General features: G+C 40.6%; 2 protein-coding genes across 2 annotated transcripts in view; both read left to right on the top strand.

The window, feature by feature from the left end:
• GPR78 (G protein-coupled receptor 78) overlaps nucleotides 1–4,923 on the top strand; it is a 5,276-nt gene extending 353 nt beyond the window's left edge. Inside the window, exons 1-3 of the mRNA XM_008501818.2 lie at nucleotides 1–315; nucleotides 761–874; nucleotides 4,686–4,923. The exon at nucleotides 1–315 is cut by the window's left edge and continues 353 nt beyond it. Coding sequence (XP_008500040.1) covers nucleotides 1–315; nucleotides 761–874; nucleotides 4,686–4,923 — 667 coding nt within the window. The remainder of the gene's footprint in view (nucleotides 316–760; nucleotides 875–4,685) is intronic.
• A 15,572-nt stretch (nucleotides 4,924–20,495) lies between these two features.
• CPZ (carboxypeptidase Z) lies at nucleotides 20,496–54,414 on the top strand. Its single transcript, XM_008501819.2, has 11 exons — nucleotides 20,496–20,583; nucleotides 23,931–23,948; nucleotides 34,790–35,164; nucleotides 35,966–36,178; nucleotides 38,120–38,316; nucleotides 39,236–39,397; nucleotides 45,224–45,382; nucleotides 48,013–48,148; nucleotides 48,679–48,818; nucleotides 51,916–52,015; nucleotides 53,788–54,414. Exons 1-11 carry the CDS (start codon nucleotides 20,496–20,498, stop codon nucleotides 54,141–54,143), a joined length of 1,944 nt encoding a protein of 647 aa, XP_008500041.1. The 3' UTR covers nucleotides 54,144–54,414.
• Nucleotides 54,415–72,089: the final 17,675 nt, after the last annotated feature.

The raw sequence follows: 72,089 nt of genomic DNA on the forward strand, positions 1-72,089 counted from the left end.
GCGGTATAAGGATGCTGTCATACTGATGGGCTACTCCTGGCTTCACTCCCTTACATTTCCCTTGGTATCCTTGTTTTACTCGTGGGTAGATTACAGCAGTGTTTATGCCTCTTGCACCTTACACTTGAAGGAAGAGACAGAGCGCAGAAGGTTTACAGTGTTCACCATCGTCTTTCATTCCACCAGTTTCATGCTGTCACTGGTGATCTTGTGTTTCACCTATTTGAAGGTATTGAAAGTTGCTCGGTTCCACTGCAAGAGGATAGACATTATTACCATGCAGACTCTGGTTTTGCTAGTGGATATCCACCCCAGGTAATGTGCGCATGTTAATATTCACAGCCCCAGGGCACTTGAGGTACGTACCTCGGGCAGAGAGGATATCCTGCCTCCCCAGCATCCTTTTCTGGGCTCCTGTCTGTCCCAGCCACATGGCAAAGCACTTTGTGTGTCTAGTTTCAGGTGCTGCTTACAGTGCCAGAAGACAGTGGCTTGTGCTTTTGTAGCCTGCATTGTTTAAATGCTTGTCCTGCTTGCTGGTAGCCCCCCCTTGCCTGAGACCCCTTTAACAGGGATCTGCTGCTACAGTTAGTGCCCCCATCCCCAGGCCCTCCTGCCAGGCAGCATAGGGGCTGCCCTGCCCTCCCATCCCCCGGGACAGGGGCTTTTGGGACCAGAAGATAGTCCTCCTCTCCCCAGTGCTCATCTCTCACCTCCCCCCTTCTTGCCTTAACCCACCACCTGCTCTTTTCCCTTGCAGTGTGAAGCAGCGCTGTCTTAATGAGCAGAAACAGAGGAGGCAGCGGGCTACCAAGAAAATCAGTATTTTTATAGGGTCATTTGTGGTCTGTTTTGGTCCTTACATTATCACCAGGTTAGTATCTCCTATTGGGGTGAGGGATTTCCATGGACTAATTTGCCCTCAGACGTGCAGGTGGTTGGCGAGGGGGATACAGATGATTTTGGGGTGCCAAAGCCTGATGGAGACATGGGGCTGGCTCTGAAGGGCGGAGAACACACACACAACACAACCACACACAAAATACCCTGCCAATATACCCAGCCTGCTGGGCAAAGCCTTGGCAGCCTCTGGCTCTCCTTTCCTCATTGCAGCTAGGTCTGGGCACCTCTGCCAAGAGCAAGAAGCTTTTAGGAGAAGTATCAGGAATTAATTACATGCCAGTGGGACAGAAAAGCAGTTTAAAAGACTCGCCACCCTTCCTTATTAGCACAACTAGAGCAATAGAGAGGAAAGCAGACAGCTTGTCCAGATTAGCTCAGGTTGCTGGCTTTAAAAGGTATAAGGCCGATCTTGCTGCTATTGGAAGCTGAGGTGACAAGATTTAAATTTATTGAGGTTGATAATTTTTCAGATAACCTTTGTGTCTGGAAAAATTAATGTCTGTAAATATATTGCTAATGGTGCAACTTGGTCTCACAACGAGGTGTAAATTATCTCCTGTGAAATGCAATAATTAGACTTTTAAAATATATAGGAAACACCATGCTCCTCAGCTGGCCAAAATTATTGGTGTTTGTGCCTTTTAAGTAGTAATGCATCATTCTCACTCAATACTTGTATAGTCTTTATAAAACATATGGTTATTATTTTTAACTCTTGCATTAATCAGTGAGCCTGAAGTCAATACAACTATACCAGATTGCAGGACCTCAGGATTTAGCCTTTAATATCAAACCTGAAATGAACTACATCTTTCAAAAGTGATTTTAAAATATATTTGCCACTTCACAGTGTGTTCAAGACACCTTTGAAGAGAACTGACTTCTGTTGAGGAAGATGCACTAATCTGAAAAACCACCCTAGTCAGAGCTTCCTCAAGGTTTTTACCATGCTGCCAGGGTCTGCAGCCACTCCACCTTACAGAAATAGTCCACTTTTAGCCTCTGATCTTATACAACCACACATATGTAGGCCATTTATGATCAGTGGCCATTTATGATTATTGTCATTGCCCTTTCTTTACATGGGTAAGGGGACAGATTTAGGCCAGTGCACAAAAAAGAGAATGGCTAGTTAACCTTTAGGATGACATTTATTTTAGTTTCTGTTTATATGTTGAAAGGGGTTCCTAACTGATTTTCTAGGTAGCTGCTTTTTTTTCTGCAGTTGAAAGGATTATTACAAATATTAACATTACATCATAGAGTTAAAAGGTTAATTGATCGCTGTTCAGTATATTATGAGTCATTTTCTACACACTTTTACCATAATCAGGATATAATTATATTGAGCAAAGTGAATTTTGCCATCTTCTTTCCATCTTAACATTACCAAGCTCAGCAAATTCCAGCACTGCCACATTATCCAGGGTGGAAATATTTCTCATAAGCTTCTAAAATAAAAGCGACCTCCTTCTTTAGACCTTGCATTTGGCAAATGTATGATGTGTGCCAAACTGGTGCCTCATGTGTCACTAGGGAGAAGACTGAGGGCTGATTTATGTAAACATGCATGTTAAGTACAGCTTCTGTCTCAGTCACAAGGACTGACTTGAGTGACAGCAAAATGGGAAGCATTTGGGGAGCCATCCTCTTTGCCCCAAATGCAGGGCAGTATCCAGGTGGCACTAGGTACAAACTGGTGGTGGCGGAGGTGAGGCTGGAGAACTTGCTGCTCTTTCACTTGCTTGGAGGCAATGGGAAAGATGCTTCCTCATGCTCCTGCTCTTTGCTGTGGTGACTCAGGTCATATTGTGAGCTCAGTATTTGCTCCTCATTTCAGAACTGTGAATGAGATTATGAGCATTAACAATATATTTCTCTGTTCACTAACAGTTGACAGATTAATTTCTTTTTTTTTTTTTTTTTTTTTTTTTTTGTGTAGCAGCACTGAAAACAAGAGAATGATACTATGATGCATTCAGATGGATATTTCTAAGGTTGACTTGATTTAGCCAGGCCCTTTATCTTATTAAAATCTGTGTAATTTTTCTTCTGTTGGCTTCAGGGCAATTGTTTGGACCCATAGTGCATAAAAAGTAACACACAGTAATACATCTGAAAGATACCTTATTCTTCGTATTTATGGTGTTTATAAAACCATCAATCATGTAAATATCAAATGTATATTTCTTGCCTTAGGATGCTATACAGGATGAGATAAACCTAGGCAACCATGCAATAAGTGTTCTATATTGTACAGTTGTTTATATGTCAATTTTTTTTATTATTCCTGTTGTCTGTTTTGAATTCACTGGAACTTTTGCAAGCAGTTTCAAAAAGAAGTAATCTGGTTTTTAAATGTACTTGCCATAGGAATGATTTGAATGTTACATATACAAATGAGAAATTCTCCTATCAGAGTTCAACCACTTGTTGACATGTTCAGTCTCAGTGGAGCTAGGTCAGCTTTTTTATGCAAAGGGATCCAAACACGTTCAAAAGTCAACACTTTTCAAGTTGGAAGCTCTGCTCTTTGGAATGAGGCCAGAAGGTTCCTCAAGGCTTGAGGAAGCTGCTGATCATGTGTTTTCAAACAGTAATGTTTTAGGGTATAGAAAAGGGCTATCTTATTTGACAGTACTTCTTCTGGAATGAATATAATGCAATACTATATTCTTGCTCCTACAAAAGCTTTCACAGAAGATTTAAAGGTAATAGAAACTTCCTACCCTGTTCTTTTCACCTGCATGGAGAGTTTGCTCACTGCAGATGCCAGACACTTGCTGGAACAGCCTGCAGGTTTGTTCTCACTTCAGTGGAAAAATTGTTTAACTTAGTTGCAGTTTCTCCCCCATGATTATACACGTAGCTCAGTGAAGGTGCTGAGGCCACTAATCATCCCTGAAGCACAGACCAGGAGACACAGCTCTGGAGGCAGCTGGCTGGTCATGTAATGATGATAAAAGTTTTGTTTCCTGATTTTCTTTGGCAAAACTAGTGGTCAGCCAAGTGCACACAGAACCTTCCACAGGTAAGTGGATGCAGTTGTGCTCCTAAGCACACTATACTATACAAAATTCTCTTCTCAGGCACTGCCACATTTTTCTTCATACTACAACAGTCTAAAATGAATCCTCTTTACTTATGTGTTGTGGTCTAATGCAGGTTCACTGTTCTGTATCCAAGGAGGTGGATTCAGTGATCTAGACTAAGTTTCTGGAATCATTTGAGATGCATAGTATCCAAAACCTCCACATAAATTGGCAGATATGACACTGAGGAGATGCACAGCTTCCAGTACCAGCAGCCTGGTGCCAAGGGGATTGTGCCCAAATGGCTCAAGTGCCACTAAGCAGCTGGACTTAGACAACTGAGTTGAGTGGTCCCCCAGGTCACCTGTGTCTATCTGAAGTTTGCCATGGAAGAAGGGTAGTCAGTTATGTCACCAAGATTTTCACCACTTGCCAGCATACCTCTAAATTCAGAAAGTGAACAATAAACTGCAGCATTTCTTCATATTACATGCATGGGAACATTAACACTGAAAACCCAGTTTTTCTCTGTTTCCATAGAGGGAAGGATCCTTTTCTCCCACTGGCCTTTTTAGGAAAGTTCTTTTTATCTTTATTGAGTCCAAGGAGTAAGCAAGCACAGGGCCCTTCATCTGCAGGGACCATGTACTGTAAGGAAATGAGTAGTACATTAATTTTTCATGAAGAATGCACTGAGCCCAGTGTGAATATAACTCTCAAGTGTTTCCATATCTCTTTAATGTTTAACAGGTTGATAGAGCTCCTTCCTTTTGTTACCATAAATTACTACTGGGGAATTATAAGCAAGTGCCTCACCTACAGTAAGGCTGCATCAGATCCATTTGTTTACTCACTTTTACGTCAACAGTACAAAAAAGTTCTGATCAACATGGTCAACAGGATACTTAAGAGGGACCTGTATCCATCATCGGGGTACAACAGCTCTCTCGACACTGAAAATGATTACTGCTTGCACAGAACAAACTAACAGCAAGAGAAGCATTCCCCTTAATGAGACAGATGTTTGCTGCTCCTGGAAAGCTGCATTTGCCCTCTCATGCTTACAGTGGTGACAGTGTCTGCAAGGTGTGAAAGCTGCATTAATGTGATGCATTTCACTGTGGAGTTTCATGAAAGGCTCTTCCTTGGTCTGCAGCCAGGTACAATAAACAGCAAAGCCTTGTCCCTGAGTGAGCAGAGGAGGTTTGAAGGGGCTTAAGTGAGCCTTTGAAGGCTCTAAAGAAGCTTAGAGAACTTCTAATGTTACATGTCTGAAGACTTGTAATGTTTTGGAGCATTCCACATCAGATATGATATTCCACTGTCTTCTGGGACCACAGGAATCCCCTGGGTTGGAAGGAGAGGCTCAGAGTCCTCCATGCTGTGCACGTAATTTGGCAGCACAGGATCTGATCTGTTAGTTGTAAACACTACAAATAAGTCTTTTAATGGATTGATTTATTGTACTGGTGCCTCAAGTGATGAGTGATATGGGTCAGCACTTTGAATATGAGATTGTTGCTATTATTATTTATTACTAGGCATCATGATTGTAACATAGCCAGTAGGAAGTGGTACATATAGTTGATATGACAATATTCTATCAACCATAACCAAAGTCCACATATCTGAGTTACTAATATTTAGCACTTCAGTGGTATGTGATTACAATAACTGCAGCAACTGTAATGAAAACATGTATGAAATTTAGTTAAAAACATTGTAGTTCCATCTCTGAGCTAGTAGTCCTATCCTAATGAACTTTTATTCAGAAAAATATAAAACAAAAAACAAAACAGCTAGACAGTAGAAGTGACAGAAAACACTTGGTTAAGATATATTACTTCAGAAGCTAATGTTTCTGAAGGACAGGCTAAAATATATTAATTCTTTTTAAAGGATATATAATGTGTAAAATATTTCATGCATTGGCTATATCTGGTGAATTGTAATAATACTGTACAATATTTTATTTTATAATGATCAATTAATCTGGAGATTTTAAGTGATACCAAGAGATGTCTAAATGATATTATAACAGACCTGCTTCCAAATGCCCAAAGAAACAAAGCTGCTTTATTATTGTATGTATATTTCCCCTTTATTTTTTTTTTAATCTAAACTTTGGGCTTTGAAAAAATATGGGTATTATTTTTGATCAATATTCCTTTGATTATGTAACTCATGAATCAAAATATTCTATGGCATTCAATAAGCTACTATTTTCTAATCAAGTACGTAAGGGAAAACCAAAGCAATTCTGAAGTATATTAAAAAAATTGTAAAGAACCTTTATTTTTTGTGTAATAATGGACTTGACCTATTAAGCATTATAAAGGTTATTCCTGGTCAAACTAAGCATATAAGGATGTGATTAGGCACAAATATTATTTCCTTTGATGTTTACAGATCTGTTTCCATGCTGAAAATCAAGTATACACTTAACCAAGAGAGTTTTTCCCATCTTCCACAGTGAGGACAGAGAGCACCTTCCTGTAGCCCCATTGAAATGGAGAGGTGATGCTGCCCGACAAATACAGTGTTCTCTTATCTTCTGCTTTTTACTCTGAGGTCTTTCTGATGTCTTTTTGTTTAAATTTATTTGCCTTGCAAGTACCTTAGGCCTCTGTTTTGGATCTATAGTTCTGCCTGTGTTTAAATTGAATGTACTATGATAGTTTTGTCTTCTTAGTAAAGTATTTGTACTCTCTCCAATTTTGTGTAAATACAGTATTTCAGAAAAAAAAAATTATCTATGGAATCTTTCCAGTTTTACTATCTCTCTTTCTCTCTCTCTGCCTTCACGTCTCCTTCCTCTGCTGTGCCCCTACAAAACCCTGATGCTTCAGTCTTTCATTTCAGATGCAACATAAGGACCAGATATCTCTGTGGGGGGTGGGTTGCTCAATTTTCAATTTTTTTACTTATCAATATAGTGTTCAGTTTAAGAAAGGAATATGTTACATATAGCTAAGTGTATTAAGCTGTCACTTCAAAGACATACAAAAGTAATGCTTCAATTTTTTCTATCTTAGTATTAATAAAATAGTGGAGGAGAAAAAAAAGTAATAAGCCTTAAATCTATTACAGCAATAATCTCCTAAAGCTATTAAATTATAAGCCACATTTTAAGGTATAAATCAGGACATAGTTAAGCTGCTGCATCTGCTATTAATTGATGAAGCTTGATGCCTGCTGAGGGTTTTCTCATGCTCACACTTTACAATACCACTCAGCCATACCAAGCATTCAATATTTCCAGAGCTGCTTAGGTCTGGATGGGAAAATAAAAATAAAAAAATAAATAAATATTTGGAACCTGATCTTGGTGTTCCAGAACACCTTTTAGGTTTAACTTGCATTGAGGATTAGGAAGGTAGGGGCTACAGTATGCTCCAAATGTAAAGACACCAGAAACTAAGGAATGGTGAGGAGAGCTATAGTCCTATCACTCTTGCTTTGCAATGAATTGCCTTGTTTAGCAGTACCAGAAGGCATCTTCCTCTGCTCAGTTTGCACAGACAGTTCTACAGGTAAATTTTTTTTCTCACTTTTCACCACCCCCTCCCCAGCCCCCACCGAAGGGCTTGCTCTACTCCTCTCACAAAGCAGAAAGTGTTCATTAAGAGCACTCAGTTCCTTTCTCCCCTCTCTCTGACGCAGGAAAAACTCCTGTTAGCTGGGTGCTTCAGTCATCATGCTCTGGGTTATTCAGGGATAGGAGGAGGTAGCAGAAACTACACTTTGACACCATTTTTTGGGATGCTGCAAAAAGCATCAAAGGATTTAGTGCTATACTGGAGGTGAGAACACGTATCTCACATGGTGGGAGAAGTCACTGGGTCAGCAAGGTTTTGGATTCCCCATTACTGAAATTTTCAATAATACAGACATTGGATATGCAGTCCTGACAGTAAGGTTTAGCTTGCATTAGAAGACTTCCAACAGTACTGAAGTGTGACATCCAAAATGACATCTTACCATTGACCATTACCATTACCATTCTTGCCAACTCAAAGGTAGTGCTCCAGGAAACTTTATCTGGAATTCCTGCCCAATGGCCTGAAGTGGCTTTTTTAGGAGAGAAGAGATTGGGAGATACCTGGCAGGTATGGTGTGGAGTTGGAAATACCTTGGTGGTCAAAAGGAAATGCCTGAGAGAGTGGTTTCCCTAGCAGAAGGAGCTCTCACCGACCTGTGATAAACTGTGAAAATGATGGTGAGTTGTTAAGAGTGTGTGAGTGAAGCATCATTTTCTACCAGGAGGGCTCCAGAAGCTCCTGGGCTGTGACTTTTCAGCTCTTGGTTGCACTCTGAACCAGAAGTCCTCTCCACTTCTGCAAACGTGCATTTTGTCTGGGGAGGCTGAAACTGAGGACTGCCCCTTCCCTGGGAGACACTCCAGTTGGTCCTCATGGCACTCAGGGTATAAACTTTAATTTGTCCATGCACACATGAAACTCCATTTCTTTTTTTTTACCTTAACAAACCTCTACTAAAGTCTGTCTGCGCCTGATAATCTGATGTTTGCTTATCAGAGTCACCTCCTCCAAAGAAAGAAAAGCTTTTTTTTTTTTTTTTTTTTTTTCACTTGGCACCACAATTGCAAGTAAGCTCTGAGACTGGCAGTCTGAGTTTCTGAGGCACTAAAGGTGAAGTACTGCTTAGAGACTACAGATTCCCACGAGGTTTCGTTATGAGATGGATCTCAGCCTGCTAAGTCCTGACATGTCAGATGTGCTTCAGTCAAAGTGTAAAACCAAGTTTAGTTTTCTTGAATTGTGTGATACTGAAAAATTACGTCTCTGAGCTTCAGTGGCAGCTGAACAATGAGGACCTTGGGTTCTGTGAATTTTCACTCCACAAATTTCTTAGCCTCACTGAAGAGCAGACGTATTCATCTAGGTAAATCAGCACCTAATAAACTTTTGCAATTAATCTATGCAGTTCAGTGCTTACCGAATACACATTCACCTTGTCTTAATACAAACCATGGTGGTACTGAAATTTCAAAGGTAATTTTGGTGTTAGGCTTATTACATGGCTATAATATGTAGGAACCAAAGTCCTTTGATGGCAGAGCTCTCATACAAGCAGGGAGTGACTGTGCTTGCTACAACTATGGGTTAAAATTTGAGCTCTGAGAAATTTAGCAGCATTGAGCCTTATTGGATAAAATTGGGTAAAATTTTTTTAAAAATCCAAACTGATGAGAACTCTCCTGTGTGAGTGGGAAGGTGTGACTGAAGCACCTGGAGGGTATATTTTCTGTTGTATGTAAGACTTTTTTTCCCCAAAATTATTACCTGTACTTGTGCACTCAGAATGAACAAGCAACTGTGTCTGCCACAAAAACACATGGAATATTTCAGGATTTTGAAATGCAAATGGCTGGCTCTGTCTGGTTCAGGAGAACACCTGGTTTGTGGGAGGTGTTAATTACACAAGTAAACTAGAGGTTATGCCTTTTATTTTTGGAAAGCAGGTCCAATTAATATTTAAGGGCTCAGCTGGAGACACAGAAGCAATGACCTTAAGAAACATTGTAAATATATGGATATCTTTCATTGCCAGAAGCTTGGGAGAGCAAAATGTCACCTGGCACAGTGTATGCAGCCAGTTCCTTCTCTGAGCTCAAGCTGCTTTTCTATGTGGCTTATGGATGTAACACAGGCTAAATGGTCCCATTTCTGCAAGTCCCTGGCTCTTTTTCCTCTACCAGCAGGTTTTCCTTGGCAGGACATGAGGGTGCACAGTGCAAACCAGGTTCTTCTGCTCTTGTCTGTAAGTGAGCAATGAGTGAAGAGATGCTCCCTGACAAGTTTCTCATACCTTCTTTATGCAAATGAAGCACACTGTAAGGCATGTATGTTAAATGTCATGGGATCCAGACGGCTATAAGTATTTTTGAGTGTTGAGAACTACAGATCCTTCCAGTCCACTCACACCACTTCTCTAACCAGGTGCCTTCAGAAGTATTATAAGCCATAATTAAGGTATATTCATTTCTGAGTGCAATACACCATCCCATATTGCCTGTGCAAGATGCTGAGCACTGTTTACAGCAAGGACCCTCTGAATAAAACTCAAAAAACATTCCCTTTGGGACATAACCAAAGTTATTTGTTGTGCATGTTTCATGCATTACAATGAATCCTGCTGTTTGCACATGGCATATACAGCTTTATATCCAGCAAATGTGGAGCAAACTGTTGAGAATGTGATTAAGCTTCCATTTTTTTTCTTAAACCAAATGGACCGAAATCTTGAAATGTTTTCTAAGAGTTCTGCTTTTCATGCCTAATCCTAAAGTAGTATTACTTAACTCACTTTTTCAGTTTGAAATTTTTTTTCAGCTGAGGGTTTAGCACTCTAATTGTATTTCAGTGGAGCCTGACCTTAAGTGGCGGACTCATTACCATCTTCTTTTTACTTTAATAATTCCTCTCTTTATACATCCAACCACTCTATTCTCTCTGCTTGCAGCTGTCAACCCTGAGGCACATTTTCAGAATGTTTTATCAAAACCAATAAATTACTCAGCGACCTTGATCCATGGCATGGGACTGAAGATCAAATTTCTATGCATCTTCATGAGAATATTCAAACCTGTTTTAGATCTTCTGTTTCATTTTTGTCCTAGTTCTTAGCAAAGCAAAATATCAATTGGTCCTTGTTGCAAAAATTACTGCTGGTAACTCCGTACAAGGTGCACAGCTCAGGTTGGCTTTAAGCTTGAAATCTGGCTTTCCAGCTAATCAGACTCTGGTTGTTGTTGCTGATGAAGCCTGCTTTAGGCATTTAAGATATCTTTTGGGCTCTCCTCATAGTAGTCTGAATACTTCATTGTCTTTTTTTTCTTAATACCTTGCAGGAAGCCAGGGAATTACAAGAAGTGCTTTTCTCTGAAGACCTGAGGCATAGGCAGATGAAAGATGACACAGCCAAAAAAAGGTTTAAATTGCATGAAACATTGTTTAGAAGCTACTTAGGACTGGAAGGCAAACAGTTTTATCTTGAATCTGTCTGTTGGTCTTTTGCTAAAAGCTATTCAGGTGTTTAAACATGTGCTACTCATGATGGCTGGGAATACCTCAGAGCTGACAGCTGAGCTGAATTTCTGGTTGAAAGTTATTTAGGAGACAAGAACAGGATGTTCCTCCTTCCGTTCTGAAGTTTGCCACAACAGGATCATGTAAAAAGGAGCAGCAGACACTTCTTACTGATAAAACACATCTGTATGTATGGAAGCCTCAGGTCCCTTTTCTAGATGAAGTTTCAATAGCCTTCCCTGGGTGTGAGACTCAGGCTGGAACAGCTCTTCACCTTGTATCATTTCACTTTGGCCACACTGGAAGCTGTTTAGAAAGGAGTCCTGCCTTCCCCCTGTACAAATGAGAGTTTGAGATGCTGTATATGAGGCAACCTTTGTGTACATGTCAGTGAAGTTTAGTGTAGGGGGAGATGATGCTCCTGCTCCTCTTCTGAGGGCTCTTTACATCCAGTCTGTGTGTCACACCCTGCCCATTTTGTTAGCAGGCAGAAACATAACCAAAGGTAATATACATTAAGGGTAAGATCCTGGGTTCACTGACTTCAGGTGGGAGTAAACCAAGGTTTTACTTGTAGCTTTTAATCAGTAGAATCCAAGTTTGAATTTGCAGAAATCTTTCCAAAAGACCATTTAAGACCAGCTCAGTAAAGAAGTCTAATCACTGAACAAATGACATTTAAAAAAATAATAAAAATCCTTAGATTTTTCTACATGCTAGCAAAACACATTCATGGCACTGAATTGAAATGCAGTCTGACAAATGAAAGGTTTTGTTCAAATTATAACATAAAGATATTTAACACTGAAAATGCAGTTGGTATGGCTATGGGGCAAGCTGCACTCCAGTGATCTGACAGTCTCCTACACTTCTCAGACCTGTTTTTTTCCTAAGCTTTCTCATTCACGTCTCCCTGATGAATACTTGGGCTTGATGAGCAGCAAAAATCACTCCAAATGAATTTAGTACTTATAAGCTCCTTTCTTCTAGACCTGGAGAAACACTGTGACAGTGCTTCTGAAAACTGTTCCAAGCTCAGAATTTCTTCCTATTTTCTTAAATCTTGTTTATTCTTTGAAAAATATCTATCACATAGAACAGGAAAAACAAACCCTCTAATTGTATGCCTTGCCCATAGGCTTTCTTCATAAGACTTTGTAAATTGTCACTATTCAGTTATTTTCATGTCTGGGCTTAGAGAGTTGAACAGCTGTAGAAACAGCAGTATTTGCTCTTTGCATCTCTGCTGGTTTATACTCCATTTGCAGCTGCTGAAAGCTCAGGCAGTCCCCACCTTCATCACCTTTCAAAGTAATCACAGAATGGGTTGGGTTTGAATGGACCTTAAAGACCATCCAGTTTCAACTCCCCTGCATGGGCAGGGATATCTCCCATCAGACCAGGTTGCTCCAAACCCCATCCAACCTGGCCTTGAACACTTCCAGGGATGGGGCATCCAGAGCTTCCCTGGGCAACCTTTGCCAGTGTCTCACCAACCTCACATTAAAGAATTTCTTCCTAACATCTCACCTAAACCTACCTTCTTCCAGTTTAAAGCCATTATGCCTTTTCCTATTACTCCATGTCCTTGTAAAAAGTCCCTCCCAGCTTTCCTGCAGACCCTCTGTCCTGCCTGGTCTCTACCCTGCCCTCTGGTCTCTCAGTCATCTGGAATCCTGGCTTTGCAGACTTCTTTCCTTGATGTATGCCCTCAGCTTATCCTGGGGGTGTTCTCACTTTTTTTGTTCTATGGCTTTAGTTTCCTGTAGAGGCTTTTTTAATTAATTTTCCACTTACAGCCTTTTCAGTTTTTAATTTTGTACAGCTAAGCAGGATAGGAACATGCAAAATAAACAGCAAGAAAGCTGTGCTCCTTGTTTCTTCTTGTGCTTGACAAAGAAAGCAAAGCAATCAAACCAAGCCTTACTGATTTTTTTTTTTTGATCCTTGGGATTACAGGCTACCAACTTCTGCAGTTATTGGCACCCAGAAGAAGAATACCAATACAACTATTGCATTTTCACTTTCAGATAAAATTACAAGCTATGCACTCATGGCTGAATAAAGGTGTTCAGCAGGAATGCTTCATAAGAACAAAAATTCTTATTTTTGGCTCTTTAAAAAATATCTTCCCACCTTATTGGATGTAAATGTAACCTACCCAATGTAGATGCACAGTGGGTTTCTCTAGGCTTGCTCTGCAATGGCTAAATGTCTGTTATTGCTCCAGCAGCTCATAGCCTCTACTTCCAATGCTGATGCTCTCAGGTTCAGCCCTCAGAGTGTCAGTCACCTTTTGACTTTCAATTGTACATGCTATGAACCTGTAAAAAACCCCAGATAAATAGATTCCAGGACCTTTTGCCGTGTAATTTCCCATACTGCTACTGCATTGATTTGATGATTCTTGAGGGTAGCTGTTGCTTGGCAACTTGAAGCCAAACAGGTCCAGCAGAAGTTGGAGAATGTAAATGCTTGCTCTTAGCTTCCTCACAGAGGAAAGCTGGGGGCTGGACTTGCCTCCTGGTGCAATGTGTTTTACTTCAATGGAAAAGAAGGAGCTCTTGTGAGCATAATAATCTGTAAGGAAAAGTAAAAATTCAGCTCCTGCTGGCATTTCTCTTGATATCTGTGCTGCAAAAGTGTCCTGTTTAGCAATGGTTTCCTGGTTTAAACAAGGAAAGAACCAATTTTCTTTTTTGTAATTTTACTTTTCAGTTAGCTCTCTTCTAACTCACTGCACTTTCGAAAATTAACAGGGTCAGTGTCTGCTTCTCAGAATGCCAATGGTCAGTGTTTACAGTCATTGTTGTAAACCGGTGTGCAGAACCAAGGTCACTGCTAAACTTCTTGTGTGCCTGAAAGGAAAGGAAGGAAAGGGGTGACACCTCTCACCTCCAGTGGGGAGGAGTGGACTGGACAGGTGACCAAAATTGACCAAAAAAAATATTTGATGCCATACATGTCATACTTGGGATAAAACTGGGGAGTCATGAGGCTTAATTTCTCTTTCTCCATGTGCTGTGTCCTGGTACTTCTTCTGCCTTTGAACCCATTCGTTGCATTCATGAATCTGTGAATTCTTGAATCCAGTTCCTGTCTGCTGCTTTGTTGTTTTCCAGTTAAGGACCTTCCCAGGGCCTGTCCTGTAAGTGACCTGAGAGTTCCTGGGGAAGTGGGGAACGCAGCAATGGTTTTGTATATATTTGTAGATACTTCATTATTTTCTGGATCAAATCTTTAACCAGTGCAATATGAGACTGTCAGTAGCACTAGATGATTTTTTTTTTTATCTAATCCAAAATAGTGGCTTTTTTTGAAAAGTGAGGGGAAGGATTTGACTAATTAAAGGGTCTGTTCCCAGTTTAGTCCATAGCTGGTATTTAAGACCTCACAGCCTTTCTCTTACTTTTCATAACTGCCCTGTTCTTGCTCTCCCAAATTCATAATCATGGCTTGGCCTGTTCTATATAAGTTATTTTTTCAGAAGGGTCTTACATATTTGTAATACCTGTAGATGATTCCTTAAAATCAAATTAATCATTATTTGGTCAAGAAAAAGCCATATTCTATTTCTCACAATGAGTCAATCATTGTCCCTCATCCTATTTGTTACTCCTCTCCAAATCCTTTCTAGTTGGTTAATACTTTTCCTGAAATGTTGTTAATGGCACTGGATGCACAATACCATGGTAGAACAGTGGCCCTGAGCAGTGTTGGGCAGGACTCTATCTGCACCCATGTCACATGAGGCAGACCCACCATCGGTAATGTTACTGACTGCATTAGAAACAGACAAACATCCCCAGGAACTAAGTTTCTTACAAATACCTTAGGGGGCTGAGATGCTGCATATGGGTCTGGCACAAGTTATGTCCTTATGGACTTTGATAAAGCTGGGAGGAGTGTTCTCCTTGAGGCCAGTTCTCTGTAGGCAAGGTCTTTGTGCTGTCTCTGTGGAGCTGGGTCTCATGCTGCTGAATATGCTGGCTGCATGGGATCCTGAATGGCCCCAAGGCTGGCATCCAACTTGGTCTCTCTGCCTTTGCTATCCCTATCCAACACCTTTGGTCTCTGTTCCTGGGCAATTCAAGACATCTTCAATCTGGGCATGACAAGGGAATACCACAGGCTAGAGAGAATGTCTTTCAAAGATGGTTTGGAAAACATGGAGCTTATGGTTGGCTTATATTTGGTCTCTTTAGTTTCCACTGATGATTTTTAAATACTCTGAACTGAAGAAAATAAAAAGATAATTGAAATAAAAGGACAATTGAAATTCCTTATCTGTTAGAATACTCTTTATACAGGGGAAGTTTAGGTTATGCCACTCCTAAGACTTGGAACCTTAATATAGAAAAAGACTTTAAGACACTTCACATATGTAGTTGGATATAGACTCTCAGTGTATTGATGTGTAGTTTAAAAGTGCCTAAATACCTTTAAAAACATCCAGCTTTAGCTAGTTTAACAACCTATTTCTCCTGGCTTGCAGTGAGTCTTGGGTCAATTTGACTCAGAAGTTTTTTTCTGAAAGTGAAGTTGAAATCCTCAGAGCTCTCATGCCAATATCATTCAAAATAGCTACTAGCCTTTGCTGTCTTACACCCAGTTTTCTGGGCTGTGTTAGCTTTGTACAGCCTGATTTTGTTTTGAAAATGCTGAGGATCTATTTTCAAGGAATCAGGGTCCATTACATGTTTTCCCTATTGAGTGGCTATAAACTAAAGCACTCAAAGCTGCATTTTCAAAATGCTTCTCAGCACCTCTGCAAATGTGCACAGCAAGCCCTAGAGGACCTATTTTGAATGTTTTGGCATTAATGTTCTGTGAGACAGGAAAAAGAGATGAAGTGAAATGAGTCTTAAAATAGGACTGTCAAGTTCTTTTCTGGTAGAGCTTACATTAATTTTTAATACTCCATCTGTGATCAGGAGAAAAGAAAGACCTTTAGTTCTCAGCACAGCTCTTTTTTTTTGAGCACACTTATTTTTCCTTGTAGCTGTTATATATACAGTTCTATGACTCACCAACTTATTTGTATTATTTTTCTTGTTTATGGGAGTCATGTAGAGTCACCTTTGGGCCTCATCTTGAACTAAGACCACAAAATCCATTACTAGTAACTGCTTAGCAGTAATCCTTCTTTTCTACTTTACATGTGGGAGTAATAAGAGTGAGCCCTTGAGAAGCTAATAAGGTCCTTGTGTCAGTTCTGTCTTTTTAATGATGAAGTCTGAAAAATACTGTGCACTCATAGCAGGATTTGCAGATCAGTACATATTACTTTGCTCATGCTGTCCTGGACTTAGAAACATATTTATTACTCTTGTCCCTTTTTGGTCCTGTTCTACCATCTGGTGCCAGGTTCCCATCCAAGGTTTTTATATCACTGGTGACTTTGATCACAGCTGAATTTTAATTAGACAACATTTTCTCCTGTCAACAAAAGCAAGTTTCGGACTGTTTTCATTTCTTACTGATTAGCCCAAGCAAGCACAGAGATCACATGAAGGGTATTCTAAAAGAAAGACGTATTCAGCTGAATCTTCTGGATGGTGAGGGCTTCTTCTGCTTTAATTGCATTCTTCTGCATTATGATAGGATCAGTTCAGTGGATCACCTGGAAGTGGTGCAGGGAACTAATTTTGTAGGTCAGTGACTTCGTTAATTTGTGAAAAGTCAGAAGACAGAAACAGAACTTAATTACCAATGGCAGTGCTTGTATTGAATTTAAATTACTTAAACTTTTTTTCAAGAGCTGTACATTTATTTATTTATTTTTATATATTTATTATATTTCACCAAGGACGCAAAAAATAGTTGTGACCTTAATATTAACGGGAGATGGGGGGAACACCCATTCATTACTTTTTTCCCCCCAGTGTATGAGGAAAAAACAGGGGAAAGTAGTGGCAAAACAGGCAAAAATGATAAAAAATAAAAACAAATAATAAAATATACATTTTGGAGCCACTGCAGAAAATCTCTGGAGTATGGCTAGACTGGTTCTCTCTGGGGATATCTACCATACCATTATTCCTCCAACTTTAGTGTGCTGGTACAAATATGGATTTGGTCAATAATGATTAAAAATAATTGCTAAAGACTACAGAGAATTTACGAAGTATTTGAGACATGTAGAAAACTTCAGTCTGTAGTTTGTTCTAGGTTAAGCTCTTAGGATACAGTGTAGGAAAAGAGGGAAACTCCTGTTGGTGTGGGTTTTTTCTCCACTCTGTTTTTTCTCTCCATCAAATATCTCATTCTCAGTGTTTATGTGTGATAGTTTCTGAAGCAGTTTAATCTTGTGGGTCAAAAGAGGAACAAATTGAAAACTGAGATAAAAGACACTTCTGAAAAAATTCACTGTGAGAATGCTAAAAGCTCCCCAGGCATAATGTAGATGGTCCCAGAAGACACAGAAAAATCCCAAAATACCTGCTCCTCTCAACAAATGCAGAGCTCAGAAAAGTCTGTGTATTCTTACAGTAAAAACGGACATTACTGTTATCCACATGTATATTAATTTGAATTAGAAATATTTGTTTAGAGAACAAATCTCTTTTCCTCTTTGAACTTGGCAGGTAGATTCTGAAGGAGAAGCCCTTGTGGACCTTTCCCAGATCTCTGCTGTTTCCTGAAGCACAGTCAGGGTTAGGGGTAAAGGTCTTGCAGAGACAAGTGGAATAGTTCACTGTTAGGTTTGTAGGTTGCTTTGGTTTTTAATTTGCTGTTTCTTTGTGGGAAGTTGCTCATTCACTCCCTGTCTGTCCTGAGAGCAGATCCTCTTGTCTGCCCTGTTCTGCAGAAACTGAAAGAGGAAACAAAAAAACCCCAACCAACCAACCAACCAACCAAAAAAAAAAAAAAGAGTATGGGTATTGGTTTCTGTTGTGCAAATGAAAATATCTTCTGGATTAATTCAAACTACTGTAAAGTACTAAACCTATGCCTGCTGGAGCAGCTGTGATGTTCTGCTGTATACCATTCTGCCAGCTTCACTAGTGCCTACTGGGGGAGAGAATAACAAGCCATAAAGTAGCATTTTGATCTGCTCTCAGTCTACTTATGAGCAAACAGTTATCTAAAGAGCACTGCTTCTGTTTATTGTTCAGCAGAGTCAAAATAATGAAAACCAGTCTGAGTCTGATATATCCCTCTACTGAATTTCTCTGACAATAGTAAGAGTCATGAAAATGCAAGCAATTGAAATGTACCAACTTTGAGTACCTGCCAAAGACATAAATCAGTTTTGGTAGTAAGTCCTGTTTGAGGAGTTCTGGATTGCTGCTGTACTGTGTACTTCAGGCTAACAGAAAGGTCTGATCAGCAAAGAGGTAGTCTGTAACAAGAGCCAGAAAAATTATTTAGCTTAACTTTATTGTATTGATTCGAGTACAATCTGATGCTGCTGATGTTGCTACATCTCATCAGCCTGGGATTTGTTTGTTAATTTTTAAGATTCCCTTAGAACTGGAGTGAGTATATTGCATCAAGCCAAATCTTGATGTCAGCTCTCTGGAAAGCCTGCAAGCTTTATTAAAACCCAGAAATTAAAAGGCAGAAGTGAGGCAGTCCCTCTATTTACAACCACACCTCTCTATCTGCTTTTAATGCTTTTGAAATTTTGGTTGTACACCTCTGCAATACTTGGTAGTCATCCTGTTTGATGTAGTTACTGTTAACATTCAACAAACATATGAGAAGAGCAAGTGACATACACAGAGTGCTAATAATGGTCTGAAAAATAGCCAAATAAGATAGAAATGCTTCATGGCTGGATGTATGGTTTGGAGGAGCAGTAGGTGAAAGTTCTGAGTGTGGCTGCACCATTGGCTGTACCTCAGCACACCAGGTATGAATTTGGGAAATTGGTATTCAGAGCAGCTGACTGCAGGCTGCTGGGGAGCTGAGCAGAAGGTGAAGTACTCCTGTCCTTGGAGACCACACTTTCAGAGCTGCATTTATTCTATTTAATATTTTTTTTTGAGAGTCCAGGCATGCTTCTGTGTGATCAGAGCATAAAAAAAAAAAAAAAAAAAAAAAAGCAGCTAAATAATATTCTTGTCCTTAGAAGTTTGTTCTTTGATAGGTTTTGGTGCTGCTTATTCGTAGGGCAGACTGCACTCTCTAGATCTAGTAGGAAATCCTGGAAGCAAAAAAAAGCCACCCTCCCTTACAGAAACCCTCAGCAGAGGATGAGCTTCCCAATCCATCTTCCATCTCTTCCAAATATGATGAGACACCAATGGCTTTTCATATGTATACAGCTTTCTCCTGCCCTGCCAACCTCTTTTGTGTGTTTGCCCATAGAGCAGGGGTTATTTGATTACATTATCATTTAGCACCATAACTCCCTACTGGTCTCTCTGATAGTCACTAGCAGAAACCAGAGTGCTCTGACCCCAAGGACAGATTGTCTGCTCTCACATGTAAGCACCAATCTCCCCTCAAAGCAACATGCACTGCCTGGAAAGACAGGAGGCTTTGTACTCTTTTAGTCTAGGTTTTTAAAGAAAAATCCCTTTTCCTGAAAAAGGATGAAAAAATTGATTTTTTTTTTCTTTTCTTTTTTTTTTTTTTTTAATGTGTAAGCAAGAAACTTGGAAGTTACATACATACATACACCATCCCTTTATTTATAGGGATAAAAACATACAATTCATATTTGTTTAAAAACAATAATAAAAATGCACTGCTCCCTTTCCAAAACTAACAACAAAATAATAAGATTAAGATAAATTTTATATGAATGTACTTAAAATATATGCTTAAATGACTTAAGCTCATAATGATGTTCTTGGGTCTTCTCTACATTGTTGTGGTTTTTTTTTAAGAATGCACAGAAAAGACCATTAACCCTACAAGTTTGCTTCTGTAAACTGAATCTTCAGTAAAATGCTAAGGAGGAACCTGAAGAGCGCAGGGTCCTGCTGGCTGCTATGTGGGGTCTTATTCTTGCTGTGCTGGCAGGGATGTAGCTCAGAGTCCCGGCACTGCCATGTGTTTTAAACTTGCAGTAAAGTGGGTATTGAAGTACCTCTGTTTCGTTTATTCCCCTGCCCTCTCCAGGCAGTCACTCAAAGCAAGACACGTTTTAACGAAGCTCCCATTTTCCTTGGAGAAACAGCAGCAGGAAAACCAAAGGCATCGGTCCCTTGGCTGAGGAGCAGGCAGGCGCATCCCTGCAACGGACCCCCCTTTGCTCAAGTTGTTTATGAAATTGTAAACCAAGCTGCAAGAGGGAGACAGAGGGGAAGGGGAGGGGAGGGGGGAGCTCATTCCTCCTCCCTCTCTGCCTCGAATCCTTTTGCTTTCCAAGCAGGACTCGCTGAAATCTGACGCCTGGGCTGCACAACACTGCGAGCCCTGGCCATGCCCTCTCAGAGCACTGATTTCCTCAGCAGCTCGCAGAGCCAGAGCTGCGCTCCGGCTCCCGGCGGGGAACAGCTCCGGCAGGCAGCGAGTGCCACATCACGGAGCCGCCGAAACAAAGGGCTCCAGCATGGTCCCCACGCTCCTGCTTCTCCTCGGCGGGCTGCTTGGGGCCACCGAGCCAACACCCCGCTGTGAAACCGGCCAGGAGACCCTAGGTAAGGCGAACCACCCGAACAGCTCCCGTCCCCCTCTCCTTCCTTCTCCTGGAGATGAACAGAGAAAAGGGCTCCAGCCCCGAGGCTAGCGAGGCAGGACATGCCACTCCTAGAGACGAGGGACCAAGTTCTTTGGAAGCCTGCAGACTCCCAGTGATGGAACTGGGGCTGTGCTTGGGAAGTTTGAATGGGATGTCAGGCAGTGGTGTGGATCTGCAACAGAAAAACGAGTCTGATATAAGGGAACATCACTGTCTTTTAAGGCCACATGTAGATGTGTCTTTCTGTCAGTGTGCTGAGCTCCTAGCCAGTAGGAATGTTCCTGCTGTCCTGGGGAATGCAGAGGATTCACTTCTAGGAACATGGCAGTCTGACTGCACAAAGAACTTTCAACCTTCTCTGTGCTTTTCTGCTTAAGAAAAAAGAATGTTGTCCTTACATTTAGCTTTAGGTCACTTACTTCAAGTCCAAAGTATGAGATTTATTACCATCTGAAAGCTGTAGGGTGTGTTTTAGCTTGCTATAAGCAATATGGAATTTGAGTGAATTTATTGACTGGAAAAACAGCTTTACCCATCAGAAGCAAGCTTAGGAAGATACTGCTAAATGGATTGGAAGAATGTGGATCAGTAACTATCTAATTAATAAAAAAATATGATCACGTGTTTTTAAACAAGTGGACTTAACTGAGATTTCATTTACTTATTGACAGGAAAGAGGTGAATTCCAGCGTTGTGCCAAGGTTTGTTCCAGAAAAACTACTTTCAGAGGGTTCAAATACAATATGATTCAGAAAAATATTTATTTTATGGGAATACATGAAGGTCTTTAGTGTTACCCGAGGAAGTTCAGCTATATTTCAGTACTTAAATATAAGCCATAGCAGTCAGTGGCATTGAACTGCTACACAGTGCAGTCCATGTGCCTTCTACTGCATATAATTTGAGAGTGCTGTTCCCATGAACATCAAAGTGAGGTCTACCGCAGCCTAAAGGGATTTTATTTTAGGATAAAGCTTCACAAAGTGCTGTATACTATTTACAGCCAATTACGGGAAGACACTGTGTGCAGCATGCCCTTTCTCTGTGAGGTATGATTCTGCTCCAGTTGCAGCTGATCAAAGTTTTGCCATGGGGTATTAATCCTGGCAACCAAAAACACAGGGGTCATCGATGGGTAACTCAACTGTAGCAGAATGTTTTTTGTGTGTGTCAGCAGCTGTGCTGTCTTTAGGGGAGGGCTTTAGGAAAAGCAAGTGATGGAAATACACCTTGCATGTGTAGTAGTGTGTGTGGTGGGACTGAACCACTGAATATGGCCCTAGAGAGAGACCTAGAGTTTGTAAAAATGAGCTGCCAACATCACTATATGGTGATGTTACACACCGGAGGCATGTTGGACCAGGGAATAAAGTGGCAGCCTGGACACCACACTGGAGGCATGTTGGACCAGGGAATAAAGTGGCAGCCTGGACACTGAGTGACCTGCCAGATTTCCCAAGGGCTTTTTCTAAAGGGGAGATAAGGTTATGTCAGGCCCATGAAAAGCAAGGGGATTGTGCAGCTGCATATATTTAAGGTCTTCCCTCAACATCCAGGGTAGTAGGCTATGTCTTCATCTGTAGCAGTGTGAGTCCTTTTTTGTAGGATATTTTTTGGATCTCAGTGGCCAGACCTGTGGTGTCCTGCAGGAGATCAGCCTGGAGCTCCTTGTGCAGGAGAGGAGGGCAGCAGGACCCAGTGCCACTGTCTGACTCCCAGCAAGGCTGCAGCTGGTTTCTGCAGACTGCCTGGCCTCCCTGCTAATATTTGCTCTGCTGTGACTCATTTTTCTTTTAAAGAGAAACCAAAATGAAATATGGTTAACAATACCAAGATCTTTACAAAATGCTTTGTGCTCTTCTGTTTGGAAAAATAAGGAAATGATTACTGTCATCTAGCCCCACAGTATGGCACAGGCATCACACACTCTGTGGGGAGCTTTTTGAGCAGTAGCTGGGAACTGCAGCACTGCCAGAGGGCAGATCCCCCCTCCCCAGCTCTGCCCTGGATCCTTGGGGAGCCAGTAAGCCACTAGCTCCCCTAGTGATAGGATGCTACATTGCCAATTTTGGAGCACAATTTTCAGACCCTGATGAGTTTTCTGGCCTCTTACCCTCTAGTTCGGATGAGAAAAGTACATCTTAACATGTTCCCTCTGAAAGGTGGCCAGCCTTTGGTGGGGTGAGCAGGTTCCTGTTTTATCTGAGTTTTCGTGCTTCTCTTGCTGACTGATACATTCCAGTGGTAATTTAATTAAATGCAGCACATTACCATCACTGACAGCAATAAAAAAAGCAAAGTGGAAGAGGGATGAAGTCACATGCCTCGAAATGGTAGGAGCAGACGACTTTCCTTGCAAGGGAGGCCAGCTCAGCACCACTAAAGCGCTGCTACCAGGGGTCAGAGGAAAACTGCAAAACAGCGGTGAAACCTCTCCTGATCACCCATGTTCAGAGAGCTCTTTACTGGGGGTTTTTGGGGCAGCGGTACCGCAGTGCTCCTGTCTGTGTGCGAACCCCCGGGGCTTATGGGGTGAGCGGGGAGGCAAATCCCGAACGCTCGCCTGGAGCCACCGCTCTGCCGCCGTCTGTGGTGGTACCGTCTGTGGTGCCACCGTGTGGGCTCCTGGGCTCGTACAGAAGGTTTCTGGGGAGGCTGCGGAGCTGGGTGGGGTTTGGAGGCAAAAGGGATGACTGAGCCTCTTGCTGCCCCCGGTCCCTGCCCGAGCAGTTAAAGGGTGGAATGTGACACAGCCTGCCAGGGTCTTCTGCTTGGTGGGAACCTGCGGAGGTGGGAAAGCAACTGTAAGGCTGCTCTGAGGGCTGTCATGGCCGGCACACTTATTATCTCTGGGTCTCCTCTTCCCACACCCACCTTAGCATTTCCCATCTTCCTGGCTTCGCTCCTGTGCCAGAGGTTTCCCTACCTCAAGGGTCTCTGAGTTCTGATACTGGGGATGGAAGGGAGTGGGGAGGCAGAAGAGACCTGGAGAGGGAAAATCCAGCAGGCTGGGGGGCTGGGGTGCTGTACTTCCTCAGGGGCCCATTAGAGCTTTAGTGGCACTGGCTCCTCTCTGAGCCATGGCAGCAAGTAGAGTTGATTTTCTTCTGGGCCGATTGTCAAGCTGGCTTCACATATAGATGCTATATTTTCCCCTCTCCTTTTCTTCTCTTCACACTACCTTCATAGTGTGTCCTAGTGTATTGCCAGGTGACAAAATGAAAAGCCATTGCCTTCCATGAGCTTCATACTGTCCCAGAGCCAGTGATGGGGGCTGGGTCCCTTGCCCTGCTGTGGCTGGCACAGGTAAGTGCAGGCAGCGTGGTCACACCATGCTGCCACGTGTGGGAAAGTCCAGGCTGTAGGAATCTTGCCTATGGCACCAGAGAAGGATGTGTCCATGCCTTGGCAAAAAGAAAAAATAAATGCAGAACTAGTGTCTACATCAGGCACATCTCATCAGATGAGAAATTCCAGCTCTCATAAAATCAGCTTTCGTCACTGACATGTGAGCTGCTCTGGATTCTCACCACTCTAGTTTCATCACAGTTATTATTTCAGCAACACAGATCTTTAGCTAGGTTTAACATGGGAAATAGGATCAGAAACAGCCACTTACATGGGGAAAGTAAGTGCATATAGAAAATAAAATACACTGGTATTAACTTACCTGCTTACCTTAACTACTGAAATAGTTCATGCATTATTTTAATCTGAAGGCAATACTTGATCAGACATTTTTAAAGTGTAGGAGTATAAATAAACAGAAGTCAAAACTTGATAAAAAACCCAACTGCTAAGACAGGCTTTTAGCAAGATTTGGTATCACTAATAGTTGATCCCCTCTAACATTTCTAGACATTGTCTTTCCCTCCACACAGTCAGAGTGGTTGTTTAGGAGTGCTGCCTGGCTGACAGCTCCTGTGAACCCCTTTTGGCTGCCCAGGCTATATCAGAACCATCCTCTTCTCAATCTTGGGCTAGATGTTGGATGAATGTCACAGGTGCCATCGTCTGAGGGGGATTCTGAGCATGGAGGTACCAGGCAAAAGTCATGTAGTGATGATGCTTAAGGCTGGTGGGCCAGGTCCTGATCTGTTTACTGGGCTTTTGTGACCCAGGGTTTTTATGACTGCTGAATCTTTTTTGAACAGTCACCCTTCCAGTTGTAAAATGGAGTTCAGGGACTTAGGGCTGCTCTGCCCATTGCAGAAATAAAGCTAATTTCAATCCCTTTGTTTATGCTGTTGTAACTCTGTCAATTTAATTGGCACTGTTTCATTTTTACAGAGTTATATCAGGACAGCCCTATCTAGGAGACAGTATAAGATTAAGATGCGGATTTAAAGTTCCAGTGTTACTAAGGTTTTAGTAAAGCCTGTTGAATTAACTGACAATCTTTTGTAGCATAAAAATACCACATTTGGCTACAGCTCAACTACCTACAGAAGAACCAGATGTGGTTTTAATTACAATAGATTTCACCCACCTAAGATAATGAAAAGACAGTTATGCTGAGGGACTGCCTGGGTTGCATTTAAAGAGGATAGCCTGATGTTTTGATAAATGTTTTGGAAGGGTTGTGGCAAAGAAGACAAAGCTTCAGTTTTTCAGACATGGTCCCCTGCCCAGTGGGATTCAACAGAGTTGAACTGGCTCAAGGAGCAGGAGCAGGCTGTCCCAGTGTGCCGAAAGGCGAGCCGGCGGGTAAGACGACCGGCCTGGCTGAATTGGGAGACTCTGAAAGAAATTAGGGTTAAGAGGAGGGCCTACCAATTATGGAAAAAAGGGCTAACTACTGAGGAGGAATTAAGGAATATTGTTAAGTCATGTCGAAAGAAAATCAGAGAGACAAAGGCAAAATGTGAACAGAATCTTGCCACCTCTGTGAAGGATAACAAAAAGTCCTTCTACAGATACATCAGCAGCAAAAGAAGGGGCAAGGAAAACATCCATCCTTTACTGGACACGGGTGGGAATATAGTTGTCAAAGATGAAGAAAAGGCTGAGGTATTTAACACCTTCTTTACCTCAGTTTTCAGCAGAAAGACAGGTTACCCTGAAGACGGATGGCTTCTGGAGCTCATAGAAAGTGACATGAATCTAAACAGCCCCCCTGTAATCCTGAAGGACACGGTCAGTGACCTACTGAGATGCTTGGATCCCCACAAGTCTATGGGACCAGATGGGATCCACCCAAGGGTAATGAAGGAGCTGGCAGAAGAGCTTGCCAAGCCTCTCTCTATCATCTACCAACAGTCCTGGCTCACTGGGGACATCCCAGATGATTGGAAATTGGCGAATGTCACACCAATCCACAAAAAGGGCCGGAAAGAGGACCCGGAAAACTACAGGCCCATCAGCCTGACCTCAGTGCCTGGCAGGGTCATGGAACAGATCATCCTCAGTGCAATCACACAGCACCTGCAGGATGGGCAAGGGATCAGACCCAGCCAGCATGGGTTTAGGAAGGGCAGGTCATGCCTGACCAACCTGATCTCCTTTTATGATCAGGTGACCCGACTGGTGGATGAGGGGAAGGCGGTGGATGTGGTCTACCTGGACTTTAGCAAGGCCTTTGACACCGTTTCCCACAGCATTCTCCTGAAAAAACTATCAGCCCGCGGCTTTGACAGGAGCACCCTGTGCTGGGTTAAGAACTGGCTGGAGGGCCGGGCCCAGAGAGTGGTGCTGAATGGGGCTGCATCCAGTTGGCAGCCGGTCACTAGTGGTGTCCCCCAGGGATCAGTGTTGGGCCCAGTTCTGTTCAATATCTTCATTGATGATTTAGATGAGGGGATTGAGTCCATCATCAGCAAATTCGCAGACGACACTAAGCCGGGGGGCAGTGTGAATCAACTGGAAGGCAGGAGGGCTCTGCAGAGGGACCTGGACAGACTGGAGAGTTGGGCTGATTCCAATGGGATGAGGTTTAACACGACCAAGTGCCGGGTCCTGCACTTTGGCCACAACAACCCCATGCAGCGCTACAGGCTGGAGACAGAGTGGCTGGAGAGCAGCCAGGCAGAAAGGGACCTGGGAGTCTGGATCGACAAGAAGCTGAACATGAGTCAGCAGTGTGCCCAGGTGGCCAATAAAGCCAATGCCATCCTGGCCTGTGTCCGGAACAGCGTGGCCAGCAGGTCCAAGGAAGTGATTCTGCCCCTGTACTCAGCCCTGGTGAGGCCACAGCTTGAGTCCTGTGTCCAGTTCTGGGCCCCCCAGTTCAGGAAGGATATTGAGGTCCTGGAGAAGATCCAAAGGAGGGCAACCAGGCTGATGAAGGGACTCAAGCACAGACCCTATGAGGAGAGGCTGAGAGAGCTGGGGTTGTTCAGCCTAAAGAAGAGGCGGCTTAGGGGAGACCTCATCGCTCTCTACAACTACCTGAAAGGAGGGTGTAGCCAGGTGGGGGTTGGTCTCTTTTGCCAAACGACTTTCAACAAGACAAGAGGGCATGGTCTTAAGTTGTGCCAAGGGAAGTTTAGGTTAGATATTAGAAAGAATTTCTTTACGGAGAGAGTGGTCCGGCATTGGAATGGGCTGCCCAGGGAAGTAGTGGATTCTCCATCCCTGGAGATATTTAAAAAGAGACTGGATGTGGCACTCAGTGCCATAGTCTAGCAACCGCAACGGTGGTTCAAGGGTTGGACTCGATGATCTCTGAGGTCCCTTCCAACCCAGCCAATTCTATGATTCTATGATTCTATGAAGGGTAAGTTGCTGATGGTGTTGCTGTTGGCCAAAGTACTTAAGAGAGCACTGCACCCTTAGACAATGAGAACTAAACTATAGAGAATATGTGGCCACAAAATAGAGTTATGAAGCCAACACAGTTACAGTTTACCAGCCTATTAAGCGGTTTCACCTTTCTCCAGTCACCCTGACAAAAGCTTTATCCTCATAGAGATTTCCTGCCCTATTTCACCTTTTTATTCCATCTGTTGTTTTAATGCCAGCATTTCCCAGATCTGATTTCTCCTTCCTTTGCTGGCCAGACACTGAGAGCTGGGTCTCTATATGCCTCCATATCGTCTGGGTGCACAGTGAATGTGTGTTCAGCAGCAGTCCAGCCACACGTGGAGCACAGCAAGTCTTCAGTCAGTTTGGCATCTCCTGGGCCATTTTGCTGTTGTTGTTGCTGATGATGTTTCCTTGTGTTTTTTGTTTTGATTTTTTTTTTTCCAGCTAGTAGTTTTTTTCCTTCACAACTAGGAAACCATCTCAGATGAGGTCCAAAAAATATACATCCTGGGTTTATTGTTTGTGTGTGGGGTTTTGTTTCTGTTTGGTTGGTGGTTTTCTTTGTTTTGTTTTGTGATTATACTTTTCAAGATTTTCAGCTGGGAAGGCTCTCTGGAGCAGCACTTACTGGACAGAGTCACAGCTGGGGTGGCATCAGGGATCTTGTCATTAGAGGCACTGAGAGAGGTTGTGGGGTACAGGCAGGCAGACAGCAATACTCCTCCTCAGTTCTTGTAGGCTCCTAATACTGCAGCCCTGTTAGAGTTTCAACTGAACAGTTAGGAGACAGGGAGAACTAATGGCCAGCACTGAGAATGGCTTTTAGCCATTGCCAAGTGCCAGGTCTCACTGTGCATCTGCAGAGATCTTGAGCTGTGGTCACCTGAGCTCCCATCACCCCTGGGTAATATTCAGCTTCTTTTTGCAGGCACCAGAGACAACCAGTTCTGACATAGCCAACCCCAGTGTCATTGCTGTGGGAAGACCTTCAGAAATTTGTTAAAAGGGGGTTTCAGTGAATGGCAGGCAGCAGCAGTGACAGAAAGAAGAGTGGTTAATAGGGAACACGGGCTTGAATCTTCCTGCTGTGATCTTGATCTGCAAAGTGAAGGCAGATCAGCCATTAATCTCTTCCGGGTTCTTTCAGGCTTCCCTGTCTGAGGGCAGTGGGCTAAAAGAGTGCTTGTCACCCTGCCTGTGTGTCAAACTCTTGCTTCTGCCTGCTTGCAAACAAATTTTTCATCTGGAACAGCTGCAGAAACTGCTGGAGTGGGAGATCAGTAACAGGAATTAAGTCCTCTACTCACAAAAGGTTTGATGTATGTAGAAAAACAAGTTAACCACGTGGGCTGTTTCTTGCAGTCACCACATTCTTCTCCAGTTTTCCTGGAATTCCTTCTCTGTGGCTGTGGATGTTCTCCACTTTTTCCCTTTCATGAATACTTCAGATTTGTAGCTGCCTTCTCTCCTGGGCTTTCTACTGAACCATTTTTCTCCCTAGACAAGCTGTTCAACTGCTTCATTTCTCTGCCGCTGGTCCCCTTTATTTCTCCACTCCTTCTGCACCTTTTCCCTGACATTTCTGATGCATGACAGTGATCTGTAGTGGGTCTTGCCCTGCTCTTGCCCTTGTGCAGTGTAGCAGGAGTTGGCTTCACCATTTGCAGGTGCTGTTTGCAATGCTTTGCAAAATGGTACAGCCCAGCAGTGTTTTTATGTTACCACAGATACTAAATTTTGTCTCTTTTGTGTTACAAGGCAGATTATTGTTGCAAAGACTGCAGTGAGCCGTGTAAAACCACAATGAGAGTAATACTAATTTGATCTGAAACTGAAATGCTTTGTTTGGAAGAGCAGATGTTTTGACTTTAAACAGACTAAAATAAATACATATGTCTTCCAGCTTAAAACAGTATTGTAAAAAACTGAGAAGGTTGCTAGGGGGTGTGCTGGTCTGTACAAGATAAAGTATATAATCTTTAGATACTGATCCTTAGATTAGTTAACAATTAGTTATTATAAGTTAATAGTTATCTAATCATTAGATTAGATGTTAGGTCAGTCATAACAGTATGACTGTGTAAGCCTTACTGAATAATTTAGATATTTTAGATTTAAGACTGGATCTTGGGCTTAATTCATATCCTCAAGTGCACAGGTCTCCTCTTGGCTTTGCTCTCCAACAGGCAACCAGCCAAACCATGGCACTTGAAGTTGCTTTTGACCTCTATTGTCTGGGTTAGGGTTAATCACAGAAGCTTGCTTCTTTCAGTACTGAATCATCGAGAGGAAAAAATGTAAGCTTGGCAGTAAAATACGTATGTGCTGCATTGTAGATTTTCAAGCTTGCCTTTGCAAATTAAAAGCAGAAGCGTATATTATAGAGTGGGCTCAGAAATCTTGAAATGGCTTTTCTGCTCTTCAATTAGTTATTCTATCCATAATCCTAAATAGGAACTGTGCTACTGAAAGGACTTTTGTAGCTCTGGTGGAATAGCTATAGTACAAAAATAAACATAAAAAATGGAAAAGGCTGTTCTGGGTCAGGAAGAAAAAGGTCTCTCTGTACCACTCTGCTGGCAGATGGGACTGTTAGAGGAGGTGGGACTGTGAGAGGAGGTGGTACTGTCTTCTGAGCCCAGGGAAGCCTCTGCTCAAAAAATAGAAGAGGTCTAGCCTTTCAGACACACAAGAAGCAGCAATTGAAGCCTGCCGATTGAATCAGGAAATCTGAGAAAATCTGTATATAATTGCCTGCAATTTCTCTTCTGAAAAAGGAGAGTGGCAGGACTCTCCTGGCTGACATTGCTGGAGCTTCCTCGAAGTGAACTGTGAGTGATGGGGATGGGGGGTTGCTGGTACCAGGTTATTACTGAGTACAGAGATGCAGCCCCACTGGCACAGGGCTGTGTGTGCAGCTGCAGCTACAGAGCTGCCTCCGATGGATTTCTGCAGCCTGCTCTGAGCAGGCTCTGGCCCAGTTACGTGCATCCACACTTATTTATATAAGTACACACACTGAAGAATTATCTTTGGCACTTGCAGAGCCGCACCCTCCGGAAACATATGTCAGCATTGGCATTAGGAACCGTAGGAGAAGTCCAAACACCACATCAGCACACATACACATTTAAGACTTGCTGGAAAACAAGGTCCGGTATAAACCAGGCCTTTTCTCTCTTGCTTTTATGTACATTAACTCCTGATAAGCTGAAAGCTGAAGCTGTTTCCCTTCTGGGTATTTCTGTGGCAGAGATGTGGCTGATGTGCAGCTCACAGGACAGCTTGCAGGGGGATGGTAGGGAGGTGCTACAGTTTGGGCAGAGTTGGCCTCTGAGAAGTTGGAAGTTCCGTGGATGCCTCTAATGAGAGAGACAGGGAGAAAACAGCATGGTATGCTGCAAAAATATGAGGCTCGGGTGTAAGCTTAGGACCCAGGAGGAAGGACTAGTTTTGCTGCTACTCAGTGAGTGAGTTTTGGTATCTCTGAACTTGTGAGGGACACACTGGACCAAAAGTAGTGGAAGATGTTGAAAAATCACTTAGGCTTACCACATACTGAGATGAACAAATTTGGTTGCCATGGGGAATGTTTTATCTGCATTTAGGCTCTGCTTTTAAAAAATAAATCTATCTTCTTCAGACAGCATCTTTATTAATAAGTAATAGCCATGCTGCTTAATAGATTGCCTCTCCCAGTAAGTATGGTAAAAATAACAGTGTAGAAGCCCAGCAGCAAACCGTCTGAAACCAGAGCTGTACTTACCTCTCCTGTGCTACCCTCTACTCCTGCTCACTAAATAATCCTCTTGTGAAGCCAGCTGCACCATAGGATTTAGCAAAGTTTTATATGTCTCTTCCATCAGCCATCCCTTGCTTCTCTTGGCCAGCTGGGCAGAAAGATGAATTTGCTAAATGCAGCAAGAGCTGCTGCTGCTCAGAGAGCCAGAGCAGGGCAAAGCAGCAGCACTGTGCCCAGACCCTGCCTGCCACATTTTCCCTTCAGTTTCCTCTGCTTTTGTTCCTGTGTGTTGCCAGGATGCCTTTTTGCTCCAGCTGAATAAGCAGAATACTGACACCCTGGAGGAAGGGTTTGTGCCACATACCAAGCTGCCTGATGGCTATAGCACTCCTGCAGAGTAAGAGCTGTCTGGAAGGTTGTGTGTGCCTCAGTTCTGCTCTTTGATCAGAGCTTGTCAGAGAGACAAACAAAAAGGACATTTTTAGCTTGGTCCAAGAAGCCAGCAAGTGGGGAAAGAGCTCTTACCTTTAAGGAAATGGGAGCATTTGTGTTCCCCAAATGAACACACAAGGAATTGCTCTCAGCACATGCGACCCTCTAGTCTGAAGTAATAGCTACAATACAGTCATTTTATAGTGAGGAGAAAAAAGGTGTCTGTATTTCTTAGCCAGAAGAGTTCAAAGTAATGAAGGAGATTCATTGATCATGACCCTGGTGATAACCAGAGTTAGTGTCACTCTGCTCGCTGTGATGTGGCTGAACTCAAGACAGTCCCATCCACAGAAAATTCTCCCCTCTGTATGGAACAATTTGCTGGGTCCAGTGGTGACACTGGGATGGATATAAGGCTATCCAGATTCAGAAAGGAAGTGACATCCAGTTTTATCAGGACATTTAATTCCTGGAGCTCTTGCTAACAGCAATCGCGTCTTTCTTGTTCCCAGCTAGCACTGTACAAAATGCTGTTCTATGATTATCCCCAGATGTAAAGCTACATGCAGTATCTGACTGAGATGAAGCTTTTTTAGAAATGCCTTGACCTTAATAACTAACTCCCTGAGGGGATTGTGCTTAACTAAAGGAAACTCTGAAATCCTGCAATGGAAGGCACTGCTGATGAACCAGGTATACTTTAGTGCTGTTTAGCATAATGTACTAAGCCAGGAAAGGAGTTTGCAAGGATATATTTTTTTTCAGCTTGCTGCTTACTGCTTGCTGCTTGTTGGTGATGTTGGAGATGGGCTGGTTTTGCTAGTCCTGACCCCTTGTTTATTTTATGAGGCAATGTAGATAATGACAACTCATAGTATAGAACCAGACTTATTTGCAATTAAATGCCTCCCTCCAAGATAAAATCCCAAGGTTAATTTTGTTCTCATTATAATTATTCTGTTTTGGCTAAAGATGATCAGCTCATTAGCAGTGCATATGCAGATGATTACAGTTCAACAAATACATTGAAAGTAGAAATTTAAACTTTCCTTAGTAGGAAAAAGAGAGAGCATAATGGATTTGGTCTTACAAGGACAAATGCTGAATTCACTGGGTGAAAAACTAGGCTACAGAAGTAAAAGAGGCCTCTGCTGGGTCATCAAACCACCTTCCTTCAAAATCAAGAGAGCTTTGTTTATTTGATTAGTAAATAGAAAGTTAATGGGATGTGATTGCTCTCTGTAAACACACAGTGCAGTCATGCACTGGGAAGAACAGAGAACTATTTAAGCTACAGGACAATGCTGGCACAACAACACATGTAGAGAAACTAGCCAGGATACTTGTAGGCAGGAAATTAAAAGGTAATTTCTAACCATTAGAGAAGTGAGATTTTGGACAAGCATTCCCATGAGAGTAATTGAGGAAGCAAATAATAAGTTCTAAGATTTTATTAAAAGGATTATAAAATACAGTTGCAAGAGATAGGATGAATTAGGATGGGGAAGAAATATGTCCCCTCATATCCACCGGAGAAAGATATGCACAGCATTATGTGGGACCAATAGATTTGTTAGGGGAGGATCTTTAAGGCATCTTGGTACTTACAGAAGGACTCACATGAACTTCTTAGACTAAACTAGATTACTAAAGACCTATATTTTCATTAATGAAATTTCCTAGGCATCTGACTTACAGTTTTTAAGCATACTTAGAAATATTGCAAGGCTGTCAGGGCTGGGCAGCTCAACATCTTTTTCAAACATAAGCCTGATTTCTTACACAGCCACACTTGAGATACAATGTCAAACCCTTCCTTTTTAAAGCAGATCAAAGATTGGCTGCTCGGTGAACTTGTCTGGCCATGCTCTGCACCTGATCCCTGCAGTCTGACCTATCTTATTAAACTCAATTTCCAGCTCTTTGAGTGAGGGTCTCTCTTGGTTTTGTGTGCAGATGAGGTTGTATTGGGCTCCACATGCCAGTGATAGGAGTGAGACCATGGGTCAGGAGAGGTTTTATGTCTGGGGTGCAGCCGCTGGAGGGATGTGTGCCCTGTGCCTGTATGTATGTGCCTATATGTATGTATGTCTGTGCAGTTGCTAGAAAAGACCAAGCTGGACTAGTAGTAGACAGGACAAAATATTTGGGAGCTGGATATTTGAGCAGCTGTCTTCCTGAGCTGGATACTGAAGAGACCTGAGCATCTCACAGTTTACTACTGGAGGAACCAGGAGGTCCAAGTCGGGTATTGGAAAGACCACAGTGGTTTTGCTACTAGAGAGACCTGCATGTGTGTCAGTCCAGGAGGCAGCTGGGAGGCAGGGGATCGAGGGGCCAGACAGTGGACAAACTGAGCCTGCCCACTGGGCTACCAGTGAGTCTAAGCAGAGGTGCTGGATGGATCCAGCTGTACTACCACTGTAGTAGGCTCTGTAGTGAGGCTCTCTGTGGAGTCTCAAACCTGGGGCTTTCAGCATTGCAGTACTGGGTCTTAACCAGCTGCGCCACGAGAGCCTCACTTTGGAGGCGATGAGCACTAGTAGCACAATAAAGGTAGTACAGTGCTCGGGAGTGAGCTAGTCTGTGGCTGTGAGTTTCACCTTTTATTGGCCCCCTGGTCTTGCACATGCTAAATAGGGGGCCTGCCCTAATTGGGCACAGGTGGATTTGATACTGGCTCACACCCTCTTCTCGGTAATCAGAGACGTCTGATTGCTTTGTTCCACTACAATCTTGAACTGTATTCTTAATTTAAATCAGGTAATATTTAATTGAGTATCAGACAGCCCTTCATTTGGTAACCAGACTTTATTAATTTTTATGGTTTTCAAGCTATTTGTTAATTGTGGGCCAGGTACTCCAGTGTTTTCTGGCCAGGAATTTGTTCTTGTATTGTTGTTCAGATATTGAATTGGCAAAATAAATCTTATTTCAGGAGCCATGCTTATCAATCAGATAACCCCTGGTGCCCTATCAAATTGTCATATACATATATTTGACTACTGAATGACATTTGCTTCCATCAAACTGCTTATAATCTCCAGACCAAGCATACTTTCCGTCATCTTTCTATAAGTGGTTTTAGCCATCAAATCCATTTCAGGGTATTTCAAACTGCCTCAAGTCTTATCTGCCAAAAACACAACAAAAATTTTATAGACCAAGTTATTTTTATGCTGTCTTTCACCTATTCAGAATGTTGATGAAGGAAGTTATTTTTCATATGTTCATCTCCTTTTCCTAGCAAAATGCGTGGACATCGCTTTAAGTTCTTGTACTGACGTTGCCTACACTCAGATGATGTATCCCAATTTTCTGGATCAGAAGTCTCGAGAGGTGATTGAGTACAGCTCTGAGTACCTTCTCATCAGTGTGATCCACAACTTGCTCCAGGGAGAATGCAATCCAGACCTGAGGCTCCTGGGCTGCTCTGTGCTGGCCCCGCAGTGTGAAAAGGACAAAGTTATAAAGCCCTGCAGGCATGCCTGTGAAAACCTGAAAAAAAATTGCCTCCCTGCCTTTGATGCAATAGACATGGCTTGGCCCTACTTCTTAGACTGTGACCGCTTTTTCGTGGGGGAGGAGGAGGGATGTTTTGATCCACTGGCAAAGCTCCGAGGTAAGGGAGGGAGCTCTATGGACACATCTTACTCATCGAGATAAGGAAGGGTCTCCTCTCACTCAGCATGACAAGCCTATGGCACAAAAGTTCTTTGCTTGTCATCTCAGCTTGTCATCTTTATAGACACCTGTAAGGTGTGATTCATTTTTTCCCACCTATTTTAAGCACTTAATTAAACTGTGCTCAAAAAGCACCCATTTCTCTCCCTCATATACAAAGCCCATCAAAAGAGGCAGCTCAGAGAGAAGTATTTGGACTGCCAATGTGCAGTTAGGTAAGCCCTGCCCTGCATGATAGCTGTCTCTATATGTGAAACATTTTATTTTAGAACTGAAACTTTAATGCACATTCATGACTACTTGACAAGTTTAACAACTCATTAAAATAATCTCATTAGTAATTGTCACAGATTTTTGTTTAGATGAAGCAGATCCAGATAGCTGAAGACATAAAAATTTTTCAAAAAAATTAATTTGATTCACCAGATTCAAAGAGAAAAATCTGTACATTTTGTGACTAAAATGTGCTAAGCGTGCTAAAGGGCAAATTATAACTGAAGATCACAAAAAATATTTGTCAGTGTGCATATGCATTGATACGGTTTTGCAAACAAAATATGCTACAATAAACAGTGTAGGATGCACTACACAGATTTAAGGTTTTGATTGCAGCTGTCTTCTCTATATTTCTACTACTGAAAAGGTTACTTTATGGGAAAGTACTGTCATTGATACAGTCCTATAGGCACCATGGTTTTAGTTTCTTTTAAAGTGTTTTACTTACATTTTGCCGTTGCAGGAGAAGTAGATGTGGAAGAAGATTCACCCTCAGACTTGCCAGCAACTTTTATTCAGTTCAAACACCATTCCTACTCCCAAATGGTGAGCACACTGAAGAAGACTGCTTCTAAATGCTCCCATATTGCAACAACTTACAGCATAGGTCGCAGTTTTGATGGGAAGGATCTTTTTGTGATTGAGTTTTCAACCAAGCCTGGACACCATGAGCTGCGTGAGTTATATCAGTGTTGTTCACTTTGCTTCAGGGAACTCCAGGTTACCCATCTGAGTGAAATCAGGTTCTTTTAACAGGATAACACTTAAACTGTAAAAAGTATTCATTCAGAAACATTTCTCCTCCTTTGTTTTCCTGAACTACAGCAGTAGCCAATGATTCACTGTAGCATTTATAGTCCAGTTGCAATTTCCTAACTTTATGACCTCAGTTTATGACCTTAGTTGATGCTCCCTATTCCTAGGTGCATGGCTGTGTACTTGATTGCAGTGATGTTTATTTGTGCCCAGTGTACAAAAAATTTTTTTTGTTACTGACCTGTCCTCTCCATTATCTGCCACCTCCTCAGTTTCCTTTTATGTATCACCGCACCCTCAAACCCTACACACTTCACACAAGTGATGCTTGTGCTTACTCTAAACATGGTCCTTCACATCCTAAAATAAGTGGACCTTATGAGAAAGCCTCAGATGCAGAAGGACATTGACCTCAAGAAAAGGGCTAATGCAGAACAAAAAACAGTCCTCCTGAACAGAAATTCAAGTCACTGCAATATCTGTCAGTGTAACAATGATACCAAAAGTTTATGTTGTAATATGACAGCACCTGAATACATTTAGGATACAGATTCTCACTATTTTACTGCAAACAGCAGTGCTGTTCTCTGTTTTGTAGGTTCTTCAATGAGACAGCAAGGGCCACATTTTTAAATGCTCTAGATTCTTCAAAATGCAGATCAATTCCTTGGGGATTATTAGGTATAATTTCTAGTTACCAGCCCCCAGCTCAGCTATCATACCTGACTAAATCTGCTGGACTGCTATGGCCATTGCTGCAGACCAAGAACCTCAGGTTATTCCTCAGCAGAGAAGGCAGCAAAGACTGGTTTTAGCTTTGGTTATTCTTGACCACACTGCCTTCCACGGTGTAGAGATATTTTGAAATGCCTTTAAACTTGATCAAGACCCCAGTAGATGTCTTTAACAGAGTGATTTATATTACTGTTTCCTAGCACATCATCGTTCCTCTCTTGTGTAAAGAAGTTGCAGGTATCATTTAAAGCTGATACTCCATTTGTCAGGAAAACACAAAGCCTGTGAATTACATTAAATTGAAACTGTAATATGGCATGATAAAAGATGGTAATTTAACACATTACTGAGCATTTCCTTCAAAATCTGTTGCTTCATGCTCAGGATAGCATAAAAGAGGGTGGAAATAGCTATAGAGCTGGAGCTTTTACAGCCTGAACAAGCTGGCATAATAGTTTGGTGCCAGACTCCTCAGTATCTGGTGTTTAGGGCTGTCTGGGATCAAAGATGAAGCTGAAAGGATAGACAGGAAAGGGTGTTCTGCAAAGCACATCTGTTTTCTAGTTTCTATTAATCTCTAAGGAAACATGGAACATGAGAGAGTAACTGCAAGGAACTGTGAAGTTGTTTCAAATAGTCTTATTCCAAGGCTATTTAATCTAAAAGTCACTTTTTATGCATGACCTAACTTCATCTCCAAGCAGAGGGCTAATATATTACACATCTGCAGGTCATATCTAGGAGCTGGCATTGAAGCTGCCCATGGTAAGTAAGAGTGCCAGGGGTGTATTTTGTTCCTTCCCAGCCATGGCTTGACATTTCTGTTTGCAGCTTTCCTCCTTCACGATTAATGAGTCCAGTGAAAGCTCAGAGCAACAACTGCTTCTTATGGATTGGGATCCAGAAAGTATGGACCTAATATTATTGTACACTATTTAAATTGTTGCTGAATGGACTTGTAATGGAGGGAATATTCACCTGGAACTGGTGTGTTACTTACAGGAATGTATGTATTAAATTACTGTAAATAAAACTGACTGATCAGTAAGCTATGTGGATCACTCTGCTTTTGGAAGCAATCCAGATATAACTGAACTGAAGCATCTCATTCCTTCATATTTCACAGTCAAACCAGAATTTAAGTACATTGGCAACATGCATGGAAATGAAGTTGTGGGGAAAGAACTGCTAATATACCTTGCACAGTATCTATGTTCGGAATATCTTCTCGGGAATCCTCGCATCCAGACCTTGATTAATAATACCAGAATTCATCTCTTGCCTTCTCTCAACCCTGATGGATATGAACTGGCAGCAGAAGAGGTAAAACACTTTTTATAAGAAAATGTTCAGTGCTTCATGTCTCTAGAATTCCCCATCAGAAAGGGCAAACTGGGAGAGGAGTGTCACATGTTGGAGAGAAGGTTAATAATCGGCTGGTTTGCTGGTAAGTTGCTTTCCAAAGATGATGTGAACAGAGCTGAGGAAATGAGAATCTTGTTTATAATTTTTGCTGCCTGCATGCGATGACATGGAAATGACTGTGTTACTTTTTCACACACTTACCACTCTCTACTACCAGTTGTAGAATAAAATGCCCACTGACTCACTTTAACAACTTATGTTATTTGATAAGGGAATGTAGTTTAGTACTTCAACTGCTCTTCATCTTGTTGAAGAGCAGGTATAATGAAATGTGAATATTTTCTGTTCTATCATGCTTTAGTAATGAGTGGCAGCTTTCATAATCAGCTGATGTCTGAAGGAGATGTGTGAAAACAAAATCTGTGAAAATTATATGTTGCCTGACATTCATCTTTTCACCTCACTTTTATCACCAGCACCATTTTTAATAGCATGAAAATAGGACGTTTCTTCTTCTGTGTGTCTCATGTGGTGAGCTCTGTCTGTTGTATGAGTCTGGGGAGTTTCATTCTTGCCTTGAAGCTTCAGCTGTATTTTCTTTTTCCCTTCTAACCCACTCTGCATGCTGCTCTGTGCCCAGTTAAGAACCTCCTGTGTTCTTCTCATGAGTCACATCACTGGTGAGTGAAATGCTCCCTGCATGCTGGTTCCTGTGTTAGGGACCATGTGGATAAAAAATGATTAACAAGTGTGGGGTTTTAACAATATAGACATTTTCAGTTTACTTCTTGATTAAAATGGCATTTTCAACCTTCCCACAAAGTGGTATTTTCAGAGAGCAAGTTAATATGAGTGTGGTTTCTGTGTTACACTTTAGGGAGCTGGCTACAATGGATGGGTCATCGGACGACAGACATCTCAGAACTTGGACCTGAACAGAAATTTCCCTGATTTGACATCTGAGGCTTACAGAAGAGCTGGGATACGTGGGGCCCGCCTAGACCACATCCCCATTCCACAGTCCTACTGGTGGGGTAAGGTATGAATTACAGATTTTATAAATCACTTATACTACAGTGCAATTCAGGAATTAAGAATCTGAGATTGCTTGGCCTGGAGTTACTCTCTGGTGATCAGGTTTTATAAGTAGGAATAAACTGAACCTGCTCAGAATTAGCATGAAAAATCCTGGTGCAGGTCTGGCCAAAGAGGCAGGTGTCACAAATCACTGGGAAAATTTGTGGATAATTTGGATTTTAGATTAAGAAGAAATACTTCTAGGAGGGGTGACAAGTGTGTAATGATTCATCATTAGTGATTTAAACTCTGGTAGGATGCTGAAAGACTTTATGGACTTGCTCTTATTGCACTAAGCTCTGCACAGGTTTGATGGAAGAGTGGGTTTTTCCTTGGAAGACATATAAAGGCTTCATGTGAAGTTGTGTGTCATCAGCTTTCCACAAAAAAAAAGATGCTTATAAATGAGAGTAAAAAGCTAGAGTAATGGAAACAGCCTCTGAGGCAGCAGTGATACTAGAAGGGAGTGTTGCACTCATCATCACTAAGTTTTGTGTTGTAGTGTCCAGGAAGGCAAAACTCTGTCCATGCGTTTCTGGCAGTCTGTCAGCCCCTGATGCTGGCAGCTCACATGAGATCTTAATTTCCCTTAAAAGAAAAAAAATACAGAAAGCCAAATCAGTAGTTCTGGTCTTGAGAGCTCCACTTTTGTTCTGCTTTAAACTCATTTTCCTCTAATTCAATTTTAATTGCTAGCACACAGCCTCAGATAGTTTGGGACAGGATTGTTTCAGCATCTGGTTAGCAGAAGATTTGAGAGACCTTACTTCAGTAAACTGCTCTGCTTCAGGTGAGCTCATACAAGGCCACACCTAAACCCCAAAAGCATGGGATTTGCTCTCATGCTGCTCCTGTGTTTTTGTACCCCATTTCAAAATAGTAAAATCTGGATAAAGCATCTCATTTTCTCAGCAGAATGTGCATATGAAGATGCCAGGATGTGAAAAGCTGAGTAATACACATATATTAGGCCACTGATGTTCATCATTACTAATCTCAAGAAGTTTATTCTGTTTTATGCATATAATCATACAGATCCCAGCAAATATCACAAGGTTTCTACATGAGCATAGGTCACAGGCTTAATAGTTTCCAACTTTTTGACTGAATAATGAGAGATAACAGTGAGCTGGGAAATGCAGGTAGGGTTCAGAGCCTCAGATGGGACTGAGCTGGACAATAAAGGGATCTTAGAAGCAAAGGCTGAAGATATATTAGTTTTGGTTCACCTCATTTGTTCATAGTAGTTTTCATGGCTGTACACCTAAGATATCACAGGGTGTACACCTGTAGCTATCCCTGAACACAGCTCCCTTCCATTGAATATCTGTAAATTGTTCCCACAGGACAATCCATATTTATACAGTTAGTCAGGAACCTGCCAGATTTTGTAACATAAAATAATGTTTACTCAGAAAAACATGCTATATCAAAAATAGATAGAAAAAACAGTCTCTGCAAATATGTATTTTTATGTTTCTGGCTTACTGGTAGTCACTGGGCTATTTCAGACCCTCTTGCAGAGCCAATCTCTCATGGTCACAGCTTCTCACTGGGTTCCTGATTTGAAAGCAAGCTTTGTCTTACACTCAACCTGGTCAAGGTTGGCCACTCCATACAATTGCAGGTCTGTTATCTGCCAGGATTTTTCGCCCACCTCAATGCATGTGCTTTCCTGGAGCACTTGCTTACAAGGATTTGCTCCCTGTCTTCAGAAAATGAACTTGCATCCACTGACTTCAGTCCTTGCCTAGGTTGTGAAGCTCAGCAACCAAGCACTGCCACCAGCCTGGCCATAAAGTTATGGTGGCTCAGTGAAATTGTGTCTGTAACATCTCACCAGACAGAGTCATTTCTTTGCATGGCCCTTTGCAGAGTAAGCAGCAAGGTTGCCAGCCCAGCTTGAGAGCTCTTTGATGGGCTGTATCATCCCCTGAGTTACATGCAGATGGACTACAGGAGTGTGTGGCATGCCTAAAAAAGTCATTGAAAACACTTTTGGTTTTCTCTGAAGGTGTCCAGGAAAGCTGTGAGCTTGTCCCATGCTGTATGGACCAGCATGGAACTCTCCAGACTTACTGGTTCGAACTTCCCTGCTCTCTCCTCCAAGTTCTGCTTCTTTTCTGGTCCTCCTGATGGTCTTTGGGATGGTCAGTAGTTGATAGTCACTGGCAGAAGTGATTTTTACAACCATGCATTTAACGTTTTTAGGTGCTGTGCAACATCATAGCAGTTTATAGAGGACTGGATGGAAAGTACCTGACATTTCTCCCACAGTTCCCCCACTGCTGTGGCCAGCTTTGCCCCAGATAGACCCTGAAAGTCACCTTGGGGTGTCTGTCACCACGTGCAAGGGGTCCAGAAGCCTCAGCATGCAACCATCCTCTGAGTTCTGCCTCAGCAAGTGCAGACCCTGGGGTATAAATACATCCCTTCTGAAAATCTTTTCATATTTTTGAAGTAGAGATTGAAATAAGGTAATGGTGCAACATTTCATTCCTCACAGCACCCAACCTCAGGGAAATTCTCAATGCTCTCCTGACCCTGAAATGGGTCCTGAGCTAAACAACACCCAAAGTATCTCCAAATTGGTGTGCTGGGCAGAACAAATGAGGGAATGAATTTGCCAGTGACGGGGATGGCACCACAAAATCTCCTTGATGACTGCAGTTTCACATGGTTCAGAAACCTGTCAGTAAGCATTCCCACAGCCTCGGGTCCCTCTCCTCTGCTGGTGGTATCCCAGGAAAGCCAAAGCAGCTCTCCCATAATGAGCTCCCATTTTGTCAGGCAGATGAACTCATGGCTCTTACAGCAGTTGGCTTTGTGCATGTAAAAGCATTAGATTGGATGTTTCAACACCAGCCTCTCAGCTTTCATTTACTTATTAGTGTTTATTACCTGCCTTATTAAAGTAATTATCTGAGTATTGCAGAGCATTGTATAAAGATCAGAAAATGGAAAGTGGGCTCCCAGCCAATGCCATAAACTCAGGAGAGCTCTTGCCTCCCTGTGACCCTTGCTGTACACTGTGTTTTTTGTAATAAGTGGTCTGAGGGCTCAGACTGAGAGACTTCAGGCTTCATCTGAAATGAAGTCAATTAAATTGGCTTGATTCAAACAGAATTTGGAAGTCTGTGCCAGTGGAGGCTGGCATAGCCTTCAGGAAAATGAGTCTGGTTGCTCTTAAAAGGGGAAAAAAAAAAAAAAAAAAAGGAATCTTTTAAAGTCATGGAGACAGTGACTAATTGCAGTGTAATCAAGAGGAATGAGATTCAGGTTTAAAAAGGGTAGTGGTTATTCCCTGTGCTTATGCAGAAATAGTTTAGCTGTTTTCTAATAGTGCCCTAAATTGTTCTTGAGAGATGGATACTTTAAAATTGATCTCCTTTGACTAAAAAGCAAAAGTCCTGATGAAAAAGAAATCAAAACCCACACAGTCTGCATTAAAGTAAAAGACTATGAATAGTCAGAGGCCAGTGTGACACAGATAGCACCTGAGATCATCCAGTGGAGCTGAACCAGGATGTGCACATTTCAAAGCCTTAATCACTGTACATGATGTCACTGAAATGCTATTAGGGTAAAAATAGTGTCACTGAAACTCCTGATTTTCCAGAACATTCACTTCAGTAAGACATTGGTTCTGTGACAGCCAGGTCTCATGTCTTGTGCAGGTACCTGGTGAGCAAGTTTGAACTAAATTTAGGAGTTCTCTAAGTAAAACTGTGCATTTCACCCTTGCCCACTGAATTGCAAAAGCATCTTAAAAATCTTCTTACTGAAGCCTACGACTGCTGTTTGAAAGCAGGGCTGATTCTGATGTTGGGCAGGCTCTGTGATTGTGCCCCTATACTTGGCAACGGTGAGGTCCCACGCCAAACCCTGTGTTAAGTGTTGGGGCCCTCACTACAAGAACAACACTGGGGTGCTGAAGAGTCCAGAGAAGAGCAACAAAGCTTAAGAACAATTCTTAAAAGTGGTATCTGAGGAAACTGGGGTTGTACAATCTGAAGAAAAGAAGTCTGAGGGGAGACCTTAGAACTTTCTACAGCTACCTGAAAGGCACCCCAGAAAGGTGGGTGTTGGCCTCCCAAGTATCAAGCTATACTACAAGGTGAAATAGCCTCAAATTGTACCAGGGGAGGTTTAGGTTGGCTACTAGGTAAAAATTCTTCTCTGAAAGGGTTGCCAGACACTGGAACAGGGTACCCAGGGAAGTGGTAGAGTCACCATCACTGGAGGGATTTAAAAAGCCTGTAGAGGTGTTTAGTGGTGAATTTATCAGTGCTGGGATAACAGTTGGACTGGATGATATAGAAGGTCTTTTCCAACAAAAGCATTTCTATGATTCTGTAGTTGAACCTTCTTAAATCATTGCAGGTAAAATTTTATTTACACATTACTTTTTTCCTGAAACTCTTTGCCTTCTCCCTCATTGCTGAGAGTTGTGAAACATCCAAGGGGCATCTTTGCTTCATAGTGCTTTTGTCTGCTCCATGACCAAGTTTGTGCTACCTCCTGCATCCCCAAAGCTGTGATTTACCCATAGAAGAATAGGGACTGATCCAAATAAAACAGGAATTACTATTACTGCAACCCTAATGTATAGGTCTGTAGATGTTTTGGTTTGTTTGGTGTTTGTTTTGTGGGTTTTTTCCCTGCCTATTGCTGACTTGATTCACTGTTAGTAGTTGTCAGCTATTTGGGGATCCTGGCTGCCTGATTTTCTAACAGCTGATGGACACAAAGCAAAGAGTGATGCACAATGTTAGTAGCCCTGTACTAACCCCAGACTCTGGACAGAGTCTGTCAGAACAGATCTTGATCGTTTTTTAAAAATCCGCGTTCCTCAGCTTTGCAAGGCGGAGTTCGGGATAGCAGTCTCTGCCATCACTCACGCTTCCCATGGAAACTCCTCAAGGAACGGAGCCTCCCCCTCTCCAGGTCCCTGGCGGGTGTCTGGGCTTGCAGGGACCGTCCACCAGGTGACACTGTTACCCGAGGAATGAACTCACACTGGAGCAGCTCCGGGAAATCGCTCCTTGTAAGGCGGCGGTGCAGGAGCCGCCTCCATGCCGGGAGCGGTGGGCGGGCGTCTGAGCATCCCTGGGAATCCCGTCCCACTCCCTTAGCAGCTGTTGCTAAGCATGGAATGTCAGAGAGACAAATTTTGGGACTTAACCTGCAGTCCACAGCAGGTAAACTGCAGTCACTGCTGCCCTTTGTATGCATTAGTTTTCATTTATTTGCTGATGAACCTGGACCAAAGGATAGAAAACGAAAGGGTGTGGTTCCAGCAAGTGCTGAGAGTCACAAATTGATCCCTGCATTCCCTCTTATCCATCCAAAGTCAATCCAGACTCAGAAATGAAATTAAACAAGGAGTTTGCAAACAGTGCCACAACATCAGGATTTTCCAAATCTAAATTGCTGCCATCATCACATTGAACTGGTGAAAATGTCAGTGTAATAAAATTTGATTCCTCTGGTTTTTTAATTGGTTTTTTGTAGGGTTTTTTGTTTGTTTGTTTTGCTTTTTGTTTGTTTTGCTTTTTGTTTGTTTTTGGTTTTGTTTTTGTTTTTGTTTTTCCCTTTACAGTGAACAGAGTGTCTCATCTATTCCCTGGAGAAAACTGGCACTCTTCCTCCATTAGCTTTTGGGAAAGAAGAGCCCAGAAGCCTCATGGTTCTCCTGACTGACACATTCCCTTCTTCGCTGGCCCAGGATCAAATCCCTTCTGAGCTGCATGACTACTCATAGATTTTTTTTATTTCTGGATTTCAGGTGGCCCCTGAGACAAAAGCAGTCATGAAGTGGTTGAGGTCAATCCCGTTTGTGCTCTCTGCCAGCCTCCATGGGGGTGAACTGGTTGTCACCTATCCTTATGATTATTCAAGGCATCCTATGGAAGAAAAAATGTTCTCCCCCACACCTGATGAGAAGGTAACATTGGGTTTGCAGGATGAGCATATCAGTATAGTTTCCACATGTGGAGCTATGGAAGCTTTTTCTTTTATTTAAATAAATTTAAATTTATTTAGAATGTATGCAGGTATGTATATGTGTACATGTATGTATTCAATATGTAATAAATAATGTTTTTATATAATGCATGTATATACACATATTTATAATATGATTTATAAAAAATAATGGGCTTTAAAATATAGGGTCTTTCACTCAGTATCAGCTTGACCTGTAAATATTTACCAATGTTTTGTGAGGCCAAACATGATTTGACAAGGTCCAGGTTAGGAAAATCCAGGCTTTTACTACTTAAATGTTGAAGGCTATGATATTTTAACCACTGATTTCCAGAAGAAAAGGAACAAGCCTGACCAGCAGTATTATTTCCTGTTAAAATATGTAGGGGGAGAAAAAAAAAAAGTCTGGCTGCCATATGGTGGCAGCCTTGTTACATTTATTCCAGGTCAAATGAACAGGAATGGTTTTTCATTCTCTGTCCCTGGAAAGTTCCACAATTGGGAATCACTGTAAATCTTCTGTGAAATTTTTTGCCATCTTTCTTATTTCCCTTTGGTTTCCTCAATCTAGTATTCGTTGCTAACAAGCCCATTAGGAGAACAGCTAATTTTTCAGCCTTCTAGGGTGTGTTAAAATTGCCTGTGATCTCTTAAGAAGATCTCTTACTGTTCATTATATAATGAACAGTAGTTGAAAATAGTTGGTATTTCAGTTGAAGCATCTTTGAGGGTCCCTATGGGCTGACTTCTTCTAAAGTGGCAGCTCTTACCACCACCTATTAAATATTTATGACTATTAAACACTTTCTATATAAATAATTTTTTTCTGAGTTGTACAGTATTTACTGACTGTACCTATGTGGAAATAATTTAGCAGGGAAATAGCCCAGACACAGCCCAGACACTGCCCAGACACAGTAAAAAGCCCATGAAAGAAATGTCTGGTGGATGGTATTGAAAGCTACAGAAGCTCTTGGTGAGGACTAAGGGAAATCCTAAACTTGGGCTCTTATATCCCATCATCTGGGCTAGGGATATCCTGCTTTGTGTGTAGACGGTGAAGGAATATGGGCATGTGTGCCTTACCAAGCAGTTCACCTGAGGGGTGGAGGGGCAGCAGTCCCTCCCTCATCCCCAGTCAGGGGAGTTTTGGGAAAAACATCACAGTTACACAGACAAAATGCTCCATCCCAATGCAGTGCGCATCTTGGCAAGCCCTGATAGCATCCCTGGTTTGCCCCAGGACCTCACACTGGTGGCTGCTGCACAGTCAGTGGCTGCAAAGCTGAGGAAGATCACTACAATCATACAGGGGAAGGCTGGGGGTGTTCTCAGTTAAAAACAAATTTTCAAATGGGCACAGGATACTTAACAACACTGTCAGTATCTCCTTAATTTTTGCCCAGAATGTTATAAAGCCTGTACCTGTGAAGTGACCTGCATTTAAGTATTGTCATCGTCAGCTTCTGCTGCCAGGATACCTGCATCCTGAAATACAGCATCCTCTTTTAGCTGCCATACATTAGCCATAAAATTTGTTCTGACTGCTAACCTGTTGAATTTGCCGTGCGAGGGGAAAGAAGGCAAGTTTCACCCTGCACCCCAGGGTGAAATGCTGCAGTGCAGATAAAGGCTAGAGATTAAAAAGTCAAATTCTACAAGTACATTCAAACCAAATTGTGCTGTTTGAAAATGTTTCTGGGTGCTGCCATCTCCCCCATGGTGTGTGTGGTAGCACAAGGACTCAAAATACTGCAGATTTCAAGGCTCTTTAACCTGCATTGCAACCTGGGCTGGTACCTGCTAGGACTCAAAACTGGACCATTTCCTTAGACTCACATCCTCATAACAGAAAGGAGGTGGGGGATTTCTGTACAATTTTGGAGTAAACATTGGAGAAAACTGCAGATTACTGCCATTTCTTCTATCTTTACTCCGTGTACTTGTCACTTTTCCTTTCTTCGTTGTGACTTTTCTGCTCTTCATCAGCATCAACGCTTAGGAAATCAGTGGTGACATTCTCCATTGCCACATCCTATCCTTTACTTTTTAGGAATGGTTTCTGTCCCACAAAGAAGAAACTGTCATGCAGATCAAACTGGCAGGTTGTCCTGTGTGAGTGATAGGTGCAAAGCAAACTGACACTGTCTGTTTTATACTGCTGCAGCCAATGCAGACTGCCAATGCAGACTGCCAATGCAGTCTGGTTGGGATGATGCTGATGTAGGTGGTTTTGATTGTGTAAAAATAGCAAGAGCTAAAACATTAACCACAAAAACATTCATCTTTAAAACCTGGGACTTGTACAGCAGAAAAAGCCCTCTACTCCTGCCCTGGGTGACAGGTTGAAGTCAAGTATCACAAAATTCACAGGTATTTAGTATTATCTCTGGATAAATGTATTGGTTTCCAGAGAAGGACCTTGTAGGAGAAAACAAGTGGAAGCTTCCTGGCTAAATATCCTTGCATGGAGGCACATTCCCTCCATCAGCCCTGAGGACACTGGTGGCTTGGGACAGCAATAGTTACTAGGAGAAACAACATTTACAGTCTGTAGAAATAAATTAATTTCAAACCCTTTTGTTACAGATGTTTAAAATGCTGGCTAAAGCCTATGCAGATGCACATCCAGTCATCTCAGACAAATCTGAACTTCGTTGTGGTGGAAATTTTGTAAAACGTGGAGGTATTATAAATGGTGCTGAGTGGTACAGCTTCACTGGAGGTAAAACCATTTTGTCATTCTATCAAGAGAGGTAAAACCTCTATTTGACCTTTGTGAGACACAGAGGTTTGAAAGAAATAATTTTATCCATTTCTGTATAGTTTTTCTTCTGAAAACTATATCCAGTGTCTTTTGTACAGAAACAGTTTTGAACATACTAATGGCCAAAGGTCATTTCTTTGCTGCTGACCCTTAACAATCACCTTTGATACAGGCTGTTTATCCAGTTACCATGATTAACCAATCCTTATCTCTTTATTGCTACTTCTTGGTCAGGTGATGTGTAATTTAAAATTATGGGGGTTTTTTTGCCTGCAAGGGGTGTCATTGTCATTAGTTAATTATGGTTGAAATGAGTTGTAGAATTTGGAATTTGTTGAACATTTTTTAAATATTGGCCATTTACACTCTTTACTATATGCATATCCACATGCACAGGGATTGCATCCAGCTGACATGAAGCAGCAAAGCTCCAGTTAAGGGTTAAACAGCTTTGTCATGTTCTCTCCTTTTTGTTTTTAAACCTTTAGGCATGGCAGACTTTAATTATCTTCACACAAATTGCTTTGAAGTTACTGTGGAGGTAGGATGTGAAAAGTTTCCTCTGGAGGAAGAACTGTTTACAATCTGGCATGAAAACAGAGATGCTCTTCTGAATTACATGGAAATGGTACAGCTCTGCTTTTATAGACCTTTGTGCTTATGGTTTTTCTTCTTCATTTTGTGTCAATATTCACTTCTTTACTGTTTCCTTAGTTAGTTGTCAGCAAGATAGCACCAATTCAATCATCACCTTTCACTTGGGATCCCAGTGCCTCAGTTTGTCTGGTAGGATACACAGATAATATTTTGCTGATCTGGCAGGTGTATTGGAGACTGACTGTAAAGTCTTCAAAACAGTGAAAAAAGGAATTTTCTGTAAATACTGTGTGCACCATTATAAATCAACCATCCAAATTTTAATGCAAGAGAAAACCAACATATTCAGAAAAATAGGAATCAATTTTTCTCTTAAAAATAAACTAACAGGATTTACTTTCCAGAGAGCTTCTTGGAACTGTCTGCTTTCCATATTCCATGATTGTGGTCCAAACCCTACAGAACAGCAGCTGAAACTCAGCTTGGCTGAAACTCAGAGGTTCTAAGTATCTTGCTAGACATGCCTTTTTTGCATTTTCCAGCTTAATTTCTCGATGAAAGTAGTTAAGAAGGTCTGAAGCCTGATCTTTTAAAGGAACAACTCTGAAGTCTTTGAGCTTTAAACCAAGCCATTTAGAAGTCATTTTTAATAATAAATTTAAGCTCAGCAAAAACAAATACCTCACTGACAATAAGTAAGTGAGCACAGAAACAGAATTTGCTCATCTTTCTCTTAGCCATTAGTAGATTAGCTTTGTGTCATGCCTTATTTTGATAGAGCATGCAGTAATTTAAAATTGTTAGGAGTGTTTTTATGGCTTTTCTAAGCAACCCCTTGCTACTTGTGGTAAGTATTATCATTCAATAAAGTCTACAGTACAGACCACCAAACTCATTTCATTTTACAGCTGTCTGATGAAAATGAGTTTTAGTGAATCCAAATGGAGCTGGGTTGAATCCATATATATTGCACTTGAAGTCTTCAAGATGTAAAGATTTTTATAGTGTGAGACACTGTAGAAGTCTGTGCTGGAAAAGCTTTTGAGTAAATGCAGGGCAGCAAGCAAAGCAACTTTGTAGATAAGGATGACTGAATTACTCCTGATAAGGATTAAGTCTGCCATAACCAATTCAAACTTCTCTTATTCTGATATATACCAGGCTGTTTGGTGTGTGTACAAATCTACTTGACTGACAGAGAAGTAGAATTCATTTTCATAAATGCTGATCTCCACATCACAAGTGGTATGAAAACCACTTCCAAATGTAGAAACACTCTTCCAAATGTATGTTGCACAGACTTGAGGCAAACCCAAACATATTACATTTACTAAAGCAAAACAAACTTTGTTAAAGAACTTTCAATTTTGTCATTTTGATCCTGTCATCTTGTAATTGCAAAATTATTATTGAAGTTGGATGAGATCATAGTACTTGAATATGTCTACATGGTAAATTAAATTTGAGCCTGAGATGACACTTTTGACCCTATTTACCTTCTATCCATATGACAAATCCTCAAGACTATGCTGAAAAGCAAATTGCAGTGCTTCATCATAATAGTTTGTAAGGGATGGTTTTCAAGTCCTTATACTGTTACTCCTAAACCCTCCAATAAATAGCTTCAATCAGTAGTGAATGGGTAATTAGCAGAAGCAGTGACAACATAGTCTCACCTTAAGTAAAAAACTATTTTCACTAGACTAGACTTTTTTTTCCTGCTTCATATTAAGAATTACCATAAAGTTGGATATTTTCATGTTTATTTTTAAACATCTCTATATTCCAACAAAAATCAGACACAGTTTTCCATTGTTTTGATGCTTTGTTCTGGGGGTTTTTTTTTGGTTTTTTTTTTGGCAAAGAATAATGAGGAGGAAAAATGGGAACTAGAGAAAAAAAGGTGTGGGGAGAGGAAAGAATGGCTCAAGTTGATCATAGCAGTTCAAGGGAAAAATCAAAATGGAATAACTTTTCATTTAAAAAGGTCAGATAAATTTTCCAGTAGAAAATGTTTTGACTTCAGAATGTTGCAAAAAAATGAAGATTAAGAAATTCAGTGTTTAAATACTTGGGTTTTTTTCTTGTTTTGTTCCGTTGAACTTCAAGTACAGTTAGTTGTTTGTGCACCTCCTTCTATGTCAGAATTCACACTACACTTTGGTTTGTCACCAACCATGTTTCTCATCAAGCAGCTGGGTTCTGTGTTTGTAGAGAAGGGGAAAAGGATATCATACACACTGCTGTCATGGCATTCTGACACATAGTGAAGTGTAGGCAGCAAGGTGACGATGAGTCCCAAGTAGCTAGAGAATTCCTTCTATTGATAATGCCAAAGAATAATAATAATTAGTAATCTTATTAAATATTATCTATTGATTAATTGCATCAGTGTATTTGAGAATTAACAAATATTGTGTTAAAGTTCTACATTAAATAATACTGATATAGAAGTAGCAATCTTATTTTATTCTTCTGCCCTACTTCTGTAACTGTGTCTATCACAGGACATTTGTTCAGATTTCGTTTTTTATCTCTAGATGCAGTGAAATCAAATGAAAGCTATATATTTCAACTAATGTTAAAGACCTGCTTTCTTTATACAACCCACATTAATTGATTCTACTGCCAGGATGGCAGTACATTGTTTGCTAAGTGGTGCTGTCTGACACCTAATAATTTTGTTTGATTCTGATTTATTTCACACGTCTTTTAGTGTTGCACTTTGAATAGATTAAAGGACCATTGCTTCATGCTGAATTAGCTTCACTCATAGCACCAGCAATGCATTCAGAGTGTTTTTTAAAGCCTTAACTTTTCATTTCTTTGTGATGTTCAGAAACAGTCTTTAATCACTGTGGTTAGATCAAGAGATGTCAGAGGTCTGTGCAGGAAAGGGATGCTTAATGCAGAGCCACATACCAAGCCTCCCTTGCTTCCTTTCCCTCAAAAAAAATCTCTCAAAATGCGATGAGGATGTGATCTGAAGGGGTATTAGCATCCAAGAGCCCCTATGATGGGTCCAACCTCCCACAGGTTGTTTCCTCTCTGTAGGGATTTCCTTGTAGAAGGTGAAGAGGTGATACTGTAATAAATTATTCTCATCTAAATTTGCTTTGTTTTTCCAGGTTCACCAGGGGATAAAAGGAATTGTGTCTGATAAGTTTGGAAACCCAATTAAAAATGCTCGTATTTCAGTCAGGGGCATCCAGCACGATGTCACCACAGGTAACATTTTCAGTTGAAGCTTTTTGCTGGGGAAGGATGATGGCACTGAGAACTTGATCTGCAAAAGTCTTGCATTTGATAGAAATGGCACCTTAGTGGAGAACTTATGGCTCAGCTGTGTGGTTTTTTTGTAGAATATCAAAAGAAAAGGCCTGTCAAACTGGCTGTTGAGTCTGCCATGCCTCTGGGATGACAGAGTCCTTGCTGTTAAAACTTCCACCCGAAGTTGCCAGCTGTCCACCAAAGCATGTGCATCTTCAATAAGATTTAGAAATCCACCTTGATGTTTCATGTTTAGAGGATTCTGGAAGTTGTCCTGCTGCGGGACAGAGAGAATTTTGTCTTGTAACTCTGCATGTGGAATGGAGGGCCCTGATACTTGAAATATTGTAAGCAAGAGGTGTAGGTGTTCACACTGATTTTAGCAACAGGGATAACTGCACTCATTGAATAGCAGGCAACCTATTTTGCTCATGTGGAAAAGCATAAATACATGCAATTTTGGGGCAATAATTAACTGCAATAATTAACTGCAAAATACTAGAATGCTGAATTATGCTCACTTCATATTTGTCGCCAGCTGGTAAATACATAGTGAGGCACAGGCAACTGTTAATTTTCACAGTCATAAAGTTCTGAGCTTTTAGGCTCTCACTGAAATCAATGCTCTCATTTTATTATTGATTTCAGTGAGAACAGGGTAGGAGTGCAAAACAGAAGACATGAATGGTTACACTTTGCTCTAATGATAGTTGTAGAATCAATTCAGAAAGCCAGAATGGTTTATAATGTAGTGGATGCTTTCCAGCTTTCAAAAAACCCTAACATTAGAGGGGATACAATAGTGGAGATGATACAGATTCTTGAGGCTGGTGGGAGACTCTGGCAGGAATTAGGGTCTCTTTGAAGCTCCTTCCCAGACAATAACTTTCAGTGGACCTTTAAAGAATTAAGAATGTAATGAAAAATGTGTTTTCATCAAAGGAAAAAGGAGTATTTCTTCTTGAGTTAGGTGTGGCTAAGGATGTCATATGAATGTCTTAATTTCAGTGTCAAAAAAAGACTAAGTTCCATGAGAAAGTCACATTAATTAAACGTAAACTGATAAGAAATTTACCATTCAAAATAAAGGAAATATGAAATGAAAAATCAATACTCTGTTTTAAAACTCCCTGCTTTTGCCTGCAGTCTCTAATCTTCAGCTGGAGGAAATTTTCCCCCATTTTACACTAATGGCAATTTATACCATCTGCAGTTCTGACTCTGTAGTCTTAAGGAGCTATACTGCCTGCAAAGTGATGGAATGTAATATAATAAAAGGGGGGATTTCTTAGCTCTTTAGACACGGTATAAGTACATTGCAGTTTGAATTCTGCTATCACTTTCCTAATTTTCATGTAGTTTTAAAATAATTTAATTTCTTCTAAGTTATTCCTTGTACCCCTGGGAAAGCAGCATGAAGGAAAGCTGCTCCCCCCTGTGCTACAGGCACAGCAGTTATTTTGCATGTGGATTTTACTCCATTAGCTCCCAAATGCCAGATTTTCACAGGTGGAGTCTCTCTAGTTTGCATCTGAACAAATCTCCATTCGAGTTTGCAAAACTCCGTTTGAGTTTGCACCTGAACTTTTTTTTTTTTTCCAAATCTGACTCAAAAGCCGAGATCCTTTTGAAACCTACACCTGAAACACCCGTGAGTGTAAGGATGTCCCTATGAAAACTGCAGGGCTGAAAATTAACTCCATTTTCTCCTGCCTTTACCTTTCCTTAAGCTGCTGATGGAGACTACTGGCGGCTCCTGCCCCCAGGGACGTACATGGTCAGCGCCCAGGCGTTGGGGTACAGCCGGGTGATGAAGAGGGTCACCCTTCCCAACAGGACGAAACGGGCCGGCCGCGTCGACTTCGTACTCCGACCCCTTGAGCCCTGGCCCAACAAGCTCCTCCGACGCTCCATGGAAGAAACCCACGACCCCTACGACCCCCTGGAACTTTTCGACCCTCACACCCAACATGGGCAGCCCGAGGCAGGAGGTGGGGCTGAGGCAGGCAGAGAGAAGCCCTGGTGGTGGTCTTACTTCAGCTCTCTAGACCTGCACAAACCACTTTGGCTGCTCAAGCAGCGCTGAAGGGCACCCCAGGGCATCCTGAGGCATCCTGGGGCATCCCGGGGCTCTGCTCACCTTGCTCCCCCAAGCTGCCTTTCCACCCTGCTCCAGACACCCACACTGCTCTTGGCAATATTTAAATCTGTTTCGTTTAAAAGTCATTTCACAATGTTAATTCAAACCTGCTTGCTGCTTTTGTTTTCTCCTCACACACAGCTGAGTGTGTTCACGTGGTTTTATATATTAAAAACAATGGTGCTGCACACCCCTTCAAAGGCCAGGTTTTCTGCAGTTTTTTTCTTGGTAACGCTATATACTTTTGCCTATGCACTTAATCATCACATTCATTATTTATTAGGTTCTAAGTTCCAGCAGGAAAATATTCCTGATCCCTTAATGCATTTCTGTATGTGTCTTAACACATTTATGACTATATACTAAAACCAATTTTCTGAAACATTACAAAACTATTTTCTTTCTTCTTTTTACATAAAATTAACATACTAAATTCATTTCATTAGCTCTTCTAATAGAGCTCACAATAATTTTTTCTAAAATCCATTATGTGATATTAGCATTGATTTTGGACAGAAGAAGAAAATGATTAGCAATTAGGAATTGGGAAATTAATTTGAATCTGAATAAGTAACATGTTTAGTAGAATGGAATGCTCATTGGCAGATCAATATCAATAATAACACGTTTTCCCAAGAAAAATTTCAGAAGTTATCCTTCAAAGACATAGGTATTAAAACTCTTGAATCTTGGCAGCCGTCTTCCTTTGAAATCTCTTGCACCATGAGTGTGTTCATCAAATCAAGAAAAGGCTCAGAAGGTAAACTGCATTCCACGGAGTCTGAATAACCAATCTTCATGTTGTTTAAATGTCAGTATCATTTGAACATTTTTAATCTGCTAATCAAATAGATTCTATTTCAGCAAAATACTGGAAAATACTTCAACTGCTAGAAATGCACGTCCTATGATGTAGAAAAATACATGAGATAATTAATGAGGAATTGGTGCTAAAATGTGACTTATTACATTAAAGCTGTTAAAATCATGCATTGTTTTGAGTCAACACACTTGTTAATGAAGCCATTAGAAGCCATTAGACATCTTTGGTAGACACCAAAGAAATCATGAACTTCTTTTCAAGGTAGTTGGGTAAAGCTAGGTGAATAGTAGTCTTCTCTCAGATATCAGATGTAAAGTTTTTAGGGTAATGCAAAAAAAAAAAAAAAAAATCCTTAATTTTTACGACATGCAAAGGCCCTGACTTCCTTTTGGCTTGAACTGGTCCATGATCTCTATGTACTTATAATATTTCCTCATCTAAATGCCAGAGTGCACGAACACAGTGATTGTTTGGAGCTGATGTACCTGGTACAGGAGCTGATGGATTATATGCCTGGATTGCCTTTTGATTTCTAAAACTACTTTTGCTCACTTTTTGCTTAGGTAAGGCTTAAAAAGCCTACAATGGATGAATTCTCTAGTCCATGTACACATAGATCATACTATAATTTTCTAAGACCCAAGAGATGAATTCTGCCTAAGTACCTTATTCCCAGGTGTAATCTGATTGAAGTTAGGAGCCTGTTATTCATGAGCTTGAATGTCTGCAGGTGTGGAGGTTATGCAAAGAAGAATAAAAAAAAAAAAGAAAACAATTTCACAGCATTAACTGAAAGTAATTATATGGGAGTAAATGCACTGCATGAATGTGGGTTAGTGTTCCTTGCCGAGGCTTGCCAAGTTGAAGAAACTGTGAATCCTAAATATGCCAAAGATAAGTGAGCAAGAGATAAACCTCCAGACCTTATTTCCAGTAATAGGTATGATTACTGTTTTTTGTCATTTACTGTATTCTGACATTTTTTTTTTAAAGTCACCATCCTGTGAAAACAATGGTGAAGCTAACAATACAGAACAATATGCCAAATTTCTGGCTAATAACCGCTCTTTTTATGCACATAATATTTTGCACACTTAGAAAGATGATGTCTGTAAGCATTGCCTAGACTTTCCAAAGGTTATTTAGAAGTTTTCAAGTAATCACAGTAAGTCCAAGACCACTGAAATGTAAAACAGTATAACTGGGTAGAAAATCCACTTCTTTCTTGGTGTCCTAAGTTGAAATAGCAGATGGCAATCAAGGCTTGGGAAAGCTGATTTTCAGGGAAGATTGTAGGGATGTGTTATGTATGAGGGAGTTTGAAAAACTAGTATTATATACTACTATATCACTTAGGTGAAACTGGTGTGACAGAGCAAGAGTTGTCTCCCTGTGTCTCTTTACCTCATCCACAAAAATAGGTGTCCAGCAGAGAGAAAGTTTAGACATGCTGATTCACATGACAGAAAGTGAGAAACCAAGCAAGAAAGCAAGAAATTGCTCAAAACCAGCCAAATAACAATGCAACCAAATTTGGTACCAGCTTTCCATTTTCATTTGAGATTGATGTAGATTCATTTCTATATTTAACAGGGATGAAAAGTATTAGCTTGAATTTGTATATATTTTTATATTGGGCTGGATTACACAAGTCTTCTTCAATATATTTTTCAATCAAGAAATACCTATTTAATATCAGATAGTTTTGTTTAAAAAAAAAAAAAAAAAGCCCTAACCCAAAATAATAAAAAAGAAAAATAAAAAAATAACCCACCCCACAATTATAACATGGTTAAAAGGATTGTAAATGGTTGTGAACTTTAAGCAGCTGTAAGCAACTCTGTAGTTAATACATTGAAATGAACACAGTGATCAGCTTTAATCAGTGATCAGTGCAAAGTTTAATAGAACATAAAGTTAGGAGCATAGTAAGTATTTTCTGAATAGGAAGAGGCATTAAAATACTTCAGTGGAACATGCTCTCTTACAGCTGAAGTACAGTTAACATAGCAAAGAAGTGGAAACCAACCAAAATTCCCTGGCAGTCTCTATCATGCACAAGCAGACAGCTTGGCCTTTTGCCACCCCCATTTTGAAGCGTGAGAGGTTGAGCAGCCAGACAGTGCTGTCAGGAACCAGTGCTGTCCATCAGACTCCCTCTCCTCTTAGGTCAGGGTCTGTGTGATTTTTTTCCGTTCTCTTCCAACCACATATTGAATGCTATTGATGTATGTTTTTGTAACATCATCCTTAATTATTAATTTCCTAGTTTCCACATTCGTTTCAGATGATCCTCTCTACCTTGGAGCCAAACTTTTTCTGCACAAAGACAATTACATTAAACATCCTGAGCTTCCAGCTGTCCAGAGCTCATTGCTCTACCAGCAAAGAATCTTCCTAACAAGTCAAGAAAACATTCAAAAAATATGAGGAACTAAACCACAAGCTGTGTGCATGAATTATACCAAAAATATTTGCTCCCGTTTGTTCCATTCACAAAAACTTTTCATATATAACAACAGCAAAAATAAAGAAAGGCAGAAAAAAGTTTGCAGCTGTTGATCGCGTCATCTGCTGTAAGAAAATGATGGTCTAGTGTTGGGCCACCTATATATAGGAAGGAGCATCTTTATTTTTCTAAAGATAGAAAAGAGGAGAAAGATGTCTTAAGTTAACTACCTGAAAACAAAGCTTCAAGTGTCAAAATCACAGAGTAATAGAAGCTCTTCCTGCTATCATTTTTCACAGTTTTTGTATGGTTCTTCCCCTTCAAGCTAAAGGGAATCACTCCAACACAGAATTGCAGTCTGGTCTGAAGTCCTGCAAACCACCTTGTCGAGCAGAGTTTGCCAAGCCAGTGTTATTTCTTTGCATCCATCACTCTAATATTGCACTGCAATTCAAAAACAAGCCTGAGATGTCTGTAGTGGTTACAAAAGCAGTCATCAAATTAAGACAAGACTTTCTGTCTCTGTGGTGATGCCTGCAGACTGGGACAACTCTGTGATGGGTGGATATTGTGAAGCACTGGAGGTTCAGCCTTTAGCAGATGAGGAATAATACAGAATGAAGCAGTTTGGGTGGCTTGGATGGAAATGTGAGCTGAAGCTGATACATCTTTTTAAAAAGCTCCTGTCAGAGGTACTCTCACACTGGCTTCCTTCCCTGAGTGAGATCTGTCCTTTGAAGACACTACAATGTAGGCTGTAGGACACTTCCCCTGCTGTTGTTGTCTCTGTAGCACATTGGAGGAGAGCTGCTGTTTAATATTTGTCTTTTCTGACATCTTGCAGTCTCGAGTTATGCAGCCAAAGGGCTTCACGTTGGCTTCCTTGATGGTTCAGCCAGACCTCTGCAAGGAGCTGTGCTGCTTCTAGCCCATCATGTGCAGAGGGACTGGGAGCTACTCCTCCCCAGACAGGTGGGATCAGCCATGACCAGAGACCTTTTGCTTTTAAAGGAGGGATGTTTTTTCTTCTGCACATTAGCAGCTTTAGACAGGACCTGAGGTAGGCAGAGGTTGTGCATCATTGCTGCATTTGGATCACAATTCCAGCACTGCAAAGTGCTGCTGAACACAGCTTTGGTCACATTCTGCAAGCAATGATGCTTGACTTTTGCTGGTATGTTACCTGTGCTCTGGGGAGATCTGAATAAAGCAAGATGGTTGTGTCTGTGCTCAAATGAACAAATCAAACAACCTCTCGCCAGGGCTCAGCTCTAGGATGTCGTTATGTCCTGGTGCTAAGGCTGGGGCAGCACAAGGACAGGTCCCCAGGTGCCTCTGCATCCCTGTGCCCATGATGTGAATCATGTTTAGGCTTTAAGAAATGCTGTGAGCCTTTATTATCTCACAGCCTGTTTTACTCTTTTTGTTACCCACATGGACAATCCTATAAATTAAAAGTTAGTCTCAAAAAGGGATTTTATATTTATTAAATTAAGATGTCACAAATCAGAACTCAAAAATTAGAATGCTCATGTGGAACAGCTCTTAATTTATTCACACACACTCATGCTTACATACATATACACATGTATTACAGAAATGTATTTTTATATAATACTTATGTAAAGAATAATGGCCTATAAATTATATAAAGTATTACTTTTTATTTGGTATCACTATCAGACTATGGTCTGAACCATTAGGGCTAAAAAAGTAAAATTTCCTTGATTTAAACTGGTTCTGATTTTTGAAGACTTGATAAATATGCCTTGTTTCAAGTCAAATTATAAAGGCTTCAAAACCAGGCAGGTGAAAAAAACCCAAGGTATTTTTCTTTATCAAATTTTATCAGTTGAATTTAATGAAATGTTGATGTGGCCAAAATATTGAATACGTGAGTTTTCTGAAAAAAAAAAATAGCACAAGTGATTTCATTATTTCAGCTGCTTTTATTAATGTAGAATACCAAACACAAGCAGTTCACAAGATGCAAACCTTCAGTAACAGAATTGTTAATGAAGTCAAAGGTGAGATCTGAGCAGGTTAAAGCAACAGTAAGGCTTAATGGTTAGGGCTACCAGGAAGGAAACAAAACAGAGAGGGCAGCTACAATTACACTGCTGTGTGGCTGATACAATTCTCAAGACAGCGCCCTGCACTCCGGTATGTAACCTGGAAATGAGAAGTTTATGTGTACAAAATCCTATTTTTTAACTTGTATTAATAAATTAAAGGAGAAAGGAGAAGCTTACTTCAAAAATTGAATGCAGGCCAATCTGTCTACAGCAAATAAATCACTATAGTCAGTTGAAAACACTAAGAAAACATTTGTCCTATTTGTGTAGAAGACATGTGAAAACCTATTTCTGACTAGAAGCCTCTTTTATTTTAGGTATAGAAGCTGGGCAAGTCCAGTTTTTAAATTCTGCAAAGCCTTGCTCAGCCACTCCAATTGTTTATAGGTTACTTTGTTTCTGATGTTAATAATGCCCACCTGAATGGCTACAGGTCAGCTTGCTCAAAACCATCAGGCTTGTTCAGGGGTACAGCTCCTGTTTCAGTCTCTGCTGGGATTCACAGATGAGATTTTCCTCTGACTACCTCCTCTGAAAGGCTTGGTCCAGTCATCACTCATGTTGCTCATCCAAAAAACCCCCCATGGCCCTGTGAGCCAGCATTTCAAACCCAGCTACCAAAGGCACAGTCATTCCTCAGAAAGGCTTCTATGAGCATGGATTTCTCAGAAATTCTCTGTTATGGGAAGAAATGTAGTAATGAACAGTGGTGAGAATTTTAATTAATGAGCTTATATAAAGGCATCCAGTTCTGATGTGCAAAAACTGATCTCTCCTTTAAAGACCCCTTAACATACATTATATTTGTGGATATCTTTATGATGGCACCCGTTACATTAAACTCTCCTCAAGTACTTTGCTTCAGTTCTTCTCTGAGGCAATGATTTCCATAGTCTGCAAACATTTTAATGCTCTTAGTTTTATTAAAGTGGTGGTGTAGTGATTTTCTACCTACATAAAACTAAGCCCCAATGCTGAGACTAGGAACAAATTTCATGATCATCACTTGATGCTGAAATCTCTATGGTGGGAACTGGTCACTTGCCCCTCATTCCATAGAAGTTTGGATCCTTTCTTGAGTGGAAGTGGGCTCTTGGATTTTGGCAAAGGGTGGACATGGAGTAGTATCTACCTCCTAGGCTGTGAGAAACTTTTTCAGGCCACATTACCCTCTGTGCTAACTTTAAATCCTGTATTTATGTAGGCACATATCTTGTCATGGAGTAAAGGTTGAGGACTCTTCTGCTCTCCTCCTGCTGCTGCTATGTATGTTCAGCTCCTGGTCTGCTGCAAAAGGGAGAAAACTGACATGTCAAAGAGTGAGGGAAAAAGGAGCTTTGAAGAGCTCAGTGAGGCTATGGTTAGAAAATTTCCAGTGCCCATATGTACTTGACTTAAAGGTAACTTGGGGAACTTATCACCATTCAATATAGTAATGTGCAGTATAGCTATGCCATTAAATGCATCTTCCACCCTTAATGATGACTGAAAATCTATTTGAATGGAGAGTTAAATGCAGAGATTTGAAGCTGGCATAACACAAGATGGTTTCCTTCTATTTTTTCCTGGTTGAAAATGAAAAAGAGTTGTGCAGGCGTGCTGCTGGCAGTTTGGTTTATAAAAATAAATGTTGTGGTTAAGTGGGTGGGAAATACAATGAGAAGCTGAGGAGCAAATGGGAAATGTCTCCTTGTTGAGGAATGCTTTTGCAATCTTGGTTTTCTGTGTAAAGTCAAGCTTGCAGTGTACAGACTAAGAAAAAAGACCTTTGGGGCGTAAGGGAGTAGTCATTATGAGAAGTCAGTTTCCATAATAATGCAATAAAGAAGCTGAGCTGCCTTATCTTGCTGGAGAATAGATTGCTTTCTTCTGCCAGTTACAGACACAATGATGAATTTTTTTCTTCTTATCTTTAGATTCAAAATCTTCAGCCCTTCATCATTTTATGTAATTCATTCCTCTGTAGGCAATTCTAAACATCTAAACTCTAGATTAATCAAAAAACATTGTTGACACTTCCTTGGAGCTTTTCAAGTGTCTGATTCACCACATCACCATTAACTTTGGACCAGTGGTCCAAGGGGTTGGCCCAGATCTTATTTTCTTAGACAACAGTGGGAAGTCTATGATGTTTCCACTGGTTCAGCTTTGTTGGATGTTTTGCACCAGCCAAGCCAGTTAAATATGAATTGTCTCATCTTAAATAGCAATGTCAGTAGGAATAAGCCAGTAGAGATTCTGCTCAAAAACTTTCTGGTAAAAAAAACACCTTTCAGGAGAACCACCATGATTATACAGGTACCAGTGATCTGCCTTGTGTTTAAAAGGGGTAAATAAGGAGTCTAGTCCAAAGGAGATTTCCTTTGAAATTGTTGTCTTCTTTGATGACTACAAAATGAGTCCCAGATCAGCATGAACAAAGCAAATAGTCTGGTGGCAACAGAAAGTAACAAACAGAGAGGAGCAGTGTTGAGTGCCCACAAATCTGTGAGCACAGAAACCAAGGATGGCTGATGCCTTATTAATTTGTGTCTCAAGATGGAGTTCCCAAGAAGACCCCCCCTTGTCCAAGCAGGGCTAAACTCTAAAATCATCTTCTCAGTGGGAGCCTTAGAAGGATTTATTTCTTTGAAGATTTCTTCCCTTTCTCAAATTTTGATTGCAATTGACCAAAAGTCAGTAGAGAGTAGAGAGAGCTGACTGAACACCCATGCAGACACAGATGTAGACATGCCTGGAAGCGTGTCAAGATCTTTCCCTACAGAAACCAACCCCATATTCTTGCTAATGCAAACACAGCTGCCCGAGACCCCAGGGTGGGCTGCTGTTCCCTCCTGGGTGCAAGGGTGCTCTGTTGTTGGGAATCCAACACCCATCTAGAAGTGAGGAATCCAGGCACTTTAAACTGCCTTGCCAGTGATACAAATACAAAGCCAGACCAAGCTCCTTCACTAAAGAAGCAGTGAGAAATGCCATCAAAGCCACTTAATTTCTCTATGATAAATTGCATGCCCAATTAATTGTGATGCTTGCCTAGGGGGCAAAACCCAACTCAAGGCAGTCTGATGGCTCTGAAGAACAGACTAATGGCACAATTTAGTGAGCACTGGAGAATCTCTTCCCATGCCCTTCCTGCACTTGTTGGTATCAGAATCACAACAGTTAACTACTAGGGATGTGTCTACTTACACCAGCTTTGCCCCAAATTGACCTTTTCTTCATTTTATGATAGTTAAATGAATCAATATTATATTAATACAGAGTTTACTTTTGTCCTCTCAGTAACAGTGCATGGGTATACCCTGTACTTAAAATGCAGCTAATGAAACGTTAAATGAATGCAATGAGCTTCTTTATCCTTCATAGTTGCAGGTGGGAACTGGGAAGAAACACAGTAAAGGTAAAGGAGTTACCTGAATGTTAAATCAGCACAGATCTGAAAGCCATGCTTCATAAATTAATGTACAGAGCCTCTGAAGCATGAGCATTACAAGGAGGATTGTACCAGTTTGAGCAAAAAGGTAGTTTTTCAAGTATTTTGCTAAATCAGTGTCAGAGACCATGCAGACATTGCTCTTTCTCTTTTAAACCAGTAAATGACTTCACAGGGCAGAGTTGGTTCCCAAATGTGCCATCTGCCTCTTTGTGGTTTGTTTTCTTTATACATGATTGACTTTAGTGTTTGTCTTGGTTCCTTTTACATAACAATGTTGATAACCACATAATTAATATTTTTAGTGTTTAGCAGATAAATGACATGCAAAAAGAGAAAGACAAGTATCTGATATTTAAATAGAAATACTTCTAAAATGTCCACTAGGAGACATGTTTTATACTATTATGCTTAATTTACAATTTAACTTAAATAATATTTAGCATTACCTAAAAGTGATAATAAAGGTGGTTCAGATTCCTGGGATGTTAATGAGTGGGTGAAATAAATCCCATTGTCTATTTTTTTCCCCTCAAACTATTTTTTTGCCTCTTAGATTGTAATTTCCAAAACTTCACATAACTTAATCAGAAGTAGATATAAAGGCAGGCAAAAATATTTCACTTTATTTGGGGAGCCGTTGAAGGATTTCCTGGAAATCTCACAAAAAGTGTATTCTTGAAATTCTTTCCATGTTTTTCAGACTCCTGCAAACATCTGAATGCTTATATTTTTGTCCCTTCTTACTTGGAAAGTTAACCTCTCTGTAAATGCAACTAGAGTTTGAGCAGAAAGATATGGAGAAAATACGTGGTGTACTTCTAGTTCCACAGAAAATTATGAAGTGGAGGTGAAGAATGTGAGCTTAGTGGGGGATGAGGAGGTCAATGAGAAATTTGTCCCTGTTTCAAATATTTTCCCGTCACAAACTGGATTGAGCAACATTCTTCCCAGCTCAGGATCATAGAAAGGGACCTCTAGTGATTTGACTTTAGCCCCTGTAGGGATGTATTTCTCTTAGGAATTCTTGTACTTAGCAATGCTTGAAGCTGCAAATGTTCAGATGAAGGACGCCATACATTCACAAAACCCAAGTTCCACTGACTTCTTTAGCAACACACAAAGCTGATGTCTGCTATTGAGAAAGTGCTTTGCAGGAATAATCTTGAAGCTGAGTTACACATTATTAATGGAGACAGATCTGATGGTGAAGCAAACTGCATTTGGCAGCAAGAATATTTGCAAAAAACATCATTAAAGAATTGAGGCTGTATGCTACCAAGTATTTTGTAACTGCCTCAACTGACTTCTTGGCCTCTCTTTTTCTTTCATGTCTGGTAAGTAGCTTGAGGTGGTTGATGAGCATTGGAACTGAGGAAGTCTGGATTCTCATTGCTGTTTCTCTGAAGGTTTCTTGGCTTTGACACCTAAGAAGAAGGAAGCTTTACCCCCATCCATGTCTCATTTTGTGCACTTAAAACGTTCCTAAGGCTTTTCTTTCATGTTTTGTGGTGTCAAAAAAGAAGTAGGGTTTTTACCATAACTATTTCCTCAGTGGAGGTAAATGTACAACTTTTTTTTTTTTTTTTAATGCGTGCCTATTTCCACAATTTAGAAAACTTGACATCTATTCCAAAGTACTCCTGATAAATTTATATCAATAGAAGTTGGCAATTTTTGCTACAAATTTCCACTAAATAATAAAGGAAAATGGGCAATCCGGTAGGCCTACTAAGTACTGAGGAAAAAAATCATAGTTCACTGCTGCATCTCCTACCAGGTGGCATTTCAATTTAAATGCCAAGGCAATGAAATGAAGTAGTTACTTCTGGAATAAAATGCCACCTCAAAGTCTGGTTTACCGGGACAAGAAGTTAGCACCTAGGTGATGTCTGGAAGATGCTGGCAATAGCCCAGCTTATATGGCATTCTGTTTTATTTAGGTATAGGTAAATTGATCCTATTGTTCTTTTCAAGTCCACTAGTATCACGAAACAATGCAAGTGTCTAGGTTTTTTTCTGCCACGCAGTTAAATATTAATTATAAATAAATAGCTCCACCAACACAGCTGGAATCAGACAATGAGGAAGTACTTCAAATGATGGGAAAATTCATCTTCAGCACCTGAAATCTAAGCAGAGGGAAGTAAAAAAAGATATGTTATAGATATACATATATTTAAAAATATTTTTTCCCACAATATTTTTTTTTCCACTGGATATTGTATGACTCTGCAAGGCCTGGCACTGAGCTCTCTATTTATTTAATTTAGGGAATGAGTCAGTAAAAATAATATGGCTTGAAGCTGGACATCTTCAATTAGGACTGTGAGCTGGCATTCATCATCTGCAGATATTATAACCTTGATTCCCAAAGGCAACAAAGTTTTAGTCATGGACTTTCCCAACTTCAAGCAGGGCAGCCAGACCCACACCCTGACTGGAGTTGCTTTTGGGGTTTGCAGAAACAGAACTTCTGGGGCATGAGGTGTGTTGACAGAATGTTAATACTTCCAGTGGCAGATGAAAAGAGGGTGGTGGTTCTGAGGGCTGAAATTTGAGTAAACTCACTCCAACCTTGCAGTATATTCAGGAGATTAAATCCCTCTGTGGATATTTGCCTATATAAAAAGCTGCTGGGCTGTGCTTTTACATAAGATCCTGAGTGACTCTGTAAGCCTTTAGCAGCTTCCAAATCCTTTACTTTAAACAACAGCTCTCTTTGTACTAAAAATGTAGTATATAAAGCTGTATCATAGATTTGGGTTTGAATACACTCTGAAGAGTTCCATCTAATTGAATTTTAATGCCTAGAGAAATGCAAATTTAATATCCTGATGTTCTCTAGCAGCAGTAAGACCAATTTTTTTTTTTTTTTATGTTTTGCTGGAGTTTTTAATAGCAAGTTCTATTTTTGGGGCAGGCAGAGGAAAATCTCAAGCTGTAAGCTCAGTGTACCCAGAGTGAATAGTGTTCAACATAGCATGGATAATTTGTTTGCTTTGCAATTATTTTCCATCAGTGGAGACAAATTGGTTTGTACAATAAAATTGACGGTCACTGCAAGGCAGCTGGCTTTCTAAACTGTAAAAGAATTTGACTACGTTAAGTGAATACCAAATTTTTTGAGTACTGGGATGTCCTTTTGTACTGGTAAAACTTGCAAGAATTTTAGGGCTTGCCAGAAATCACTATTGGAAATTCAGCATCACAAAATGTCAGGATGGTTATGTTTAATGCTACTCTGAGGAGGACCACTGCCAGTTTATTAATGCCCTATTCTAAAATAATTTAGAAATTATTTCCACCAACAGAGAAATCAAAATGCAGGAAAAGAAACTAAGAATAGACCAGATGAGTAAGTGGGAAGAAAATTACAATAATTGCCTCCAAACTGTCTTCTTAATTATTAAAGGAAATAAGATATTTAACAAGAGTCAAAAGTTGAGGATGCTGGGCAACAAGAGAGTTTCTGCCAGAGAAAAGCATGTAACAAAAGCTTTAGGAGCATGATCAGTCAGTGACATGTATTTCCAGAAGGTGTTAGCAGTGAAAGCAGAGAGGAGATAATAAGCACTTTGTGCTGCCAATAGAATATTTGTATGTTTGGCCAAATAAAAATATTTAAAGCCCATAAAAACTAAATAGCTATTAATATCCCTTCTTTTTCTTTTCTGTCTGAAAAACAAGGATTTGATCTGGCCTCTCAAAAGCCCTGGCAAAACTTCAGTGCATTCATGGCCACATATTGTGATTAGAAATGCCATAGTACCTGGTAGCCTCCTGGAATGAGGCTTTGACTCCACTTTTCACAACACTGAGCTAATCAGGACAAACTGTCATATTCAATTTAAAAGCAGAATATGCCCTAGAAAAATACTGGACCTAAAAGTTCAGTAAATTGCTCTGGCTAAAATTCATTTGGATGTTCCAAGTGTTAAACCTCATTGCAGACATCAGGATTACATTAGTGATACTGTCAGGTTTGCGCAAGTCCAAGATCAGCAATAAGTAAGGTAGAAGTTTACTAAGACAGGCGAGTTTCTCTTTGCCCAAACTTAAAGGACCTGGGAAAAATCGATACTGTACAGTTCAAGCACATTTGACTGGTCTTAATACCTAAGGTAAACAAAGCCCTCCAAGCACCGATCAAAGTGCAGTTCTGGGGGGCAGTGCCATGATCTTTATGTGTGAGAAAGAAAGTTTTGAGGAAGAAGGTCACATGTTTGAAGGTCCAGACAATCAGGCTTTGGCTTGACCTTTCTGCCTAGCTGGGAGCAGCTCTCCCCTGCTACTCATGTGAGCAGGGTTCAGAGGTTACCAATTACTTAGGGAGGCTGAGAAAGTTGTACGGAGCTACTCTCAGCTGCCATTTCACATTAGCATCAGGCCACTTGCAGGTAGGATGTTATGGTTAATGCTTCAGTGCTGGTCACTACTGCTCTTCAGCTTGCTATGGCTGCAGCACCAATGTAGCATCTCCCCATCCTGCCTCTTCGTGTCTGCCCTATGGCACAGCAGCCCCTGCACCACTCACTCACCACCCCCATGTATTCCTGCAACCTGCACCTGCACTCCAGGGAGGTTGTTTTAATTGCTTAACTGTTGACCAGGTAACATTCTTCTCCCTTTTGTTCTTTTCCCCTTTTTTTTAGTTCCTTTCCCCCCCCTCCCCGAATATTTCAGAGCCATCAACAGAAATGAGTAAAACTGCTTTAATTGGTTGTAGATATTGAAATTATTAGAATAGTTCCTGGCAACTTTTTCTTACTAATCTTAAAATACATGCCTGCACACACTTCATTATTAACAAATTAAGCAAGAGTGACTTCCAGCTTTATGATAGCAAAATTGTACAAGAATACCTTCAATGAAAGTCCTGTAAGTTATAGTATATTTCTGAAACTTATACTCAAGCTTCTACTTTAGTAGCTTCTAATAATTTCCAACTTTAGAAGTTAGAATTACCCTTAGAAATTATCTTGGGTGTGATAGATTGTGCCAAATGAGCTCCCTGGGAGAGTTCTCATGCTTTCTTCTGAAGCTGCTCTCTTGGGTAGTGACAAACAGTTGAACTACCCAGACCTCTGGTTTGATCCAGTATGGAAAGTCCTATTCTTTCTGTTTCACAAATAGGATTCTGGGGCTTTGGAATTTTAGCTTTGTGGAAGTCACAAAATTGAGAATGAGCACACTTCCCTAATGCAAGACATATTTTCATCTTAAAAATGAGCCAGCTTCCTTACAGAAATGTCTGGTTTTAATTACACATCCTTTTACTTTCCCTGGAAAATGAGTACATTTCTGCTTGAAGATATTCACTAAGTAAAGAAATTTTCTGGGAAATTAAGTGACCTACTTTGAGTTTACAGTGAAAGGCAAAATCAACCCAGCTTTAGCTTGGGGATGTACTATTACACACACTGCTGTTATATCTATTTATGTTTTTTTCTTTGTTTTTGTTTGTTTGTTTACTGCTGTTGTTGCTTGATGCTGTTCTTTTTTAATTTGTTTTAATTTTTAAAAATCCCTAAATTTAACTGGGATTATTTTATTCTTGCCTCACACCTCTCTTTCTTCTTCCTCTTCACAGCTTATTCACTTTCAGGGTGAAAGGTGGTATCTGTCAAACAGTGTTTCTCAAAGCAAATATATGGTCCCCATGAATCCTTGTGTGTCATTTACTGTTACAAGTTACTGGAAGTCATATCATATTTTCTATCCAGCAAACAGGCAAGAATAAGGGCTAGTGCTTTCAATATCTGGATGATAGAGTTTTGGTCACACAATATGTCATGCTGCATGGCACAGGTTTTGACATATTTGGATAAACATTTGCTACATCCTAAGTTTTTTCAAAAACTAGTCTTTTATCTTTATACCAGTTTGAAATATTTTCCTCAGTAAAATGCTTTCCTTCCTTATAGGCTTTTTCTTCTTTATTTTTTACTTTATAAACATTTTACATTAATACTTTTATTGCCGTCGTGCCTAATAATTCTTTCCCTCCTTTATATGCCTGTAAAAATTACATATGCACACTTTAATATATTAATGGTGTAAGAGAGCTACTCTTTACAACCTTATCTCATTGAGATACCTCAGAATAACAGGAGAATAACTAAAATTGATGTGAAAAAATACTGAAAATTAGAATAAACTGAAACAAATGAGTAGGCTACTGATGGCAGCTTCCAGACAAGGCTAGAGGGAATCTTAGAGGCTGAACCTGTTCCCCCTAAATGTGCTGGAGTTTTCCCTCTCGAGGTAATACTAATAGACCAGATCCCAAGTTTGCAGTGATACTATTATACAAAGAGAAACTGAAACTTGCAAAGAAGACTTTTATCACCAAATTAATTAAGAACATGGAAAAAACCCACAAAACACAACAACAAGAAAAAACCCCAACACTGAATGTTATTTGAAATCCTGAGTCTGACTCATACTACTAGAGAGGCTCCTATGTAATGTACACATAAATCACAAATGCTCCAGTTTGTTTTGGTTTTACATTTTTGTGACCAGTTTTCAAGTGAGGTTGACCAGAGTGGCAATTATTTTCTGTTTAACTTTTCATCCCTAAAATTCCAAGTGACATTTTCACATTTAAGAAAACCTTAACTGGCCAATCTTTTTTAGAACTTAGTCCTGTCATGGTGGGTTTAGTAAGAGAAGTGAGTTTATACCTTGATACTAATGAAATTGAAGTCTTTTAAAGAGTCTGTGGTTAGGAAAATTCAATCATTTTCACAGAATTAAAAAAAAATATAAATAAAAAAAGGAGCAAGCACAGACAAAACTCAGAAAGATCAGGATATCATATTCAGTAGAATTTTTAGGAGTCATAGGTTTATAATTGTCCAACTTGCAGTGTCTATAGCCATTATATCATATAATGTAATAGATATCTTAATAGGATTATCAATGAAAGAGGAAGGAGGTGCAAGGATGACATATTTTAAGTGTTTCAGACCCAATTTTTTGCAGATTTGTATCTTTGCAACAATGCTTTCAGGTTTCAGCTCTCAGTATCAGAATAAGTTCTAAGCATTGCATAAATTTCAGGAAGAAGGCTGTTGAGATTTTGAGAGAGAACAGTCAGGAAAATATTCCTGCAAAAACAGAGCTTGTAGAAGCTAATTACTCACTGGGCTTGAAGACTGATCAGCCAGATTGCTGCAAAGAAGAATGGGTGAGAATTGGCTGAAGATGAGGATGAAAAGACTGGAGGATTAGGTAAAGAAGGAGGAAGGCTATAGGAAGAGAAAGTACATGAAACTTGAGATGTATTTTGGATGAGCTTTAGAGGCATAGACTCTAAAATATAACAAGTAGAGATCCAATTATATGCTTGACAATAGATGGAATACATTATTTCTATCTGTTTTACATTATCCTCTGTTAAACAAAACTCTTATTAGATTACATGCCCTCTTATGCATGAACTCAATATTGAAAGCAATACTACTGTAACATATTCTTCTGTGTTTAATGTAAGAACACTATTTTGCTTCTTATAGTAAGTAAAGTATATTTTATATTCTATATAAAAGAGAGAAATTGTAATCCAGGCTTTTTTTGTGAGTAGTATTTGCAAAATCCCCAAACAAAACCAACAGTGTTGCATTCCAAATACTTCAATGTTTAGGTGTTTAACACCACCATTAACTTAATCACAGAACACTCTTATGCCATGTGTGAAATTCAGTGTGACTAAGAAAATACTTTAAGGAAACTTCAGACAAAAATGCAGTGTGGAAACAAAAACATGTATTGCAGAAAGAATTGTTTTGGCAGAATTGTTAGGAGGAGCAGTTAGGGAAAGATTTGGAAATTTAGGGTGACCATAGGTGACAGGAACCTAATGAAATGAGCTACATATGATATAAAAAAGCTTGAAAATGCAAGTTTTTAAGCCTACTGCCAGACACACATGTAAAAAGCAGGTTTTAGAGAGAGATTCTACAGTGATGTTCTGGGTGGCTGAAGAAAAGCCAGACTAAAGGGAAAACAGAAGAGTAATTTTTTGCAATGTGTATTTAAAAGTTTTCTTTTCTTCTTATCAGTGAAAGTTTCATATCTTAGCTATGCCGAAATAAACATTAAACAAAAATAAATATAGGAATATCTACTGTAACCTTCTTTTCATCATTGATTGTACTTCTAATTCACACATACTATACCAGATATATGTGGTACAAGTTGGGTTTTTGTTAGCATAATTTGCCCTGATTTGCAGTGGTTTGAAGGATGTAGACACCACTCATTTCAGTGTGCCATTTGGTCTCAAGAGAGATGGACAGGAGATGGGATCTTGGAAAGGTGTGTGCATTTGATGAAAATATGATAGAAAATTATATATAAATTATAAGATACACTCCTAATTTCTAATTCTCTTTAAAATATCTCACATCCAGGTGGTAACTTATAGTGCCATTTGATTGGATAGCAAGATACACATTATAAATAATGAACATTATAATAAAAAATAGCAAAGAATTGAAGTAATTCGTCTATTGATATGTCTTGCTGAAATATATTCCCGTTTATTAGTGACCACTTCTGAAGTATAAGCCCCTCAACAGAAATCAAGGACTCCACTTGTGACAGACATGACCAATGAATAAATGATCTGCTTTGATCTGTCATGATGGCACTCATGATGATGATGAAGGGCAGAAGAGACCAATGCCAAAGACATCTCAGTAAGACTGACACAGAGAGACACAAAGGAGAGGGTAGGAAATGGGGGGGAAGAAAACAGACATGTAAGATGGCAAAAGCTAAAGGAGAGTTTGTGGAAAGAAAAGGGTGTAGAACTCAAATCTGGTGTCCTACAAGGTCTTAGGAAAGGCTTTCTAGTAATTGCAGGGTCTTGATTCTGTGTGCTTTAAAGGATGCAAGCCCTGAATCTGGGTGCATAGAACATCAAATCCATCCTGATTATGGTTTTAAAAGGCATGGTGCTGCTTCAAAGCAATAATGAAAAGAATTTGTCTTTCTCCCTCTCAAGCAGAATTAACTGTTCCTAAGAATCTCAAAAGATTGTTTTGTCTCCTTTTTTTTCTAAAATTTGTTAATCTTTTCTTCCTGATGATTTGCAGAAGAA

This window comes from Calypte anna, chromosome 4B (genome assembly GCF_003957555.1).
Source record: "Calypte anna isolate BGI_N300 chromosome 4B, bCalAnn1_v1.p, whole genome shotgun sequence".
Classification (NCBI taxonomy): domain Eukaryota; kingdom Metazoa; phylum Chordata; class Aves; order Apodiformes; family Trochilidae; genus Calypte; species Calypte anna.

Excerpts from the sequence above, each read along its gene's own strand:
- CPZ (XM_008501819.2), top strand. The coding sequence starts at position 20,496 with ATGGTCCCCACGCTCCTGCTTCTCCTCGGCGGGCTGCTTGGGGCCACC. Across the intron at positions 36,179-38,119 it reads GCCTGGACACCATGAGCTGC|TCAAACCAGAATTTAAGTAC; the intron begins GTGAGTTATATC and ends CATATTTCACAG. Across the intron at positions 38,317-39,235 it reads ATGAACTGGCAGCAGAAGAG|GGAGCTGGCTACAATGGATG; the intron begins GTAAAACACTTT and ends GTTACACTTTAG.